The following is a 66,480-nucleotide window of genomic DNA, read 5'->3' on the forward strand; positions in this document are numbered from 1 at the left end:
TATATATTGAAAATATAATATCATGGACATATCTAAAATGTGTATAAATGATCTAAAAGTCATTGTCCCGCAATAAATTGTTTTAATATATTTTTTATATATAATTTATCTCTCTCTCTCAATATATATATATATATATATATATATATATATATATATATTGAAAATATAATATCATGGACATATCTAAAATGTGTATAAATGATCTAAAAGTCATTGTCCCACAATAATTTGTTTTAATATATTTTTTATATATAATTTATCTCTCTCTCTCAATATATATATATATATATATATATATATATATATATTGAAAATATAATATCATGGACATATCTAAAATGTGTATAAATGATCTAAAAGTCCTTGTCCCACAATAATTTGTTTTAATATATTTTTTATATATAATTTATCTCTCTCTCTCAATATATATATATATATATATATATATATATATATATATATATATATTGAAAATATAATATCATGGACATATCTAAAATGTGTATAAATGATCTAAATGTCATTGTCCCACAATAATTTGTTTTAGTATATTTTTTATATATAATTTATCTCTCTCTCTCTCAATATATATATATATATATATTACATTGAAAATATAATATCATGGACATATCTAAAATGTGTATAAGTGATCTAAAAGTCATTGTCCCACAATAATTTGTTTTAATATATTTTTTATATATAATTTATCTCTCTCTCTCTCAATATATATATATATATATATATAATACGTTGAAAATATAATATCATGAACATATCAAAAATGTGTATAGGTATAAGTGATCTAAAAGTCATTTCCCCACAATAATTTATAATTATATATCTTACATTGAAAATATAATATCATGGGCAATTCTAAAATGTGTATAAATGATCTAAAAGTCATTGCTCCACAATAATTTGTTTAATAATTTTTTTTTTAAATATATATATATGATATAATACATTGAAAATATAATATCATGGATATATCTAAAATGTGTATAAATGATCTAAAAGTCATTGTCCCACAATAATTTGTTTTAATAATTTTTATTTTTTAAACAGCATCTCATTTATGTATAAAACAGTAAAAGTGAAAAATAAAATAAAATAAACGTACACAAGACATTAATTATAAAGCTCCGACTCCTGGGACTTGTTGGGATCTTCCTATACTTTGTCTCACAGTGTACAGTGAACCCGTGATGACTGACAGATGCTGTGATTATTTGAGTAGATACAAACTGCCAGATGCCATTTTCAAGATCCACCACCTTTGCTGAGATCTCTCCTAGAACCCTATTCCAAATTAAAGATGGAGGTCTCATATTACACGTATGGTTTGTCACGCAGGCCATCATCACCGTGTCGCCTTCCATGATATTCTCAGAACTTACTTGTAGCTCAGGAACTGCCGGCCTATCTGTAAGCCGTAAAATGAGTTAATTAAAGCATATTTAAACCCAAGAACAAAAACATGTAATATATTGTGTATCAGTCCTTAGATGTGATGGCTGCATTTGTTTTTTTTTTTTCATTTATGTTTTTGTTTTCCTTTATTTACATCTTATTATGCTGCCAGTGGCACACTTCCTGTATCTAGTGTGTAGCAGTGTTGTCACCTTAGAAAAGAAAGTTTTTATAGGATTACAAAATAGTGATGGGCCGAACACCCCCCTGTTTGGTTTGCAGTCGAACATTGGAACCTAATGACCGCAAACTTCACACAGGGACAATTCACTTACCGTATCTGAGTATGTGGTAAGACAACGCACAGCTACTAAAATACGGCATGGGCTATTGAACGTAAAAATAATTGCCGGCATTACCCGCCAATAAAAAATTAAGAAAAAAAAGTGTGAGGTTCCCCCCCGATCCATACCAAGCCCTTCGGGTGTGGTATGGATTTTGAGGGGAACCCCGAACACCAAATTTAAAAAAAAAAATGGCATAGGGGTCCCCACCAAAAAAATCCATATTAGACCCTTATCCGAGCATGCAGCCTGGCAGGTCAGGGAAAAGAGGGGGGGACAAGGGAGCGCCCACCCCCTCCTGAACCATACCAGGCCACGTGCCTTCAACATGCAGGTGGTGCATTGGGGCAGTACATTGTCCTCATGTTGATGGGAAAAAGGGCCCATTATCAGAATCTGGAAGCCACCCTTAACAAGGGGGACACCAGATTCCGCCCCCCCCCCCCATGTGAATGAGTATGAGGTACATGGTACCGCTACTCATTCACAAAAAAAAAAAGTAGTGGAAAAATGACAAGAGACAAGTCCTTTATTGAAACAAAAAAATTAAAAATAATGTCCCCCAAAGTAGATCCAACGTCGATCATGATGTCCGCCAACCCGAAAAAGGAAAAAAAGAAAACACTTCGCTCTCAACGCTGGCTCCCGCCATCTGACAGCTGCTCGGGGATGACAGTTCTTACTGCCTCCTTGTGACGTCATCATGCGCTGTGATTGGTCAAAGCATTGCACCTGACCTGCGATCAGGTGCATTGCTTTGGCCAATCACAATGCACTGTCAGGGCAGTGCGGCACGGTAGGCGAACGGTAATTCCCTTACCGTTCGTTTGTTCGGCGAACACACGAACGGCCAATGTTCGAGTCGACTTTATGTTCGACTCAAACATCAAGCCCAGCACTACTAAAAAACATCTCTCCTTCTCCACTCCATAACTTGAGGAAAAAGTGTTATGTAGTCCACAGTGGACTACATGGGCTGAAGGAAACAAAAATTGATTCCTTCATCAACAAAGTCAGCGTTGATAGGGGAATCCCTCCCATAGCTCTGTTGTGTTCTGCCGATGGAGAGCCTTTCCTGACAGCAAAACACAATGATCCCCGCTAGCGGCTATAACTGCCATCAGTGATCGCATGCAAAAAAATTTGACAGGCTAGCTATACTAAAGTCAATTGATGGATAGCCTTCAGTACAACCAGCCTGCCTATAGATGGATCGAATCTCGGTGGGTCTTTGCTAAACCGGCCGAGATTCGATCCATCTATGACTGGCTTAGGTCTATTTATTTGTTTATTGTTTATTTGTTTGCGTGTTATTTGTTTGATGATCTAATTTACATATGTGGATAAAACAAAACATTCTCTAAAAGTAAGATTGGGTAAATATGGAGTTAGATGAGACTTACCTGACACACGTAGGTCAACAGATGAAGGGGAACTATAATTTCTAACACCATGGAGCTCTATAAGGAATCGATACACCATGGAGTCTGCTCTGCTGAGGTCCCTTATCCACAGGGAGCAGTTACCAATGTCAAGGTCGTCTGCCAAAGATGCCTGTTTGCCGGGAAAAACGATTTCTTGTGTTTCCTCCTGATACCACACGATTCGCTTCATTTTCAATCTCTCTGATTGCGGTAGAGTATACCAGCATGGAATCACCACACAGTCACTGGATAAAGCTCTCATCTGCCGAGGAATTGTCGCTGACCAGCCTGTGCTCATCACATGGGGGAGGACAACTGACAAACAAAACACAAAGAGGAGATCATAGGAGATTGTTAGGATGGGAGAGGGAGGAGGTAGTAAGGAAGGGCAGGTAAAAAGGAGGGATGGGGTAAAAAGCAAAAGAAAGGTTAGAATGGAGGAAAGGAGAGGGATGAAGAGGAGAGGAAAAGAAGAAAGGAGGAGAAAGAATGGAAGGAAGAGGAGAGAAGAGAGAAGAGGAGAGGAAAAGTAGAAGAGAGGAGAGGAAATGAAGAAGGGAGGGGAGAGAAGAGAAGGAGAAGAGAGGAAAGAAGAGGAGAGGGAAGAAGAGGAGAGGAAAAGTAGAAGAGAGGAGAGGAAAAGAAGAAGGAAGGGGAGAGAAGAGAAGGAGGAGAAGAGAGAAGAGAAGAGGAGAGGAAAATAAGAAGGGAGGGGAGAGAAGAGAAGAGAAGAGGAGAGAGAAGAAAAGGAGAGGAAAAGAAGGGAGGAGAGGAAAAGAAGACGGGAGGGGAGAGAAGAGAAGAGAAGGAAGTAGAGAGGGAAGAAAAGGAGAGGAAAAGGAAAAGGGAGGAGAGAGAAGGAAAGAAAGAGGAGAGGAGAGGGAAGAAGAGGAGAGGAAAAGAAGAAGGGAGGGGAGAGAAGAGAGTGAAGAAGAGAGGGAAGAAACGGAGAGGAAACGAAGAAGGGAGGAGAGGAAAAGAAGACGGGAGGGGAGAGAAGAGAAGGAAGAAGAGAGGGAAGAAAAGGAGAGGAAAAGAAGAAGGGAGGAGAGGAAAAGAAGACGGGAGGGGAAAGAAGAGAAGGAAGAAGGGAGGGAAGAAAAGGAGAGGAAAAGAAAAAGGGAGGAGAGAGAAGGAAAGAAAGAGGAGAGGGAATAAGAGGAGAGGAAAAGAAGAAGGGAGGGGAGAGAAGAGAAGAGAGTGAAGAAGAGAGGGAAGAAACGGAGAGGAAAAGAAGAAGGGAGGAGAGGAAAAGAAGAAGGGAGGGAAGAGAAGAGAAGGAATAGGAGATGAGAGGAAAAGAAGAAGGGAGGGGAGAGAAGAGAAGGAAGAAGAGAGGAGAGAAAAAGAAGAAGGGAGGAGAGAGAAGTAAAGAAAGAGGAGAGGGAAGAAGAGGAGAGGAAAAGAGAAGGGAGGGGAGAGTAGGGGAGGAAGAGGAGAGTAGAAGTAGAAGAAGAAGAGAGAGAGAGGAGAGGAGAGGAGAGGGAAATAAGGGAAAAATAGGGGTGGGGGGAAGGAAAGGGGAGGAGAGGGGGTGGAGAGGAGGAGAAGGAAGAAAAGGGAAGGAGAGGAGAGAAGAGGGGAGGAGAGGGGAAGGTAGGGGAGAAGAGAGGAAGTGATGAGAAGAAAAAGGAAAGAAGGGAATAGAAGGGAAGAGGAGGAGAGGAGGGAGCTAAGGAATGGAAATGGAAAGGGATTAGAAATAAGATACAAAGAAAGCAAGGAAAGGAGAGGGAAGAAAAGGGGAAGAGGAGGGTATTGGAAAGGAGAGGAGAAGAGAGAGGAGTAAATGGCAAACAATAAAGATAAGGTAAGAAGGCAGGTAAGAAAGGAGGGGATAGAAGGGAAATACAAATGGTAAGAAGGGAAGGATAAACAACAACTGAATAAAGGAATTAGGAAACTGGGCAGGAAATAAATGGAATGCAAAGGTGAGGAAAGAAAAGGGAGGGAGAGAAAAGGAAAATGAAAGGTAATAGCCAAATAAAGGAAAGACAGAATGATAAAGGAAAGGAAAGAAAATCAGCAAAGGTATGGGAAAAGTAACAGGCATAAAATATGACAGGATTATGGGATAAGAGGAATTTTGCAGGAAAAGAAAGCACTGAAGAGGTTAGGAAGTCAGGGAATAAGGAGGTAAAAAAAAGAGATAAAGGCAAAGAAGAGGAGAAAGGCGATGAAATGCTGGGAGGGAATATAAGAGAAGAAGGAAGCACAATTGGTTGATTCCTATTAGTTAAGTTCAGTTTAATTACTCACATTACTGAAAATTAAAACTTTGTGCTGTATGTTACCTTGTAGGAAAAAGAAATGTTTCATCATCTTGGTGACCCCTGAAGGAACAGTAAAACACAATGCTGAGAGAGACGTTTTGTGGTTGGTTTGCGGTTTGATGTTTATAGCATAGGCAGTCGCTGGGGCCTCTAGGACTGTAACAAATACATTGGCAAAATGGAAAACATCCTACAGCTTGGACTCAGCAGGCAACAGCAGCGGACATGTCAGACCTCTGCAGAGAGACTACTGCTTCCACACAGAGAGCATGGATCCTTCTTAATAGTATGCTGGCAATGAGAAGGCTTTACTACTCTGTGCTGTGACTGCTTCTAAACACCATGAACTGTAAGACTTTGCACATTTCTTGTTTGTTGCACCTTTAGCTGATTGAAAGTGAAAGTTCAGCTGAGCTTTAACACTGAGATAGATTACCACATCAATAATAAGTTCTGCTTACAAAACACAAACACAATAATTAAAGTGTTACTAAACTCCAGACCCTGCATTCACTGTATCCGCTCTCCCCGGACCCTGCATTCACTGTATCCGCTCTCCCCGGACCCTGCATTCACTATATCTGGTCTCCCCGGACCCTACATTCACTATATCTGGTCTCCCCGGACCCTGAATTCACTATATCTGGTCTGCCCGGACCCTACATTCACTATATCTGGTTTCCCCGGACCCTGCATTCACTATATCCGCTCTCCCCGGACCCTGAATTCACTATATCTGGTCTGCCCGGACCCTGCATTCACTGTATCTGGTCTGCCCCGGACCCTGTATTCACTATATCTGGTCTCCCCGGACCCTACATTCACTATATCTGGTCTCCTCGGACCCTGCATTCACTATATCTGGTCTCCTCGGACCCTGCATTCACTATATCTGCTCTCCCTGGACCCTGCATTCACTAAATCTGGTCTCCCCCGGACCCTGCATTCACTGTATCTGGTCTCCCCGGACCCTGCATTCACTATATCTGGTCTCCCCCGGACCCTGCATTCACTATATCTGGTCTCCCCGGACCCTGCATTCACTATATCTGGTCTCTTCGGACCCTGCATTCACTATATCTGGTCTCCCTGGACCCTGCATTCACTATATCTGGTCTCCCCCGGACCCTGCATTCACTATATCTGGTCTCCTCGGACCCTGCATTCACTATATCTGGTCTCCCTGGACCCTGCATTCACTAAATCGGCTCTACCCAGACCCTGCATTCACTATATCTGGTCTCCCCCGGACCCCGCATTCACTATATCCGCTCTCCAAGGACCCTGCATTCACTATATCTGGTCTCCCCGGACCCTGCATTCACTATATCTGGTCTCCCCGGACCCTGCATTCACTATATCTGGTCTCCCTGGACCCTGCATTCACTATATCCGCTCTCCCCGGACCCCGCATTCACTATATCCGCTCTCCCCGGACCCCGCATTCACTATATCCGCTCTCCCCGGACCCCGCATTTACTATATCCGCTCTCCCACAGTACACAGAACATGGAAATGCAACTACTTTAGTAAATATAAACTGCTAAATGCCTTTTCTCATCAGCAGTATATAGCACTCTTGTGACGTCTATCAGTGTCCAGCAGGTCACTGGTTAAAGCTTGTAGGATAAGTTTTCATTTTGCTCTAGGAGTATGCAGAACCCCTGTCTGGACAGTCCTGATTGGTCCTGTGCTGATCACATGCATTCTCCCAAGAAAAAAAAAATAACCTCTATACACACCCCACTGATCATGTGCAGAGTGACTCCACACGCTATGTCTTATCAGGAGATAAGAGGGGGACACTGGAAGAAGGGGAGGATTAGAGAAGTCAGGATCAAACAGAGTTTTTACACAATGCAGAAGATTAACCTATTAGGGTCTGCAGTTTTACTGCATATACAGACTGATGTTACTGTTGTGGGTTTATTTATTTCAGGTACCTATATAGTGCTGTCAATTTATGCAGCACTTTACATACATATTGTACATTCACATCAGTCCCTAACCCTCAAGGGGCATACAATATAAGGTCCCTAAATTACATTCATACATACTAGGGCCAATTTAGACAGGATCCATTTAACCTACCAGCATGTCTTTGGAATGTGGGAGGAAACTGGAGTATTCATGCAGGCACAGGGAGAACATGCAAACTCCAGGCAGGTGGTGTTGTGGTTGGGATTTGAACCAACGACCCTAATACTGCCAGGCGGAAGTGCTAACCATTTAGCCAATGTGCTGCCCACTTTAATGTCACTGGTGAGGTCAGTGGCAGTTAGTCACATCAGTTAGTGTCAGATTGCCCGCAGCACTATCGTACTCCCATTATAACTATTTGCAAGTGGCCCTCAATTCCAAGTCCCAATATAACATTCACCTCTCTGCTCATAATCAAACACGCAGCATGTAATTATTTTGCAAATGTTAATGAACAATCTATAATCCACGTCAAAATATTGAAATATTTATTTTTGCCCCCAATGAGCACAAATGTTCTTGCAGTGGAAATGGCTAATTCTCTACAAAATAAAGGTTTCTGAAAGCGAGGGGTGAGTGCGGTTTTCAGAGGAAGTATGATGTCACAACCCAACCAGAGACATAGTGCCAAATCAAGGGCAAGAGACTTGTCACGTACAACAGATGTGAACTTTGTAAACCATGACAGGTAATGAGGTCACTTGTATTCCTAGAACTCAGTATATCGTCCGAAGAGCAAAAAATACATTTCCATACATATTTGTATAACATGCCGTGCTGGGCGGGGGTTCCTAAAATCAAAATCTGACAATTTCAGAGAAGATCTCCATTTGTTGCTTCTTGTTATATTCCAAAGAAGAATGTTGAGTGTTAATGGTCCCATTTACTGGTTAATTCCATAGGTGGAAAAAAAAACTAAAAAACTTTAGGTTTCTGTATCAGAAGTTTGGACCAGTTTTTAAACAGATATAAAGTGTTGCTAAACCCACCAAACAGTACAATCAGTCTGTAGATGCTTGTTATACTCACTGTGGAACCTAAGGGGTTAATCCTCTGCATTGTGTAAAAAGGATGTTTGATTCTGTCTTCTCTGATGCTCCCCTTCTTCTACTGTCCCCAAAGCATCGGCTGATAGGACCGAGCCTTGGGGGCAAGCTGCACATGCTCAGTTTGATGCGTATTGTTAGAGAGGTTTTCTTTTTTTCTTGGGAGAGCGCATGTGATCAGCAAAGGGCCAATCAGAGGGTCTGGGGTAATGAAGCATCATAGGACAATCAGGAGAGAAAGAAAACTCCTACAAACTTTAGCTGGTCTGCTGGACACTGTCACAAGACTGCTCTACACTGCTGATGGGAAAAGGTATTTAGCACTTTATATTTACTAAAAGAATTGTATTTCCATGTTGTGCATACTGTGGGAGACCAGATATAGTGAATGCAGGATGCGGGGAGACCAGATATAGGGAATGCAGGGTCCGGGGAGACCAGATATAGTGAATGCAGGGTTCGGGGAGACCAGATATAGTGAATGCAGGGTCCGGGGAGAGCGGATATAGTGAATGCAGGGTCCAGGGAGACCAGATATAGTGAATGCAGGGTCCGGGGAGAGCGGATATAGTGAATGCAGGGTCCGGGGAGACCGGATATAGTGAATGCAGGGTCCGGGGAGACCAGATATAGTGAATGCAGGGTCCGGCGAGACCAGATATAGTGAATGCAGGGTCCGGGGAGACCAGATATAGGGAATGCAGGGTCTGGGGGGAACGGATATAGGGAATGCAGGGTCCAGGGAGACCAGATATAGTGAATGCAGGGTCCGGGGTGACCGGATATAGTGAATGTAGGGTGCGGGAGACCGGATATAGTGAATGCAAGGTCCGGGGAGAGCGGATATAGTGAATCCGGGGTCTGTGGAGACCAGATATAGGGAATGCAGGGTCCGGGGGGAACGGATATAGTGAATGAAGGTTCCGGGGAGACCAGATATAGTGAATGCAGGGTCCGGGGAGACCAGATATAGTGAATGCAGGGTCCGGGGAGACCAGATATAGTGAATGCAGGGTCCGGGGAGACCAGATATAGTGAATGCAGGGTCCGGGGAGACCAGATATAGTGAATGCGGGGTCCGGGGAGAACAGATATAGTTAATGCAGGGTCCAGCGAGACCAGATATAGTGAATGCAGGGTCCGGGGAGAACGGATATAGGGATTGCAGGGTCTGGGGGGAACGGATATAGTGAATGATGGTTCCGGGGAGACAAGATATAGTGAATGCAGAGTCCGAGGAGACCGGATATAATGAATGCAGGGTTCTGGGAGACCAGATATAGTGAATGCAGGGTCCAGGGAGAGCGGATATAGTGAATTCAGGGTTGTGGAAGACCAGATAGAGTGAATGCAGGGTCCGGGGTGACTGGATGTAGTGAATGTAGGCTGCGGGAGACCGGATATAGTGAATGCAGGGTCCGGGGAGAGCGGATATAGTGAATCCGGTGTCTGTGGAGACCAGATATAGTGAATGCAGGGTCCGGGGAGACCAGATATAGTGAATGCAGGGTCCGGGGAGACCAGATATAGTGAATGCAGGGTCCGGGGAGACCAGATATAGTGAATGCAGGGTCCGGGGAGACAAGATATAGTGAATGCAGGGTCCGGGGAGACCAGATATAGTGAATGCAGGGTCCGGGGATACCAGATATAGTGAATGCAGGGTCCGGGGAGACCAGATATAGTGAATGCAGGGTTCGAGGAGATCAGCTATAGTTAATGCAGGATCTGGGGAGACTGGATATAGTGAATGCAGATCCTGGGAGACCAGATATAGTGAATGCAGGGGCCGGGGATACCAGATATAGTGAATGCAGGGTCCCGTGAGACTGGATATAGTGAATGCAGGGTCCGGGGAGACCAGATATAGTGAATGCAGGGTTCGGGGAGAACAGATATAGTTAAAGCAGGATCTGGGGAGACTGGATATAGTGAATGCAGGGTCCGGGGAGACTAGATATAGTGAATGCAGGGTTCGGGGAGACCAGATATAGTGAATGCAGGGTCCGGGGAGACCGAATATAGTGAATGCAGGGTCCATGGAAAGTGGATATAGTGAATGCAGGGTCCGGGGTTTAGTAACACTTTAATACAGTGATCAGTGCAAATATTATACACTGTCACTGTACTAATGACACTGGCTGGGAAGGGGTTAACATCTAGGGTGATCAAGGGGTTAAATGTATGCCTAATGATGTGTAATGTGTGCACATAATACACTGCTTTTACTACTAAAGCAGCACATAATACACTACTGAAGAAAATAACATGTATAACCCTTTTTTGTGAAAAAATGAGTGAAGTATGAAATAATCCAAATAAGCCAACAAAGCATTTGCCAAACTAATATCTGTCCTCGTAGCTCTCCAGTAATATTTACTTTACCCGAGAGACATCACATGAAATATACAGTATTTCACCATATGGCATCACTGCTCTCCAAAAATAAATAAATAAAAATAAAATAAATAAAAGATACTATACTGTATAACAATATAATAAAATGTAATTATACTATACTGTATAATAATAATATGTAAATATACTATACTGTATAATAATAATATGTAAATATACTATACTATATCATTCTTCTAATAAAATGTAAATAAAATATACTATACTGTATAACAATATAATAATATGTAAATATACTATACTATATAAAAATAAAATGTATTATACTATATCATTCTTTTAATAAAATGTAAATAAAAGATACTATACTATATTATATAATAACTATTCTCCAAACATAAATTATATTTAAACAGTTCAACAATATTGTTCTCGAAATGTAAATTACTGCTATCACTGTCCAAAAAATATCAGTTTATACAAATTATAATTTTGTTGTGCATAAACCCATAAGAATATTAACTTACTATAGTCAGTGTGATGCAGTTTCTTCGTTTGTGTTGTCACATCGCAGTGTCACCACTACTGAAGTTATTCACAATGCCACTCTACAATTTCACAGGAAACCCAATATAGAGGGTGTCACGATGTGCTCACATTATTTCCTGATGCTCCTTTCCTTCTGAGTGTAAATGCATTTTTTTAATAAAGGAGACACAGTAAATAAGTCAATTAATACATAGTTTAAAAGATATTAACTAAGATTGAATTGAGATGACCCTACTCTCAAAATATAAATGATATTTAACATGTGACAACACTGCTTTTCACAGATAAATTGCTGTACTTTTTGTCATGTAACATCACTGTTCTCCAAATGAGATCGATGTTTTACCAGGTGGCATCACTGCTCTCAAAATATAAATATTTTAATATGTGATGTCATTGCTTCCAAATTTAAATATTTTATTATGTGACATCACTGCTCCCAAATATAAATATTTTATTATGTGACATCACTGCTCCCAAATATAAATATTTTATTATGTGACATCACTGCTCCCAAATATAAATATTTTATTATGTGACGTCACTGCTTCCAAATATAAATATTTTATTATGTGATGTCATTGCTCTCAAATATAAATATTTTATTACGTGACATCACTGCTCTCAAATATAAATATTTTATTATGTGACATCACTGCTCTCAAATATTAATATTTTATTATGTGACGTCACTGCTCCCAAATATATATATTTTATTATGTGACATCACTGCTCTCAAAATATAAATATTTTATTATGTGACGTCACTACTCCCAAATATATATATTTTATTATGTGACATCACTGCTTCCAAATATATATATTTTATTATGTGACATCACTGCTCTCAAAATATAAATATTTTATTATGTGACATCACTGCTCCCAAATATAAATATTTTATTATGTGATGTCACTGCTCCCAAATATAAATATTTTATTATGTGATGTCACTGCTCTCAAATATAAATATTTTATTATGTGATGTCACTGCTCTCAAATATAAATATTTTATTATGTGATGTCACTGCTCCCAAATATAAATATAAATATTTTATTATGTGACATCACTGCTCTCAAATATAAATATTTTATTATGTGATGTCACTGCTCCCAAATATAAATGATATTTTTTCATGTGACTTCACCACACTGAGAATATAAATTATATTTTATCATGTGACATCACTACAGAAATAGTCCAGGCAGTTTTTTCCCTGCACTTTTTGCATTCTATGCATTAGGGCAAAAAAAAACCTTCTGGGTGCAGCTGCCCTCTCAGCCCTCTTACTTACCTGAGCTACATCTCAGTCCAGCATTATGCATGAGAGCAGTCGCTCTCTCTCCTCACTGGCTCAGACAACAGCGGGAGCCATTGACTCCTGCTACTGTCAATCACACCCAGTGAACCAATGAGGAGAGAGCAGGGAGCAGGGTCGAGCTATGCACTGTATGTAAATGGACAATGTTCATTCACAGGAGCACGGCTTGGGAGCAAGCCTGCTCGAGTGCCCCCGCAGAAAGAGGCTTGCTATTGCGGGCACTCGGCAGGGGAGAGGAACCAGAACAACCAGTGGGGAACCCAAAAAAAGAAGAGAATCAAGACTTTTCTGTGCAAAAGCATTGCACATAGCAGGTAAGTAAAAACTTTTTTTTTTTTAATCAACCTTTAGAATTACTGTAAGATCAGTTCCTAATTAACAGGAAGTCCATAAAATAGGTTCTCCAAAAACAGTCAGCCCATGTACCTGTGTTTTATCAGCACTGGTATCTCTGATGACGCAATGTGTTGAGTGGAGCTTTGGCGTGTGACGTCAAGGGACGGCGGCCATGTTTTTGGTTTGAAACAATTTCAATTCAATGCTGGTTATTTTAAATTCTGGATGTACGTGGATCTTGTAATTTATCTGCCAACATTTTACTGAATTACTGCACCATGAGTTGCTTTTGTTCTTTATTCTTTATTTGAATATCAGATGGGAGTTTCTTCAAGTTTTGGAGGTCTTTAAAGTGGAGGAACCATCCTTATCTGCGAGAGGATTTCTGTTGATGATTACCTGCCATACTGATTCCTTATTGCACTGCGCCTTTTAAACAGTTGTCAGGAATGGACTCAGCACTGGTGGTGGGACTCACCTGCCATGTGGGCTGCAGTAAAGGGCTGACCAGCGGGTGCTCTCAGCAGCCAGAAGCTCACTCCTGCAATCAGCCAACACCTGGGGCTGATTGCAGGAGGTGTATTTAAGGAATGGCCAGACCTGCAGTCAGTGCCTTGGTATATGTTTCCCATGAGCCCCTGTACCTGGTATCCTGTGTTCCTGCCTATCTGCCTAGTTGCTGACCCTGCTTTGATCCTGACCTCTGCTGACCATCTCCTGTTTAACCCCTGGCTTGCCTGACCATCCTTCTGCCTGATCCTCTGTACCGCGCTGCCCGTGAGTTACTGAACCCGGCTTGTGACCCTGACTATTCTCTGCCTGCTCCTCCGGTACCTCACTGCCCACACATTGCTGACCTGGCCTGCCTGACTACTCCTGATGCTACCCAGACGATCCATCCATCGCGCACGGATCCAGTCACTATTGTCCAAACCTGCCAACCCCTTCACATCAGGCTTTCCCCCGGTACATACCCTCGGCGGACCCCTCTACCACAGTTGGGTGCACTCAGGGGCCGCGACCTGGTCTCAGTCCTGCGCCAAGTCCATCCCCACCATCAGGGGCTCTGGTGAAAAGGCAGACTGGGGCTTAGACTCCGCGCCCTGAGGAATCCTGTTCTGTGGGTCACTAGAGATCCCGCCGGGCGGTGCCTAAACGTACCTTACAGCCCGCCTGACCATTCCACCTCTCCAGCCCTGACTACGCCTGTGTTCCTGAAGCCTGCTACTTCCCTGTGTCAGTCCACACATTTCTGGTCACACCCGGATCCCTGACACCAGTGTTATACTGTCAAAGTGTCCTGTAAGGGGCTCATTTTTTCAGGTGTATGGTGACAGCTTATGATATCAGAATCTTCTCTTGCAATTTGTTTCATTCATTTGAGGACTCATATGGACTTTTATTCCTGACATTTGTATGCTTTTTAATTAGCGCTGCATTTTTTCTGTTTACATTTGCAATATCGCCTTTTATGTGCAAGCTGCTTTTTTGTTTTTACTGTATTTTTGATTTTGGAGTGTGGTTACATCTAAGCGCAGGTATTGTGTTTTATATTAAGAACACATGCCATAAATCAAAGACTAATCAACACAAAGGGCACAGTAGGCGGGGAAGGAGGCAAAAGGGAACATTACAGAGGGAGTCAGGAGGGCACAATAATGGGATCAGGAGGACACAATACAGGTTCTGGGATGCTGCCAGTATAAATAGTTGATAGAATTAAACATATATAAGTACTTTCAATAAAAATTATTTTAAACAATTAGAAAACATGCCATAAATAAAAAACTAATCAACACAAATGGCACAGTATGCGGGGAAGGAGGCAAAAGGGCACAGTAGAGAGGGAGTCAGGAAGGTACAATACTGGGATCAGGAGGGCACAGTACAGAGGGAGTCAGGAAGGCACAATACTGGGATAAGGAGGACAAAGTACAGGTTCTGGGATGCTGCCTGGGCCATCCTGGGACAGCTTGGCAAAAAACGTGACTGTCCCAGCAAATCCGGGACAGTTGGCAAGTATAATGTAATGCAAGATTATCATGGGGCCCCTATGCACCTACAGCAGAGAGAGCTACAAGGATGACAGAATACAAAGGACGCTTGAAGAACAATTCATAACTGCTTGAAAAGGATTTAGGTTCCCATGTCTACCCTTTGACCCATGACTGGACACCAGGGCCGTCCTAATAGCATCATGGGCCCCTGGGCAAAGTAATGCACTGGGGCGCCTACCAGCCTGCCCCAATTTATACACCTACTCTCAAGAATTAAAGTATAAATAGTTGATAGAATTAAACATATATAAGTACTTTCAATAAAAATTATTTTAAACAATTAGAAAACATGCCATAAATAAAAAACTAATCAACACAAATGGCACAGTATGCGGGGAAGGAGGCAAAAGGGCACAGTAGAGAGGGAGTCAGAAGGGCACAATACTGGGATCAGGAGGACACAGTACAGAGGGAGTCAGGAAAGCACAATACTGGGATCAGGAGGGCACAATACAGAGGGAGTCAGGAAGGCACAATACTGGGATCAGGACTCAGTACAGAGGGAGTCAGGAGGGCACAATACTGGGATCAGGACTCAGTACAGAGGGAGTCAGGAAGGCACAATACTGGGATCAGGAGGACACAATACAGAGGGAGTCAGGAAGGCACAATACTGGGATTAGGAGGACACAGTACAGAGGGAGTCAGGAAGGCACAATACTGGGATCAGGAGAACACAGTACAGAGGGAGTCAGGAAGGCACAATACTGGGATCAGGAGGACACAGTACAGAGGGAGTCAGGAAGGCACAATACTGGGATCAGGAGGACTCAGTACAGAGGGAGTCAGGAAGGCACAATACTGGGATCAGGAGGACACAGTACAGAGGGAGTCAGGAAAGCGCAATACTGGGATCAGGAGAACACAGTACAGGTTCTGGGATGCTGCCTGGGCCATCTTGGGACAGCTTGGCAAAAAACATGACTGTCCCAGCAAATCCGGGACAGTTGGCAAGTATAATGTAATGCAAGATTATCATGAGGCCCCCATGCATCCGGGGCCCCTGGGCAGTGCCCATGGTTGCCCATGCATTACAAAAGCCCTGCTGGACACTAGTTTGTTAGCATATTTAAAAAATAAACTAAAATGTAACCAGTGGGCAAAGATCTTGCAGAGTAGAAGAGTGTAAAAAAAATATTTTTCACACCTATAAGTATAAAATGCTCTAAGCTACATTAAAGTTCCTGAAAGCTAGGGGCTTTCAGTGTGGGGGAGTGTGGTTTTCACAGGAAGTATGAAACATAATCCGGCCTGATACAATGTGCCAATTCGAAGGCATTAGCAAGACGTGCCTAAAAGATAGACAGCAATGAGACAAACTGAGAACCAGATAAGAAGTTCTCTCTAAATCCTGGCGTGATATGACAGTAATAAAGTCACCTGTACCAATGAATTCTACTTTACAAAAATTGCCAGTAAAATCTGAAAAAGTTTTCCACACTTTTTTTATAAAACATTGAGGGAGATTTAGTCCTCATGCACACGGGACGTGTTTTTGGCTTTTGACATTTTTTTCTACAGCCAGTAAACCCCCCGGGTCTCCATACATACATAGACTGGATTCAATGTTTTTTGGCAGGGACGGTTTTTGGCTGAAAAAAACCCCAGAACTAGTGGGCTTCTGGAGGAGCTTTTTAGCTGTAGAAACGCTCTAACACTGAAAAACACGGTAAAACACAGCAAGCCAGCATTTTTGGATGTTTTTTTTACCCCTCCTGTGCATCATACATTTCCCCATGCCGCCCAGGCCCCCCCCCCATGTGCCCCAACCCCACTATGCTGCTGGCTTCCCTCCTCTCCTTCCCCCTCCCTCTGCATCATACATTTCCCCATGCCTCCCAAGCCCCTCTGTGTGCCCCCAACCCCACTATGCTGCCGGATTCCCTCCTCTCCTTCCCACTGGCAGCTGCAAGCACACAATAGGATCCTTCAGGATGGAGAGTGCGGGAAGGATCAGGTAAATATGTTACATTTACCAGCCCCTTCCCTTCCTGAATGAACACAATGAGTGATCGGCACTGATCATTGACTCTGTTCATTCATAACTGAAGCATGTAAACTGTGTGTGGGGGGGGGGGGGAGAGGGTCCTGTCCGGTTGGCTGTATAGGGTCCCATTGTTTCTAACAGCAGCCCTGGTTCCAGCTATGACATCACTGCTCCTTGAATATGAAGCACAGTATATATTATATAGAAGAACTCACAGCAGGGTGATCACTTCCCCCTCCCTCTGCATCATACATTTCCCCATGTCACCCAGGCCCAGGGGTGGACTGACAACTCATGGGGCCCCCGGGCAATAGGGGATCATGGAGCCCCTGTGTCCTTGCCCAAACTCAAAAAAGCCTATGAAAAAGGAACCAGGGGCATCTCATGGGGCCCCCTACTAACCCCGGGCCCTCGGGCAGTGCCAGAGTTTCCAAATGGTCAGTCCGCCCTTGCCCAGGCCCCTATGTGTGCCCCCACCCCCACTATGCTGCCGGCTTCCCTCCTCTCCTCCCCCCTCCCTGTGCATCATACATTTCCCCATGCCGCCCAGGCCCCCCTGTGTGCCCCCCACCCCCACTATGCTGCCGGCTTCCCTCCTCTCCTTCCCCCTCCCTGTGCATCATACATTTCCCCATGCCCCCCAGGCCCCCCTGTGTGCCCCAACCCCACTATGTTGCCGGCTTCCCTCCTCTCCTTCCCCCTCCCTGTGCATCATACATTTCCCCATGCCGCTCAGGCCCCCCTCTGTGCCCCCCACCCCCACTATGCTGCCGGCTTCCCTCCTCTCCTTCCCCTCCCTGTGCATCATACATTTCCCCATGTGACCCAAGCCCCCCTGTGTGCCCCCCACCCCCACTATGTTTCCGGCTTCCCTCCTCTCCTTCCCCTCCCTGTGCATCATACATTTCCCCATGTGACCCAAGCCCCCCTGTGTGCCCCAACCCCACTATGTTGCCGGCTTCCCTCCTCTCCTTCCCCTCCCTGTGCATCATACATTTCCCCATGTGACCCAAGCCCCCCTGTGTGCCCCCCACCCCCACTATGTTTCCGGCTTCCCTCCTCTCCTTCCCCCTCCCTGTGCATCATACATTTCCCCATGCCACCCAGGCCGTCCTGTGTGCCCCCAACCCCACTATGCTGCCGGCTTCCCTCCTCTCCTTCCTACTGGCAGCTGCAAGCACACAATAGGATCCTTGAGGATGGAGAGTGGGGGAAGGATCAGGTAAATATGTCACATTTACCAGCCCCTTCCCTTTCTGAATGAACACAATGAGTGACCGGCACTGATCATTGACTGTGTTCATTCATAACTGAAACAAGTAAACTGTGTGTGTGGGGGGGGGGGGGGAGAGGGGTACTGTCTGGTTGGCTGTGCGGGGTCCCATGGTTTCTAACCACAGCCCTGGTTCCAGATATGACATCACTGCTCCTTGAATATAAAGTACAGCATATATTATATAGAAGACCTCATAGCAGGGTGATCACTTTTGCCTTTTTTATCACAGCAGCATTGCTACTCCTAAAGTATACTATATATTACATATATAGGTTATAACACACGTAAGGATCTCAATTTACTGCACTCAGACTGATAGATGTGGTTACTTTGCACCTTTTTTGTGCAGTCACACCGAAGTGTCACCACTACTGACAGAAGATATTTACGATGTCATTCTGCAATTTCTGCAAAACCAAGCATTTCTTGAATTGCAGCTTACCAGTACTTGGATGTGGTGGCTGCATTCGTTTTCTTTTTTTTAGGCTTTCTTGCTTCTATTTTCATCTAGTGATCCAGCCAGTGAGTCTGTTGTTTTGCAACAGAAGTGCATTTACAAGGATGAGAAAGACCAATAAACACTGACAGGGGTGATTAAAATGATCAGCGTTTATTTATTTATGTGAAACCTTATCCCAAAAGGAAAAAAAAATACAGCTTGCTATAACTGATTATACAGTATTAGCTGGAGTTTTGGTTTCAATTTGTTAGTGTATTTAAATCTGCTAGTGCTTCTAACACTCCCCTCCCCCCCAGATTGACAATACTGATGTCCAAATCTGCCTCCTGTGCTCCTTCCACATTAATACAAGATATGTGTTATTGGTCAGATCACCAGGTGAAAACGGAGGGAAAAAAAGCCTAAGAAAAGAAAATGAATGCAGCCACCACATCTAATGATTGACAAGTCGTAATATATTACGTTTTTTGGTTTTGCGTTTAATACCACTTTTTTTTGGCGTTTAAGCCCTCTTCCTTCCATGGAAATATATATTGTTGTAAAGAGGTGCAGCTAGGTAACCACTTCCAGTCCGGACACTTTCTCCCCCTTCCAGTCCGGACACTTTTCCCCCCCTTCCAGTCCGGACACTTTCCCCCACTTCCAGTCCGGACACTTTCCCCCACTTCCAGTCTGGACACTTTCACCCCCTTCCAGTCCGGACACTTTCCCCCCCTTCCAGTCCGGACACTTTCCCCCCCTTCCAGTCCGGACACTTTCCCCCCCTTCCAGTCCGGACACTTTCCCCCCTTCCAGTCCGGACACTTTCCCCCCCTTCCAGTCCGGACACTTTCCCCCCCTTCCAGTCCGGACACTTTCCCCCCCTTCCAGTCCGGACACTTTCCCCCCCTTCCAGTCAGGACACTTTCACCCCCTTCCAGTCCGGACACTTTCCCCCCCTTCCAGTCCGGACACTTTCCCCCCCTTCCAGTCCGGACACTTTCCCCCCTTCCAGTCTGGACACTTTCACCCCCTTCCAGTCCGGACACTTTCCCCCCCTTCCAGTCCGGACACTTTCACCCCCTTCCAGTCCGGACACTTTCCCCCCCTTCCAGTCCGGACACTTTTACCCCTTCCAGTCCGGACACTTTCCCCCCTTCCAGTCCGGACACTTTCACCCCCTTCCAGTCCGGACACTTTCACCCCTTCCAGTCCAGACACTTTCACCCCCTTCCTGCCCAGGCTAATTTTCAGCTTTCAGCGCTTATCACACTTTGAATGACAATTGCGCTGTCATGCAACACTGTACCCATATGAATTTTTTAGCATTTTTTAGAGACAGAAAAAACTTTATTTTGGTGGTATTTATTCACCGCTGGGATTGTTTTTTTTTTTTGCTATATAAATGAAAAAGTCCAAACAGTTTGAAAAAAAATGTTTTTCTTATAAAATTTTGCAAACAAATAATCTTTTTTCATAAATCTTGGCCAAAATTTATTCAGTTATCTCTTTAGTAAAAATAAAATAATCCAAATTAGTTTATAACCAAAAATTATAATTTTCAAAAAAAGTTTAACATTTTTATTTTATTTTTATATTATTATTTATGTTTTTTTTTTTTTACATACTGTCACCCTAGCAGTACAGTGTCCCCATACTGACACTACTACTTGTGGGGGGTGATGAAGATTTTTTTTTTTTACACTGATTGCTTTTACACCCATAAAGGCTGTAAAAGAAATCATTTCTCTTTCTCTCTGGCTGCATTCCTGCAGCCATTGAAAAGTACTGTGAGAGCTGTGATTGGTCACAGCTTGCCACATGGTACAAGGCTGTTGTGAATAGCCCTGTACCATGTGATCTCTGTGATCATTCACAGATTTCATACATAGTAAGCAATGATGTCAGAAGTGACATCTTGTTTACTGTTGTTCCTGTGATCATTGATTGGTCAATCAGTGATCACATGATTGGGACCTCACACAGAAGTCCTGTACAGCGATCAGTGTTCCGGACACAGCGGGCACCAGATCGCGGTGCAGCACACTTCCAGGGAGTGCGCACAGGCTGTAAATATGGGTGCCATTTATAAAGGGCCACTCAATCCTGCACTGCTCCTGTCCGGCCCATGTACATAAACGGTACGCATGTACATAAAAGTGGTCAAAGGAACAAATGGCTGCATTTTAATTTCTGTATTACTGGGGGCAATAGGGCCTAATTGTTTATATCTGCGGGAGGAATTATGCCTCATTGCTGGTGTCGTGGGAGGAATGGTTCCAATCACTGGTGTCATTAGATGGAAAAATGCTCCATTGTTGGTGTCAGTGAAAGAAATGGTTCCCCCTTTGTTGATGACATTGGAAGGAATGATGCCTCCTTGTTGGTGTTAATGGGAGGAATAGTTTCCCATCATTAGTATCACTAGGGGCAATAGGGGCTAATTGTTTACATCAGCGGGAGGAATTATGCCCCATTGCTGGTGTCGTGGGAGGAATGGTTCCAATCACTGGTGTCATTGGAAGGAAAAATGCCTAATTGTTGGTGTCAGTGAGAGAAATGGTTCCCCACTGTTGATGTCATTGGAAGGAATGATGCCTCCTTGTTGGTGTTAATGGGAGGAATAGTTTCCCATCATTAGTATCACTGGGGGCAATAGGGGCTAATTGTTTATATCAGCGGGAGGAATTATGCCCCATTGCTGGTGTCATTGGATGAATGGTTTAAATTACTGGTGTCATTGGAAGGAAAAATGCCCCATTGTTGGTGTCAGTGAGAGAAATGGTTCCTCCTTTGTTGATGTCATTGGAAGGAATGATGCCTCCTTGTTGCTGTTAATGGGAGGAATAGTTTCCCATCATTAGTATCACTGGGGGCAATAGGGCCTAATTGTTTACATCAGCGGGAGGAATTATGCCCATTGCTGGTGTCGTGGGAGGAATGGTTCCAATCACTGGTGTCATTGGAAGGAAAAATGCCCCATTGTTGGTGTCAGTGAAAGAAATGGTTCCCCCTTTGTTGATGTCATTGGAAGGAATGATGCCTCCTTGTTGCTGTTAATGGGAGGAATAGTACCCCAAGGGCCAGAAAAAGGCAAGCAAAGGGCAGCATTACCCTGGTATAAAGAAATGTATTAGGGACACTCTCCTAAGGGCAAGGCCCCTCCTTTATTCTCAAAACAGCCTCAAATCTTTGTGGCACAGATTTCACACTCCTCAAAGATTTCTTTGAGATTTTGCCCCATGGTTGTGTCCTGAGAAGCACCTAGTACAAAAGTTTTTTTTCTTGTTCAATATTTTTATTTGTATAAAAGTAGAAAAAAACATACAAAGAATAATCCGGGTAATTCGGTGATACACAAACTAGGATTATTTGTACAGATACACAAAAATAGTTAACGGAGTATTTTGTGAGATACAATAGTGCCAAAAAAAGGATTACAACAGTATATTAGAAGGGGTAAGTAGCAAGGGAGCAGGGGCGGACTGACCATTCGAGCACTCGGGCACTGCCCGAGGGCCCGGGGTCAATAGGGGGCCCCATGAAATGCCCCTGGTACCTATTATAGGCTTTTTTGGCTGTGCTTTGAATGTGGGCAAGGACACAGGGGCCCCATGATCTCCTATTGCCCGGGGGCCCCATGAGTTGTCAGTCCGCCCCTGCAAGGGAGGGACAGTCTTCCCCTGTGAGTAACGTCATAGAGAAAAATACCCATTACATCTAGATGATAGGCAATGTGAACAATGGGTAAGAACTGGTAGGCACATCAAAAAGACAATAACCAATTGTCCATGGGACAAAAAGAGCCGGAGAACGCAGTAAGAAGAGAAAAGATCAAAAGAAATCAGCAGGGGGATCCACAGGGAGATGGAGAAGGGTAGAGTAGGAAGAAGGGATAGACAAGGAGGTCGTTGGCTCCACACGAGCGAAGGGAGGCCATCCACCATCCATACCGGGATGTGTGCAAATACAGCTCCAAAAGCAAGGAGTCAAAATTTGGTACGCATGGGTTTTTTATCACTTAAAAGTCTTTCTGAAACATTTATTGGTCAAGAGCATAAAAAACAACCAACATGTTTTGAGGAAAAAAAGTCATGCCGGTCCTGGAAACCTCCGGGTGGCCATCTTGCTGCCACCTACTGTCCGTTGGACCTGTCAGAATTCCAGCATCACTGCATGGTCAGTTAACCCATCCCTATGCTATCCAAAACTTAAAAATACCCGTATTTTCCGGCGTATAAGGCGACTGGGTGTATAAGACGACCCCCTAATTTCCCAGTTAAAACATATGTTTTGGGCTATACTCGCCGTATAAGACTACCCCCCTTCTGAGGCAACACCATTTAAAAACATCAGATTTTTAATTGAAATGGTTATGACTTACAGGTACTTAAAATCCTTCAAAATCCTCATGTTCATCCTCTGGCATCATAAGTTCATGAATGACATCTTGTGATACATTTGTAAGACAGTCATCATATGGATCAAATTCCAAATCGGATGGTTACCGCTGGATGTGCGTAATACGGTAGCTTCGGTTACATACAGTATACAGTATATATACAGCCCTCTGGATGTGCGGTAATACGGTAGCGTCGGCTACATACAGTATACAGTATATATACAGCCCTCTGGATGTGCAGTAATACGGCAGCTTCGGCTACATACAGTATACAGTATATATACAGCCTGCTGGATGTGCAGTAATACGGTAGCTTCGGCTACATACAGTATACAGTATATATACAGCCCGCTGGATGTGCAGTAATACGGCAGCTTCGGCTACATACAGTATACAGTATATATACAGCCCGCTGGATGGGCGGTAATACGGCAGCTTCGGCTACATACGGTATACAGTATATATACAGCCCTCTGGATGGGCGGTAATGTACATACAGTATACCGTGCTGAGCCAAGCTGGCTCAAAACAAATGTCCCTATGAGAGATGAATCTGTCAGCCCGCTGGATGTGCGGTATATACAGTATACTGAGCCAAGCGGTTTCAAAACGTACCGGTACGTCCCTACGGTAATCAGCCCGCTGGATGCGTGTATGTACGGTAGCTGCGGCTACATACAGTATACACTGGGCCAATCACGGCGAGGGATGTATTCTACTAATGAATACAAAGCCTGCTCGGATTGGCTGAGGTTGTGACATCAGCCCCCCTCTCTGACTCAGCCAATCCAAGCAGGCTTTGTATTCATTAGTAGAATACATCGCTCGCCGTGATTGGCCCAGTGTATACTGTATGTAGCCTCAGCTACCGTACATACGCATCCAGCGGTCTGATTACAGTAGGGACGTACCGGTATGTTTTGAAAGCGCTTGGCTCAGCGCAGTATACTGTATATACCGCACATCCAGCGGGCTGACAGATTCATCTCTCATAGGGACATTTGTTTTGAGCCAGCTTGGCTCAGCGCGGTATACTGTATGTACATTACTGCACATCCAGCCAGCTTGACCCAAACAAACTCAAGGTTCACATTTTATACCCCGCGTATAAGACGACCCCCAATTTTTGGGGTATATTTTTAAACAGGGGCGGACTGACCATTTGGAAACTCGGGCACTGCCCAAGGGCCCGGGGTCAGTAGGGGGCCCCATGAGATGCCCCTGGTACCTTTTTCATAGGCTTTTTTGAGTTTGGGCAAGGACACAGGGGCCCCATGATCCCCTATTGCCCAGGGTCCCCATGAGTTGTCAGTCCACCCCTGTTCATGGGGGAAATTCGTCATCAGACACTGAAAACGATTTTGTGACTTTGCTCAGCGATGTGAGAACTTGGCGCTATATTTCAAATTTCAGTGTTTTTGGTTTGATTATATTATTGAATTAAATGAATTATTATTATATTATTATTTTTTATGATTATTTATTAAATTATAATTTATGGATTCGTGTTTCAAATTTTAATCTCCTTAGCGGTCTGATTATGTCAGTATTTCTGTGCTGAAAGCGGTACATTTTTTTGCATGGAAATATGTCGTTTTTTTATTGTAGGCTGTAATTTTTAGGAATAACTCGCTGAAATCTGTCCGAACAAGAGTCTAGTAAACATCCCGGGTATGATAAAACTTGAGCACAGAAATATGTACATAACACTGTTCAACAAATTTTTATTTTTTGCCAGTTTTGGAAACAAAAGGATCCATTTCTTAATGAATTTCACATTCTGAGTTCAAATATAACAATGAAATTTGTCAATTGGCTCTAGTTTTTCTGTAAACGGAAAGTTTTCTACTATAGGCGTAATGACTACATAATGCACAATAATTATATAGATAGATGTCTTTCCACAAATATAAAGCAAGTGATATTGACTACATAACAAAGCCTAAATGGCATAATATATTGCATAGGATTACCAAGAAAAATTATAGCCATAAGCTAAGTTGAATCATTTTAATACTTAGGATTCTCACTAGTTTTGTCTTCAGTTTGTGTCGGTTTTGCTTCTCTTGGCTTTTCTCTTGTATTCGAGGAAAGGGCTATCTCTTACAACTGCACGTGACTACACGCTTCAGGTTCTTCCTCACTTGACTCAACCACGAAGGATTCTGGTGCTTTAGGAATTGGTAGCCCCTCTCCATGAGGAACTGGACGTATTGCCGATGGAATATTTGGATAGTGCACAGATAACTTTTTCTTCTTATTTAGCCCTTTTACAATTGGAGGCACCATACAAAAGTAACAATTACTAACATGATCTGTTGGCTCTCTCCAAATCATTGGCACAGCGAAAGGCATAGATGCCTTTTTTCCATTCAACCATTGCTCCAGTGCCATCCCACAAGAATTGCAGCATATATGTGGTGCCCAGCTCTTGTCCTGGTCTCCTATCTTGCAGCCAAAATACAAGTTGTAGGCTTTCTTAATCATTCCTGTTATCCTCCTTTTTTGTGAGATAAAAGTTATTTCACCGCAGATATAGCAGAAATTATCTGCTTTATTCACACAAGTTCGAGGCATTACTGAGTAGCCTATATAAGCATAAAACGAAATGTAAAGACGCTGTCCAACTCCAATCAGCTACAGATACTGCAGCTTTTATGCAGTGAAGTGATGCAATTAAAGACTAATATTGCATCATCTCAGTATACATGCAATTTTCTATTGGTCACCAGTATCAATTGCGCAATATGCAGCTGAAGTTGCATCATAATTTTGAATGGCTTACGTCATTAGATGGGTGAATATATCATGGAAACTAGAGCCAATCAACATTTTTTAGGGTCATTTTCGTTTTCAGCACCCCAAAATTATGTAAGATTAGCTACTTTTATGCCCAAAACTTTTTACCTGTTGAACAGTGTAATCAGACCGCTAGGGAGGATACGGTTTCATAGTTATACTCTTGTGCTTTACAAGAGATGGGAAGTGAGTACGGAAGAATGCTTTTTTTCCATTCCTCCATAGAGAAATGTGCATCACAATCTGTCTCCCATTGAGATTGAAAAGGTAATGAGGTGGCAGATTTACTGCTGAAGAAAAGTGTATAGTATATATAGATTGCAAAAATAGTGTGTGAAGGAGGTTGGTATTGAGTACTAAGTTCGAACGCTGTCAATGGGTGATGCAAGATACAGCCTACAGGGAAGGATCCATGGAGTGTTAACAACTGATGATGTTGAAAACAGATAAAGCACTTGCTTTGACAAAAAGAGTAGAGCACATTAGCTGGAAGATAGTATCTTTCATGGATACTGAACCCTGAACCCTATGTACAAAGGTCACATTGTTAGTTGCTAATCCATCTACGCATTCTTGAGATATCTTCAGGAAAACTCATATGTTTGCATAAACAGACTCTTCTTCAAAAGAAACAGACCCCGCTTCAGAATTTGAACAAAGATTTTCGGGTTCCATACTGTACTTTATTTCCTAACAAAATAAAAATAAAAAATATATAAATATAACATTCACAAATTCAAAGCAAATCGCGTTTGGGGTGAGCGGTGCGTTCCTCTTGCATAGTATTGAGCCTTTTATCCCTAGTGTTGGGTGAAACGCTGTGTTTGTGGAGGCTGGCATCGCATCTATTCATGGCTACCAAACTAAGGATCGTGAGGGCTTGGAAGACCCCCCCTTCTCAGCAGTCAAGAATCGGATGAATTTTATAATGGTTAACCACTTCCAGTCCGGACACTTTCACCCCATTCCAGTCCGGACACTTTCACCCCCTTCCAGTCCGGACACTTTCCCCCCCTTCCAGTCCGGACACTTTCACCCCCTTCCAGTCCGGACACTTTTACCCCCTTCCAGTCCGGACACTTTCACCCCCTTCCTGTCTGGACACTTTCACCCCCTTCCAGTCCGGACACTTTTACCCCCTTCCAGTCCGGACACTTTCACCCCCTTCCAGTCCGGACACTTTCCCCCTCTTCCAGTCCGGACACTTTCACCCCCTTCCAGTCCGGACACTTTCACCCCCTTCCAGTCCGGACACTTTCCCCCTCTTCCAGTCCGGACACTTTCCCCCCCTTCCAGTCCGGACACTTTCACCCCCTTCCTGTCCGGACACTTTTACCCCCTTCCTGTCCAGGCCAATTTTCATCTTTCAGCGCTATCACACTTTGAATGACAATTGCGCGGTCATGCAACACTGTACTCATATACATTTTTAAGCATTTTTTAGACAAATATTTTGGTGGTATTTATTCACCACTGGAATTTTTTTTTTTTTTATATATATATAAATGAAAAAGTCCAAAAATGTAGAAATAAAGTGTTTTTCTTATAAAATTTAGCAAATAAATAATCTTTCTTCATAAATCTTGATCAAAATGTATTCAGCTATCTTTTTAGTACAAAAAAAAAAATAACTCAAATTAGTTTATAACCAAAAATTATAATTTTTCAAAATAATTTTTTTATATATATTATTATTATTTTTTATATTTTTTTAACATACTGTCAGCCTAACAGTACAGTGTCACCATAGTAACACTGTACTACTTGTGAGGGGTGATGAAGATTTTCTTTTTTCTTTTTCTTTTTTTTTTTTTTTCTGTTTTGCACTGATTGCTTTTACACCCATAAAGACTTTCTTCTTCTCTCTGGCTGCATTCCTGCAGGGATTGAGAAATACTGTGTGAGCTGTGATTGGTCACAGCTTGTCACATTGTACTGTTGTGTTGGTCACAGCCCCGCACAAGGTGATCATATCCCCCCTTATGTATTATACATGGACATCATATCCCCCCCTTATGTATTATACATGGAGATCATATCCCCCTTATGTATTATACATGGAGATCATATCCCCCCTTATGTATTATACATGGAGATCATATCCCCCCTTATGTATTATACATGGAGATCATATCCCCCCTTATATATTATACATGGAGATCATATCCCCCCTTATGTATTATACATGGACATCATATCCCCCTTATGTATTATACATGGAGATCATATCCCCCCTTATGTATTATACATGGAGATCATATCCCCCCTTATGTATTATACATGGAGATCATATCCCCCCTTATGTATTGTACATGGTGACCATATCCCCCCTTATGTATTATACATGGAGATCATATCCCCCCTTATGTATTATACATGGAGATCATATCCCCCCTTATGTATTATACATGGAGATCATATCCCCCCTTATGTATTATACATGGTGATCATATCCCCCCTTATGTATTATACATGGAGATCATATCCCCCCTTATGTATTATACATGGAGATCATATCCACCTTATGTATTATACATGGTGATCATATCCCCCCTTATGTATTATACATGGAGATCATATCCCCCCTTATGTATTATACATGGAGATCATATCCCCCCTTATGTATTATACATGGAGATCATATCCCCCTTATGTATTATACATGGAGATCATACCCCCCTTATGTATTATACATGGAGATCATATCCCCCTTATGTATTATACATGGAGATCATATCCCCCCTTATGTATTATACATGGAGATCATATCCCCCCTTATGTACTATACATGGTGATCACATTCCCCCTTATGTATTATACATGGAAATCATATCCCCCTTATGTATTATACATGGAGATCATATCCCCCTTATGTATTATACATGGAGATCATATCCCCCCTTATGTATTATACATGGAGATCATATCCCCCTTATGTATTATACATGGAGATCATATCCCCCCTTATGTATTATACATGGAGATCATATCCCCCCTTATGTATTATACATGGAGATCATATCCCCCCTTATGTATTATACATGGAGATCATATCCCCCCCTTATATATTATACATGGAGATCATATCCCCCCTTATGTATTATACATGGAGATCATATCCCCCCCTTATGTATTATACATGGAGATCATATCCCCCTTATGTATTTTACATGGTGATCATATCCCCCCTTATGTATTATACATGGAAATCATATCCCCCCTTATGTATTATACATGGAGATCATACCCCCCCTTATGTATTATACATGGAGATCATATCCCCCCTTATGTATTATACATGTTGATCATATCCCCCCTTATGTATTATACATGGAGATCATATCCCCCCTTATGTATTATACATGGAGATCACATCCCCCCTTATGTATTATACATGGAGATCATATCCCCCCTTATGTATTATACATGGAGATCATATCCCCCCTTATGTATTATACATGGAGATCATATCCCCCTTATGTATTATACATGGAGATCATATTCCCCCTTATGTATTATACATGGAGATCATATCCCCCTTATGTATTATACATGGAGATCATATCCCCCCCTTATGTATTATACATGGAGATCATATCTCCCTTATGTATTATACATGGAGATCATATCCCCCCCTATGTATTATACATGGAGATCATATCCCCCTTATGTATTATACATGGTGATCATATCCCCCTTATGTATTATACATGGAGATCATATTCCCCCTTATGTATTATACATGGAGATCATATCCCCCTTATGTATTATACATGGAGATCTTATCCCCCTTTATGTATTATACATGGAGATCATATCCCCCCTTATCTATTATACATGGAGATCATATCCCCCCTTATGTATTATACATGGAGATCATATCCCCCCTTATGTATTATACATGGTGATCATATCCCCCTTATATATTATACATGGTGATCATATCCCCCCTTATGTATTATACATGGAGATCACATCCCCCCCTTATGTATTATACATGGAGATCATATCCCCCTTATGTATTATACATGGAGATCATATCCCCCCTTATGTATTATACATGGAGATCATATCCCCCCTTATGTATTATACATGGTGATCATATCCCCCCTTATGTATTATACATGGAGATCATATCCCCCCTTATGTATTGTACATGGAGATCATATCCCCCCTTATGTATTATACATGGTGATCATATCCCCCCTTATGTATTATACATGGAGATCATATCCCCCCTTATGTATTGTACATGGAGATCATATCCCCCCTTATGTATTATACATGGAGATCATATCCCCCCTTATGTATTATACATGGAGATCATATCCCCCTTATGTATTATACATGGAGATCATATCCCCCCTTATGTATTATACATGGACATCATATCCCCCCTTATGTATTATACATGGACATCATATCCCCCCTTATGTATTATATATGGTGATCATATCCCCCCTTATGTATTATACATGGAGATCATATCCCCCCTAATGTATTATACATGGGAATCATATCCCCCCCTTATGTTTTATACATGGAGATCATATCCCCCCTTATGTATTATACATGGACATCATATCCCCCTTATGTATTATACATGGAGATCATATCCCCCCTTATGTATTATACATGGAGATCATATCCCCCCTTATGTATTATACATGGAGATCATATCCCCCTTATGTATTATACATGGAGATCATATCCCCCCTTATGTATTATACATGGACATCATATCCCCCTTATGTATTATACATGGACATCATATCCCCCCTTATGTATTATATATGGTGATCATATCCCCCCTTATGTATTATACATGGGAATCATATCCCCCCCTTATGTTTTATACATGGAGATCATATCCCCCCTTATGTATTATACATGGAGATCATATCCCCCCTTATGTATTATACATGGAGATCATATCCCCCCTTATGTATTATACATGGAGATCATATCCCCCCTTATGTATTATACATGGTGATCATATCCCCCCTTATGTATTATACATGGAGATCATATCCCCCCTTATGTATTATACATGGAGATCATATCCCCCTTTATCTCCTCTTCTCAGTAGAGAATAAATTCAGTTCCTCTAATCTTTCCTCATAGCTGATCTCCTCCATGCCTCGTATCAGTTTGGTTGCCCTTCTCTGTACTTTCTCCAGTTCCCCAATGTTTTTTTTTGTGAATTGGTGCTCAAAACTGAACTGCATATTCCAGATGAGATCTTACTATACTAAGATCTAAAACACTATGCCTAGAATATGCCTTTATACACAACTCCAAATGCAAGAGTTTTTTGTTTTTTTTTATATTGATAACATTAACTTCACCTCTTTAACATTGGTGGCAAATTTGGTGTTTTCATACAAAGAGTCTGGTTGGTATCCATACTGGTTTGTAGAAATGCGATCCTCGGTTTTATTTTTTTTCTCAGTGTTCTTGGTCCTAAGAGTTTAAAAATATACATATATATGAATTAAATAATAGGAATCTCAAATGAACATGCAAGAAACATTTCACCAAACTTGGCAGCATTGGCATTTGTTCGTGGATTCTGAAGAAGGCAAGTGATTGATGGCCGGAGCGAAGTGAAAGAAGTGTTGACTTGGGTAACTCTCCTTGCAGTTCTGACTCTGTGGGCATGATATGATTGCCTTGGTTCCTTGGTGGCCCCCATTTTATATTGGCCACCCACCCTTTTTTTTTCTTTCCTTACTCCCCTCCCTTCTACTATATTTGAACAGAATAGTCATATTGTTGCCTGATCCCCCCTCATCTTTTTCCACACAAGCCCAGTAGAGGACTCTCTACCCCCCTTTAGTCTTGAATTTTTACCCCCCATTGATCTAAATTTCCTTAGTTTGTTCCTCCTTATCCTCTGGTCATTTGTTTCTTATGGTTTTTGTTGTTTAATTCAAAATTTGATATCTATGGGATGGTCCTACCCAGTGGACGGATATTCTCTTTCATAGTATGAATGGATAAAAAAAAGCAAGTTGTCTGTATTAGTATAAATTACTCTACAAATCACATGGCTGACCAAAGAACATCTGTAAGGAGACAATGTAGAAAATTCCTCGATGTCTCTCAATTTTCTGTGCTCTTATTGAATTCTATAAATTCTATAAAATATTCAATGATTAAAAAATGATTACATATAAAAACTTTAGGGCCAATTAGTTATTCTTGTGTGTAGACTTGGAGACCGATCTGGTCAACTCTGTTAATAATTCTTCTACACTTGCCTCCTAACCTTCTATTGAAGGCATGGGTTTGAAAACCATGTTTCTATCATCCAGGCATTTCATCAACTAGGTAAAATGTGCAACAAGATATTTAACGTCTTGGCGCTGGCCTCACGCAAATGTGCGACCTTCCGGTGTCTGGGCCTTGACGCCGAGCAGCCGCACATTTGCGTGCAATTAAGAAAAACATGTGTGTTGAGAGCGCACACCCTGCGCGCTCCCAGCACACATGTCCGGTACTCACGGAAAGGTCCTGATCTCCTCTTTCGATCGGGACCTTTTTCCGATCATGTGACCGCCATGACAGCGAATCACGGTGGTCACATGACCCTAAAACCCCGCCCCCACCTCCTTCTGAAACCCTTAACCTCCTTAGCGGTGTTTCCGAGTGTAGCTCGGGGTAAAATTTCTATACCAAGAGCGGTAACCCTGAGCTACACTCGGGCTTACCATGCGGCGTTGTTCTGGGGGTCCCTGCAGCACTTACCTTGATCTTTGCTCCCGCGATGTGTCCCCTGCAACGTCCCCGGCCATCTCCTCCGGCCGATGCCGGCATCCGGCTTCCGTGTTCCGGTCCCTGTGACGTCGGGACGTACGGGCGCCGGAACCGGCGGCAAATTTTTAATTTTTAAAAAATTTCATTTTTTTAAAAATGATTATTACATAGTAAAACGTTGCTGTTTCAATGCATTTCACATACATTTTGTCCCGAGTGCTTTGTCCGGCGCCCTGCCTGCATTTTGAATGTTCTTTCTGCCTGGAAACGTACAAAAGTCCATGGCGTCCAAAAGCGTCCCTTTAGGTCAAAATCGGTTTTAGACCGGCTAGAGAACAGCGATAGTAAATCAGAACCACTTGCAGAATTGAGTGATAATGATTCGTGGGGGAAATTCCTCATCAGACACTGAAAACGATTTTGCGACTTTGCTCAGCGATGTGCGAACTTGGCGCTCTATTTCACATTTCAGTGTTTTTGGTTTGATTATAATTTTGAATTAAATTTATTATTATTATATTATTGTTTTTTATGATTGTTTATTAAATTCTGATTTCGTGTTTAAAATTTTATCCTCCCCGGGATGTTTACTAGACTCTTGTTCAGACAGATTTCAGTGAGTTATTCCTAAAAATTACAGCCTACAATAAAAAACTACATATTTCCATGCAAAAAAATGGTACCGCTTTCAGCACAAAAAATCGGGAAGAATCATACCGCCGAGGAGGTTAAAGGGCAGGGAGGCGCCGGCCCCAAGGGGTTAATTTTGTTTGAAGGAAGAACAAACAGAGGGCGCACGGGCCTAGTGCATAACCATAAAAAATGTTTAACCTCTTCAAGTCTGGTCATTTCTACTCCCTTCCTATCCAGGCCAATTTTCAGCTTTCAGCGCTGTCGCACTTTGAATGACAATTGCGCGGTCATGCAACACTGTACCCATATGAATGTTTTAGCATTTTTTTGAGACAGATAAAACATTTTGGTGGTATTTATTCACCACTGGGATTTTTATTTTTTTTGTTATATAAATGAAAAAGTCCAAATATTTTGAAAAAAAGTTTTTCTTATACAATTTTACAAATAAATAATCCTTCTTCATAAATCTTGGCCAACATTTATTCAGTTATCTTTTTAGAAAAAAAAATAACACAAATTAGTTTATAACCAAAGATAATTTTTTACAAATTTTTACATTTTTATTTAATTTTTTTATATTATTATTTATGTTGTTTTTTAACATACTGCCTAGCAGTACAGTGTCCCCATAGTGACATTTATTTCTTATTAAACATTTTTTATGGTAATGCACTAGGCCCCGTGCACCCTCTGTTTGTTCTTCCTTCATTCAGTATATTTGGATTTCCCCGGTCTATTGAGGGCAGCAAGGTGTGCATGTCCCAGGACATTCTTGCTACAGGGGCAACTGAGCAGGCATACTCTATTCACAAACAGAGCATGGCTCGACAGTGCCCCCTGCTCTCTGCTCATTGGCTCACTGGCTGTTAGTCACAGCAACAGGAGCCAATGGCTCCCCCTACTGTGTGAGCCAATGAGGAGAGAGGGACTCGGTAGAGCCACTGCTTTCATGCACATCGCTGGACTGAGATGGGGCTCAGGCAGGGGCAGACTGACCATTTGGAAACTTGGGCACTGCCCGAGGGCCCGGGGTCAGTAGGGGCCCCATGAGATGCCCCTGGTACCTTTTTCATAGGCTTTTTTGAGTTTGGGCAAGGACACAGGGGCCCCATGATCCCCTATTGCCCGGGGCCCCATGAGTTGTCAGTCCGCCCCTGGTGTAGCCTACATTGAGTCCATCCCCAAGCGCAGGAGCATTTGTGTTTGCTGGTTCTTTATTTAATTTTGTTTCTGTGACAATTATCCTTTGAGACTAAACCACGTAAAAAACAAAAATTAAATAAAAAAGAAGAAGACATGATTACTATTTGTCAGCTTTAGTTCTTCCCCGCATACTTAGTAAAATAACAAATGGTGTAACCCAGGGGCGGACTGACCATTGGCATGCTTGGGCACTGCCCGAGGGCTCAGGGTCAGTAGGGGGCCCCATGAGATGCCCCTGGTACCTTTCATAGGCTTTTTTGGGTGTAGTTTGAGTGTGGGCGAGGACACAGGGGCCCCATGATCCCCTATTGCCCGGGGGCCCCATGAGTGGTCAGTCCACCCCTGGTGTAACCCCATTATTTAACACAATGTTTCTTTGAGGTAGCTTCTGATTGGTTAAATCAGTTTATGTGCCAAATAAAAAAGCAAATGTCCCGGCTTTAATAATGTCTCACCTGCTACTCAACAGAAGCTTCAGCGTAAGAGCAACCAACAAGAGGGCAGCAATTCCGACTGCACCAGCAATCAAAAAATACTTTGTGTTATCCGCTACAATAAAAGATACATATGCAGCTGTTTAATAAAATGGGAATTCCACACTATATATGCTACAGAATTTTAAATATTATTATTATTATTATTATTGATTTATATAGCACCAATAGTTTGCGCCTTACAATAAAAAAGGGGGACAGTCCAATTACAATGCAGTTCAAAACAGAAGGAATAGGAGGGCCCTGCTGATGGAGCTTACAATACAGAAATACTAGTCAAAGAAGATTAAAAAAAAAACGACAATTCAAACAGTGTTCGTGTAAAATGAAACATTAAGTGGGATTTGTAGCAAATTGTAGCTTTTCAAAAATATGTCAATATATTTGGGAAGAATATTTATAAAATATATTTCAAATATATTTTTATATTCCATGTGGGTTGACCCAACATCTTTTTAACCACTTCCCGACCGGCCGTTGCATATAAACGGCTGGACGGTGGCAGTGCAGGGTCGGGTGGCTGTTTATAAACGGCCTCCCTGCACCCTGCTTGTGCGCGCTCCCAGGGAGTGCGCAGCACCGCGATCCGGTGCCCGCTGTGTCCTCCGGACACAGTGAAACACCGATCGTCGGACGGGACCTCTGTACGAGGTCCCGATCATGTGATCACTGATTGGCCAATCAGTGATCACATGCACAGTAGTAAGCAAAATGTCACTTGTGACATCATTGCTTACTACGTGTGAAATCTGTGAATGATCACAGAGGTCACATGGTACAAGGCTATTCACAACAGCCTTGTACCATGTGACAAGCTGTGACCAATCAGAGCTCATTCAGTACTTCTCAATGAGTGCAGGAATGCACACAGAGAGAAAGAGAAATGATTGCTTTTACATCCTATATGGGTGTAAAAGCAATCAGTGTAAAAAAAAAAAAAAATCTTCATCACCCCCCACAAGTAGTACAGTGTCACCATGGTGACACTGTACTGCTAGGGTGACAGTATGTAAAAAAAATAAATAAATAAATAAAAAATAATAATATAAAAAAATAAAATAAAAATGTAAAAAAAATGTTTAAAAATTATAATTTTTGGTTATAAACTAATTTTTTTTTTTTTTTTACTAAAAAGATAACGGAATAAATTTTGGCAAAGATTTATGATGAAATATTATTTATTTGCAAAATTTTATAAAAAAAACACTTTTTCATTTACATAGCAAAAAAAAATTAAAATCCCAGCGGTGAATAAATACCACCAAAATAAAGCTTTATCTGTCTCAAAAAAATGGTAACAAATGAATTTGGGTACAGTATTGCATGACTGCGCAATTGTCATTCAAAGTGTGATAGCGCTGAAAGCTGAAAATTGCCCTGGACAGGAAGGGGGTAAAAGTGTCCGGTCTGGAAGTGGTTAAATCTTGTTTAAAAAATTTAAAAAAAAGAATTGTTTTTATGGGATTTTTTTGTTAATGTTATTGATATCCAGTCTGATTTTGTAGGCATATTTAAAGTCCCTTTAATTTGTCATCTGCAGTATCTGTGTTTGGGATGATGCTCCCAGCACATTAGAAATGATATACCTGATAATCCTACCACCGTTTATTTGTAATGGTACATACACTTACATTGCACAATGATTATGAAGGTTTGATTTATGGCCCCGAGATTATTGTGAGCCAAGCAATGATAATTATCTGCCCCGCTGGCTTTAATATTGCTCAGATAGAGCACAAGCTCACTCCCATTGCCCTCGATGAGCACGTTCTTCTCTCCCTTCATCCAGGTCACCTGCGATTCTGGGTTACTGTCCACCGAACATTTCAGAGCCAATGAGCTTCCTTCTTGCACTGTTACCTCCTGATTTGTGGTGCGGTTAGTGCTGTTGTGGTTTTGTATTTCTGTAAAACAGAAAAAAAACAAGTATTAACCTCCCTGGCGGTCTGATTATTTCCAATATTTTGTGCTGAAAGCGGTACCATTTTTTTGCATGGAAATATGTAGTTTTTTATTGTAGGCTGTAATTTTTAGGAATAACTCACTGAAATCTGTCCGAACAAGAGTCTAGTAAACATCCCGGGTGTGATAAAATTTGAAACACGAAATTGTAAATTATAATTTAATAAATAATCATAAAAAATAATAATATAATAATAATACATTTAATTCAATAATATAATCAAACCAAAAACACTGAAATGTGAAATAGAGCGCCAAGTTCGCACATCGCTGAGCAAAGTCGCAGAATCGTTTTCAGTGTCTGATGACGAATTTCCCCCACGAATCATTATCACTCAATTCTGCAAGTGGTTCTGATTTACTATCGCTGTTCTCTAGCCGGTCTAAAACCGCTTTTGACCTAAAGGGACACTTTTTGGACGCCATGGACGTTTCTCAGTTTCCAGGTAGAAAGAACAGTCAAAATGCAGGCAGGGCGCCGGACAAAGCACTCGGGACAACATGTATGTGAAATGCATTGAAACAGAAATGTTTTACTATGTAATAATCTTTAATTTTTAAAAAATTTCAAATTTCCCGTACGTCCTGACGTCACAGGGACCAGAACACGGAAGCCGGATGCCGGCATCAGCCAGAGGAGATGGCCGGGGACGCTGCAGGGGACACATTGTGGGAGCGAAGGATAAGGTAAGTGCTGCAGGGACTCCCTGAGCAACGCCGCATGGTAAGCCCGAGTGTAGCTCGGGGTTACCGCTTTTGGTACAGAAACTTTATCCTGAGCTACACTCGGGAATACCCGAGGAGGTTAAAGAGGCACTGTCATATCTGTGAAAACCCCTCTCATTTCCATGGATACTTATCTCTTCAGCAATCCCCCAACAGTCTTTTATCTATCACAGCTGGCACCAAACAATTGGTTAGTATCAGAGCCCATAACAAGGGGTGATGTCATTGACTTATTTTTTAAAATATATTCTTCAGATTTTTTTTAACATATAAAATTGTCATTTTAACTTTTTTTTTTACATATATTTGTAAATGCATTCCAAAAATGTAGATTTGTATTTTTAAAGACATACAGTATATTTGAAATATATTTTTAAACATATTTAATTTTATATTATTATATTTTGTAATAATCCCACATGGAAGAAAAATATATTTTAAATATATTTTAAAAATACATTCTTAATATATTCTTTCCAAATATTATTATTATACAGTATTTATATAGCGCCAAAGGTTTGCTCTGCGCTGTACATTATAGTGGGGACAGTACATGAGACAATACAGTAACAAAACAATACACGAGGGGTTCGAGGGCCCTGCTCTTTCGAGTTTACAATCTAAGAGATATAGTATCATATATTTCAAATGCTAAAATTTTGGCCATATTCAATATATTTCAAAAATATATTTCAATATATTTGTGATTATATTATTAAAAATATACTCAGAACACATGCTGAAATATATTCCAAAGTGTCATTTGGAATGCACTTACAAGTATATTTCAAAATCTATGTTTAAATGCATTTTTTTAGATGTTCAAAAATATCTGGAAAATATATTTTAAAAAAATATTTTTAAATATATGCCTTTGGAAAATATATTTTAATTTACATTTTTGGAAGACATGTTAAAATATATTTGTGTAGGCCAATATATTGTAAATATATGTTGCATGTCTAATTTTTTTTTTCTAAATATATTAGAAATATATTTCCCTTCCATAGGGGGGATTCTCATTGGTAGAGAATAAAATGTTGTACAGGTTATGAGTAAAATGTAAATTCGTTTAGTGAAATAGAAGCTCTAAGATGAGAGATCCAAGCTTGCCAAGTTTTTATAAATCTAATCATGGTATAATTTTTCAGCATTAGTTCATAACAGGCTTGTGAATTTAGTCTATTAATGACATCAGTAAGATTAGGGGAATCATTAGATTTCCAAAGATTTTTTTTTTGTAAGTATTGCGGCAATTAACATATTGCAACTATTGTTTTTTATTGGAAAGGATATAGGTCTAAATTAACCGCTTGCCCCCTCCCCCCCCCCCCCCCGCCCTGTAGTAGAGGTACTGCTACAAGGCTGCGCAAAATTACATATATATATGTGATTTGCTTTTCCGAGTAGGGGGCGCACGCCCTACACGCGCCGCCATTGGCGGCTAGCGATGTCAATCACCGGGTCCCCCAGCCGGAGATTCCCCGCCGGCTGGGGCCCTGTAATTGTCTGAGAAAGCTGACAGGGGAGAGACCTGTGTGTAAAAAACACAGACCTCTTTGCCAGCAAGGACATGCTGCTTTGTATGTCTCTGCACAGCAGAGACATACAAAGCAGCATGTCTCTGTAGTAAATAATTCATGGCTGGGACCTGCTGATTGGCTGTGTCCAAACACAGCCTGGAGCCCTGTGTTGATAATCAACACAGGGCTCTGTACAGAGGGAACAATCTCTTTGTTTCTTCTCCCTGCAAAGGCAGATGGTAACCCCATTCCAGCCAGTGTCATTAGTACAGGGCCACTGGTGTCAGTTCCCACCCAGTGTCAGCTAGTGTCAGATTGCTTGTCGCACCGTCCCACTATAAGTCGCTGATCACCCCCATTACTGATATAAAAAAAAATTCCAATATATAAACCATAGTTTGTAGACGCTATAACTGCAAACCAATCAATATTCACTTATTGGGATTTTTTTCCTACCTAAGACATGCAGCAGAATACATTTGTGTCCTACATTTATGAAGACATTTGATATTTTTTAAAAATTTTTTATTGGATATATTGTATTGCAGAAAGAAAAAAAATATTGTTTATTTTTTTAATTTTCGGTCTTTTTTTCTTTTTTATAACAAAAAAAATTTAAAAAACCCAGTGGTGCTAAAATACTAATTAAAAAAAGCTCTAATTGTGTGTAAATAATTTTATAAATTCAGTTTAGGTATAGCGGTATATGATAAATTAGTGCCGAATAGCCAAAAACGGCCTTGTCATGATTAGGATAAAACCTTCTGGAGCTGAAGTGGTTATCAAATTCTTCTGGCAAGTAAAGAAATCGTTGATGTCACTTTTTCCCCCCAGGAGTGTGTAAATCAGTTTGAGCTACTGAGCTTTGTAGACAACTGGCTTCTTGCTACAGGAGATGAGGAGACACTGGAAAATGTTTAAAAAAGAACTGATAGCACCACCTGCTGGCTTCATCGAAGATATAAAACATTTATAGGTGATATTTCATATTTATATATAAAAGAGTGAAAGTGATAACATTTATGAAATGTACAATACCTGGTGTGGTAATAAAGATGGAAGGTGGATCTGTCATGATAAACGGAAACAAAAGTAAATCAATACACATTAGAGCAACACATTTACGGTTTCATCAGACGATCAGTATTTTGTAACCTAAGTATTCTGTGGCTACCATAGCACCTCTTCCCGTTGGCACCTCCTGGCCCTTTAAGAGGTTTCAGATGCCGAGAGGCAGAGGTGGGCATTTTGGTCATGTGATTACTGTAACTGGCTGTCACGGCTGTCACATGATCGGAAAGATCCCGATCGCTACTTTCTGATACCTGCCAGTAACTGTGCTGGGACCCCACAGGGTGCAGCATCGTTTACATTTTGGTATACCTATAGGCAGCCTCTCGGCGTTACGGCCCACACTCCGAGAGGCCACATATATGTGTACGGCTGGTGGGAAGAGGTTAAAGTGAATCAGTCACTATTTTAAAACCCAAAAACAAACCCATGCTTGCAAAGAAAAGAATGAATAGGTACCACTCCCATGTGGATGAACCTTTTCTTAGTATTATTATTGTTATTATTATTATTATTATTATTATTATTATACAGGGTTTATATATTATTATTATTATACATTATTTATATTATTATTATTTATATTATTATTATTATTATTATACAGGGTTTATATATTATTATTATTATTATTATTACACAGGATTTATATTATTATTATTATTATACAGGATTTATATATTATTATTATTATTATTATACATTATTTATATTATTATTATTATTATACAGGGTTTATATATTATTATTATTATTACACAGGGTTTATATATTATTATTATTACACAGGATTTATATTATTATTATTATTATAATACAGGATTTATATATTATCATTATTATTATTATTATTATACATTATTTATATTATTATTATTATTATTATTATACAGGGTTTATATATTATTATTATTATTATTATTATTATTATTACACAGGGTTTATATATTATTATTACACAGGATTTATATTATTATTATTATTACTATTTATATAGCGCCAACAGTTTGCTCAGCACTTTACAATATTATTATTATTATTATTATTATTACACAGGATTTATATTATTATTATTATTATTACTATTTATATAGCGCCAACAGTTTGCTCAGCGTTTTACAATATTATTATTATTATTATTATTGTTATCATTATTACACAGGATCTATATAGCGCCAACAGTTTGCTCAGCACTTTACAATATACCGGGAGACAATACAGCACCAATACAGTTCAATACAAGGGGGATAGGAGGGTCCTGTTCCTTGGAGCTTACAATCTAAAAGGGAGGGGATAGTGGTACAAAAGGTAGTAACTGTGGGGGGGATGGACTGGCAGGAGGAATAGAAGATTGCTGTAAAAAAAGTCCTGGATTCTTTCCTAGATACACAGAATATAACTGGATACTAACATTTATAGGTCAAGTTGATCCAGGGAATATCCAATTGCCTCTCGGGGGATCAGGAAAGAATTGTTTTCCCTGCAGGAGGAAATTGGATCATGCTTTGCTGGTTTTTTTGCTTTCTGCTGGATCAACTGTGAGTGTAGGATTATAACTTTTTTTGTTTTTTTATGGTTGAACTGGATGGATTTTTGTCTTTTCTCAGCCAGACTAACTATGTAATTATGTAATAAACCTTGTCCGGAGTTGAATGCTTTCAGTTTTACCTTACCAAAGAAACCAAAGCTCCAGTCAAAATGTAAAAAAACTGTAGCTGCTGACTTTTGAAAAAAACAGACACTCACCTGTCCCTTGAACCAGTGGTGTGCTCACCCCAACCAGGTTCACCGACCGTTCGCAGTCCCTGGTGGCAGCATCTTAAAGTGTTACTAAACCCTGGACCCTGCATTCACTATATCTGGTCTCCCTGGAACCCGCATTCACTATATCCAGTCTCCCCGGACCCTGCATTCACTATATCTGGTCTCCCTGGACCCTGCATTCACTGTATCTGCTCTCCCCGGACCCTGCATTCACTATATCTGCTCTCCCCGGACCCTGCATTCACTATATCCGCTCTCCCTGGACCCTGCATTCACTATATCCGCTCTCCCCGGACCCTGCATTCACTATACCTGGTCTCCCCGGACCCTGAATTCACTATATCTGCTCTCCCTGGACCCCGCATTCACTATATCTAGTCTCCCCAGACCCTGCATTCACTATATCCACTCTCCCCGGACCCCGCATTCACTATATCTGGTCTCCCCGGACCCTGCATTCACTATATCCACTCTCCCCGGACCCTGCATTCACTATATCTGGTCTCCCCGGACCCTGCATTCACTATATCCGGTCTCCCCGGACACTGCTTTCACTATATCCGGTCTCCCCGCACTCTGCATTCACTATATCCGTTCTTTCTGGACCCTGCATTCACTATATCTGGTCTCCCCAGACCCTGCATTCACTATATCTGGTCTCCCCAGACCCTGCATTCACTATATCTGCTAAATACCTCTTCTCATCAGCACTTAGAGCAGTTCTGTGACTTCTGTCAGTGTCCAGCAGAGCACTGGTTAAAACTTTTAGGAGGAGTTTTCATTCTGCTCTGACTGTCTTATGAGGCTGCATAACCCCTGACCTTCTGTCTGGACAGTGCTGATTGGCCCTGTGCTGAGCACATGCACCCTCTCAAAGAAAAAAAAAAAAAACTAGCAATACACACTAAACTGAGCATGTGTGGAGTGGCTCCTAGAGCTCTGTACTCTCAGCACCAGACTCCAGGGGCAGACTGACAACTCATGTGGTCCCCAGGCAATAGGGGATCATGGGCCCCCTGTGTCTTTTCCCACACTCAAAAAAGCCTATAAAAAAGGTACCAGGGGCATGGGGCCCCCTACTGACCCTGGGCCCTCGGGCAGTGCCCGAGTTCTCAAATGATTAGTCCACCCTTCCAGACTCCCAACAAACATGCAACAGGAGAATAGCGGCCCACTTCCGTCCTGTCCCATAGCAAATGGCACTATGTACCCTGCAAAGGGGTGGGGGGCGGCTATCCCAGGCCAACCTGGACTCCGCGGCACTGCGGTATCATCACCTTTAGGGGGGATTCTGACTTAGAGGCGTTCAGTCATAATCCCACAGATGGTAGCTTCGCCCCATTGGCTCCTCAGCCAAGCACACACACCAGATATCTGAACCTGCGGTTCCTCTCGTACTGAGCAGGATTACTATTGCGACAACACATCATCAGTAGGGTAAATCTAACCTGCCTCACAATGATCTATGTTACTATGGTCCAAACTGGAAAAGGCTTGGCTTTTGATATATTGCAACAGTCAAGGGCGGACTGACAACTCATGGGGCCCCCGAGCAATAGGGGATCATGGGGCCCCTGTGTCCTTGCCCAAACTCAAAAAAGCCTATAAAAAAGGTACCAGGAGCATCTCATGGGGCCCCCTACTGACCCCGGGCCCTCGGGCAGTGCCTGAGTTTCCAAATGGTCAGTCCGCCCCTGGCAACAGTGAGCTAACACATATTCTATTTAAAAATTGCAAAACTTTAGCTGCCTGTGTGATTTTGTTTCCCCAAATCTCATATTTTATACTCACACTGAACAGATATTGTGATTTCATTTTGGATATATTTCTTCAATGATGAGAAGGTCATCTGACAAATCAGTGCAGTTTGATGGTGACTCCGAGTCGGGACAAATGTCAGGTTTGTAGAATTAGTCCACATCCCCGTCTGATTCTGCCATGTTATTAGTGCGCTGGGACAAACTTTCGGCGCCGTACATGTTAACGTAACCTTTATACCTTCGGTCAGTATCCCGGGGTCTGAGATTACAGGTTTTTCACCAAAATCTATAAAAAGCAACCCGCAAAAACATTTGAAAGAGGTTTTAAAGACAAAATGTAGAAAACATTTTGGTGATATTGTTAACCCCTTCACGGCGGTGCCTCCTGGCCCTTTAAGGGTTCCAGAAGCCGGGAGGTGGGGTGGGGTTTAGGGTCATGTGACCGCTGTGATGCGCTATCACGGCAGTCACATGATCGGGAAAGGTCCCGATCGAAAGAGGAGATCGGGAGCAGGGGTGGACTGACAACTCATGGGGCCCCTGGGCAATAGGGGATCATGGGGCCCCTGTGTCCTTGCCCAAACTCAAAAAAGCCTATGAAAAAGGTACCAGGGGCATCTCATGGGGCCCCCTACTGACCCCGGGCCCTCGGACAGTGCCCGAGTTTCCAAATGGTCAGTCCGCCCCTGATCGGGACCTTTCCGTGAGTACCGGACATGTCTGCTGGGAGCGTGCAGTGCATGCGCTCTCGGCACATATGTCCTTTTTTTAATTGCACGATCAGGACCAGGGGTGGACTGACAACTCATGGGGCCCCCGGGCAATAGGGGATCATGGGGCCCCTGTATCCTTGCCCAAACTCAAAAAAGCCTATGAAAAAGGTACCAGGGGCATCTCATGGGGCCCCCTACTGACCCCGGGCCCTCGGACAGTGCCCGAGTTTCCAAATGGTCAGTCCGCCCCTGATCGGGACCTTTCCGTGAGTACCGGACATGTCTGCTGGGAGCGTGCAGGGCACGCGCTCTCGGCACATATGTCCTTTTTTTAATTGCACGCAAGTGTGCTGCCGCTCGGCATCTAGGTCCAGACACCGGGAGGCTGCACATGTGTGTGCGGCCGGCATGAAGAGGTTAAGATTTAAAGAAGAACTCCAGGATAAGCAAAATAATCACCCTTTCTTTCTCCCCAATCTACTCTTATGGTTTTATCCTGTTTATGTTCCTTTAGACATTTGTGCGTTGTGTTGTTGATGTTGTAGAACCATTCTGGTCATAACGCCATCATTCTATCACATTTCAGAAAAAACAAAAAAGAAGAATTTGTACAAAGTCTGCTTTGTTTTTCTTTTCTTTATTGTTCATTTCTATCCACTTGTCTACAACGTGCAAATGTTTATTGATAAAACCCAATAAATATTTTTTTGAAAACAAAAATCAACCATTAGTACACCCCCCTACACAAAACAATAAACAGTTAATAACATTTTGAAAATCCTTAACCACAGATACTGCAGATGACAAATTAAAGGGACTTTAAATATGCCTACAAAATCAGACTGGATATCAATAACATTAACAAAAAAATCCCATAAAAACAATTCTTTTTTTTAAATTTTTTAAACAAGATTTAACCACTTCCAGACCGGACACTTTTACCCCCTTCCTGTCCAGGGCAGTTTTCAGCTTTCAGTGCTTATCACACTTTGAATGACAATTGCGCGGTCATGCAACACTGCACCCATATTAATTTTTTAGCATTTTCTTAAAACAGATAAAGCTTTATTTTGGTGGTATTTATTCACCACTGGGATTTTTATTTTTTTTGCTATATAAATGAAAAAGTCCAAAAATTTTGAAAAATAGTTTTTCTTATAAAATTTTTTAGTAAAAAAACAAAACAAATTAGTTTATAACCAAAAATTATTATTTTTTTTTTTTTTACATTTTTATTTTTTTATATTATTATGCATGTTTTTTTTAACATACTGTCACCCTAGCAGTACAGTGTCACCATGGTGACACTGTACTACTTGTGGGGGGTGATGAAGATTTTTTTTTTTTGCACTGATTGCTTTTATACCCGTAAAGGCTGTAAAAGCAATCATTTCTCCTCTCTGGTTGCATTCTTGCAGCCATTGAGAAATACTGTGAGAGCTGTGATTGGTCACAGCTTGTCACATGGTACAAGGCTGTTGTGAACAGCCTTGTACCATGTGACCTCTGTAATCATTCACAGATTTCACACGTAGTAAGCAATGATGTCAGAAGCGCACCCGGCGATCTCTGGCACCGGGCGCGCACCCGGCGATCTCCGTGATCGCTGTGTCCTACGGACACAGGTGATCACGTGATGTGGTAAAAGGCCAATCACAGCGGCCTTTTACCACTTGATCAGCGGTGTCCAATGACACGCTGATCAGAGGGAAATGCAAGTGCCGGTTCTCGGCTGCACTTTCCTCACGCTGTCAGATCGTGAGGAAAGTACTGCCGAGAACCGGCAGTTGTCAGAGCGGGGATCGGCACCGATCATCAGGGCACTGATGATCAGTGCCCTGATGATCGGTGCCCAGCAGTGCCACCCGCAAGTTCCGCCCACCTGTGCCCAGCAGTGCGCCCACTAGCTCCGCCCACCTGTGCCCAGCAGATCACCCACCTGTGCCCAGCAGTGCACCCACCTGTGCCCAGCAGCGCACCCACCTGTGCCACTCTGCAGTCTCACACACCTGTGCCCAGAAGTGCCACCTACCTGTGCCCAGCAGTGCCACCCACCTGTGCCCATCCACCTGTGCCCACCAGTGCCACCCACCTGTGCCCACCCACCAGTGCTGCCCACCAGTGCCACCCACCAGTGCAGCCCAGCAGTGCTGCCAGTCAGTGCCCAGGGGTTGTGCCAGTCAGTGCCGCCAGTCAGTGCCCAGCAGTGATGCCAGTCAGTGCCGTCTATCAGTACCCATCATCAGTGTCACCTATCAGTGCCGCCTATCAGTGCTGCATATTAATGCCGCCTATCCGTGACACCTCATTAGTGCTGTCTATCAGTGCCGCCTATCCGTGCCACCTCATTAGTACTGCCTATCGGTGCCCTTTAGTGCTGCCTATCAGTGCCCATCAGTGCCGCCTCATCAACGCACATCAGTGAAGGAGAAAAAATACCTGTTTGAAAAATTTTATAATAGAAACAAAGAAACTTTTTTTTTTTTTTTTCAAATTTTTTGCATTTTTTTTTATAGCGCAAAAAGTAAAGTGCCCAGTGGCGATTAAATACCACCAAAAGAAAGCTCTATTTGTGAGAAAAAAATGATCAAAATTTCATATGGGTACAATGTTGCATGACCGCGCAATTGTCAATCAAAGTGTGGCAGCGCTGAAAGCTGAAAATTGGCCTGGTAAATAAGGGGGTATAAGTGCCTGGTAGGCAAGTGGTTAAAGAGTAGAGCTTTAGAGGAAACAACACTTATGGACAGTAAGCCTACCTGTGACCTGTATTGTTATCACTTTGGATACATAGCCGTATGTCCCGTTGACTTGTCCATCTTCGAATGTAAAATAATACTTTCCAGAATCTTGCTCTTTGGCATCAGTTATCATTAGCGTGCAATTTCCATTATCTGGATTTCCCATCAGCTGAAAATTTGGCTTTGTGCCAACAATTGACTTGTCACTAGAGGCTACAAATTCATGGCATATCGTCTTCCAGTGACCTCTAGAGCCGGTAAAGGATGTTGTCTTGTTAGCAGTAAATGTACAAGGAATAATGACACAAAGACTCTTCTGGACAGTGACAGTCTGATCCACCAAAATAGAATAGCCATCTACTTCTCTAATTTCTGGGTGAAAAAGATGAGTAGACAAATGTTAAAAAAAACTTCAGAAAATGCATGTAAAGACAACATTTTTTTGAGAAAGGGTTAGACCATCTCTCAAGTTTTTATTGCAGTCTATGTTCCCTGTTGAAAACAGTGTCATGTACCTGGTTGCAGAGCCTGATGAGAAGATGGAGGCCTCTCTTACAGCCCAGGGACCACTGGTGGTGAGACAGTGGACGTGAGAGCATGTTGAAGTATGAGTGCCTGTAAGGTGTCCAGCAGAATGCGCAGGTAGGTAGCCAAAGCTTCACCTTGAATAAACCAGATGCCAAAGGCATTGGTGGCGAACAGATGCAGCAAGACCAGGGGAGGACTGACCATTTGGAAACTCAGGCACTGCCCGAGGGCCCAGGGTCAGTAGGGGGCCCCTTGAGATGCCCCTGGTACCTTTTTCATAGGGTTTTTTGGGCAAGGACACAGGGGCCCCATGATCCCCTATTGCCCGGGGGCCCCATGAGTTGTCAGTCCGCCCCTGAGCAGGACCCCAAACTGGAAAACAGTAGACGGGCAGACACCTCCGGCAAATGACTGGTTGCTGCTGGGAGGAGGCTGGTAAGACCCAGGTAAGTAGCGTGCTGATCAGGTGGCACTGGATAGGTAGGGTGAGGCAGGACGCAAGGTCAGAAAAGCCAAGTTGGTAATAGATAGTCAGATCAGGCATAAATGGCAGGCATAAGAATAGTCAGGACCAGGGACGGACTGACAACTCATGGGGCCCCCGGGCAATAGGGGATCATGGAGCCCCTGTGTCCTTTTGGGTATCCAAATTCAAAAAAGCCTATGAAAAAGGTACCAGGGGCATCTCATGGGCCCCCCTACTGACCCAGGGCCCTAGGGCTGTGCCCGAGTTTCCAAATGGTCAGTCCACCCCTGGTCAGGACACAGGCCGAGGTCAGCAGCAGTGGAGTAGGTAGATAAGGCAAGAGGGAAAAGCAATGTCCAGGGACAAGCCGAGGTCAGGGCAGGTAGCGTTCAAGTGTGGTCAAAGCAAGCTGGGTCAGTAAATGGAATCGAGCACAAGAATGGGCACAGGATTCACGGAAATGCTGTAGATCAGAAAGGCCAATGGAACAACTTAAATGAAATAGTCCATTTGGTGCCAACATTAGTGGCAGGGGCTTGCACACCGGGGCATGCATGTCTGCACACAACTGTACGGGCACCCACAGGCCTACACCTACACCTACACATCTGTATCTGCTTGGAACTTCATTTGCACTATGGGCAGGACTTCCCTGACACAGAGCTTAGGACCAGAATGAGGTCCATCTACACTATACCTTCAATATGTATCAGCTTCTTTGAAGAAATACACACTCTATTCTATACCCATCAGAACCAAGTCTATTGGTCGAACGCTGTCACGCACACATCAGAAACCTTTTTTTTTTGAGGAATGGTTAGGGTCAATCTGTCTGTATCTTAGTTATTTGTTCTCTCTATTTGACCATTGTCACCAGTGTGATGATGGAACTGTCAGCCTCAAGCTCCAGGCACACTAGGAGCTGAAAAAAATGCCATAAAAATGCTGGATAAAAACAGCTTAATATGCTTTTGTATCGGTGTTTTGCCGGCTTTTAGCAGTTTATAGCTGGTTGTTAAGGAGCAGGATCGATGACATCACAAGGGGGCTGGGTCACCCCGTGATGTCACTGGATGGTCCCGTCCCTTAATTCATTTAGCTGTGGAAGGAGGTGGACCTGTCAGATGACTGGAGTCAGTGTTGCAGACAGAGCTCTTTTTTTGGAGGGGTTGCGGTGGCGTTCAACATAATTGACGCTGGGGGACATTGTTTTGGGGTTTTTATTTATTTTTTTTTAAATAAACTCAAAAATTGTCTCTGACTTTTTTATTTATTTTGGACATCTTTTTGGTGAATGAGTAGGGGTACAATGTACCCCTACTCAATTACATGAGGGAGCTGAGATCTGGGGGCACCCCCTGTTCAAGGGGTCTTTCAGATTCCGATAAGCCCCTTGCTTGTAGACCCCCACAATTGCTGTCAAGGGGCACGGTGCTTTGGGGGGCCCCCTACCCCAAAGCACCCCCCTTATGTTGAGGGCACGAGGCCTGGTATGGTCCAAGAGGGGGGCTCGCCTCCCCACTCCTGGCCTGACAGGCTTCGTGCTTGGAAAAGGGTCTGGTATGAAATTTAGGGGACTGCCATGCCATTTTTTTAAATATTGGCATGAGGGTTCCTTCAAAATCCATACCAGACCTGACAGCTGATGAGTCGTCCTTTATTAAGGACGCAGTGGCCAGCTTACTGGCCCGCTCCTTAACAGCCAGCTATTCACTGGTTGGTAAGGATGCTGGTGGCCACCCGAATTACAAAAATAACAAATTTAAAGGAATACAAACTAAGAAAACAAAATTTGATTCGAAAACAAATTTGAATTCAAAAACAAAATCGAACAAACATTCGAAAACCAATTTAAAGCAGAGCTCCACCCAAAAGGAGAGGTTCCGCTTTAAGGACTGGTCCCCCGCTCCCCGTTAAGGATTGGCACCTTTGGGGAGTGGGAGAGAGTGGGTACCCGAAATTGACAGGTACCCGATCCCACTTCCTCTGCGATTGCCTAGGTGATTGGAAGCGGAAGTTGTCCTCCCTCCCCGTAGTCTTTTGGGAAACCTGACAGGTCCCAGAAGACTACAGGGCCATTCACAAAGAGCAGCGCTTCTCGGGCATGCGCAGTGAGCAGTGAAGCCGCAAGCTGTCACAGCCAGGTGCCCACACTGAAGAAGCCAGTGCTGGGGACACAGGGCAGCAGGTGAAACGGGTTGTGAGGAGGGAGGGAACACCGTGGGATCGAGGCACAGGTAAGTGTCCATTTTTAAAAGTCAGCTACTACAGTTTTTGCAGCTGCTGACTTTTAGTTTTTATTTTTTTTTTCAAATCTACACGTGTACGGCCAGCTTAACTTTTCGAATTCGGTGGAATTTTTTGGAATTCGGTTGAAATCTTTTCAATTTCAGACGACTTTTCGAATTTTGTTGAATCAATTTCGAATTCAGTTGAACCAATTTCGAATGTGAACGACTTGGTCGAAATGTTTTAGAATTGAATTCGAATACGAATTTACGAAACTAATCCCGAAAATGAATCGAACAAATTTAACAAATCCAACTACGTGAAATTTGTTTAGATTTTAGAATCAAAACAAAAACAATTTTTCTTTTGGTTTTGCACATGTCTACTCATTTGTACCGTATTTATAGAGACAGCTACAGTTACCAACCAGACCGGACTGTAAAAATGTCTGTCTTTGTTCATCTCCATTATATGGGAGATTATAGAAGAAGTAACATTGTTTTTCTCTTTCAATTCACAGGAAGTGACAAGGAGATTTCAGGCAGGATCAACAGGTATTTTCTGTACTTGATGCAAATGTTCATAGCCAAAAAAAAAAAGAACACAATGCAGCCACCACATCTAAGGACTTAGCTGCAATATATTATTATTATACAGGATTTATATATCTCCAACAGTTTGCTCAGCGCTTTACAATATAGTGGGAGACAATACAGTAATAATACAGTTCAATACAAGAGGGAAAGGAGGGCCCTGATCCTGGGAGCTTACAATCTAGGAGGGCGGGCTGAGTGGTACAATAGGTAAAACTGTGGGGGATGGACTGGTTGGAAGAGTAGAGGATTCCAGTATTAGCAGAGGGCAGGATAGGCTTCCCTGAAGAGATAGGTTTTTAATGATCGTCTTAAGGTAAGTAGAGTAGGTGATAGTCTGATAGATTGGGGTAGGGAGTTCCAGAGGATGGGTGACGCCCTCGAGAAGTCTTGGAGACGAGCATAGGAGGAGGAGATAAGCAAGCTAGAGAGTAGGAGGTCTTGCGAGGAGCGGAGAGGACGGTTTGGGTGATTTGTAGAGATAAGATCGAATATGTAAATTGGGGCAGTGTTGTGGATGGCTTTGTATGTCATAGTTATATATTATAATTTTCTTAATGGATTTAGTTACCTTTTAGATCTGCACTCACCTGTTACCTCTACCTTGACTGGCATGTTCAAATAATTATAATTTTTTACATTGTTTTTGTTCTCCTCAAATCTGAAGATGTAATGGCCATTGTCCTCCTTTCTGGCATCGGTGATTTTCAGGGTGCAGTCACCGTTTTTAGGGTCTCCGATTGCGTGAAAATTTGGCTTCTTCCCTTTTGACTTATCAGTAGAAGCTAGTATGGTGTTCAAACCTTCCTTCCAATATCCCGTTGCACTGTCAAATTTTTCTCTACCGTCAGCCACGAATTTGCAAGGCACAATGGCGCACATAGTCTGTGGAATTTTCACATCTTGGGTAACGTGAATGGAGTAGGTAAGGGATATCACAGGCTCTGCAGGGAAAGAACATTTTGTAAGATTATGTACGTCAAAGGATATTCTTCATGAAAGAGTTTGCTCAGATAATCAATGTAACAGAACCGGACCCCGACTGCACTAGGGTATTTCCATTAGACTCCCGCTTCCCTGTCCGGACACAAATACACGGACACCACTCAAAGTAAAATCAGGAAATAGACTGCTTTATTTTAACACAGACACAAGATATATACATTCAAGGGAAAACCCTACCTCCCTGCATAAAGATGCAGGGCGGGGCAAACCAAATCTAGAAACCAGAGACACATCAGCAGACGCCCCCCCACCAAGCCAATACATAAACACATACATCCCATAATAGTTTGCTCCCAAGCAGGGGCGGACTGACAACTCATGGGACGATGAGATAAAGAGATCTTCCTTTCAGCTCCTGCCTGTAGGTAGGCCCCTCTCCTGGGCCACCTCCCAGGCTCTACACTCCAGCCTTCACTCTATCTTCCACCCAACACACTACTACTGCTCATTAGGCTCGCTCAGGGGCAGACTGACAACTCATGTGACCCCTTGTGCAATAGGGGATCATGGGGCCCCTGTGTCCTTGCCCAAACTCAAAAAAGCCTATGAAAAAGGTACCAGGGGCATCTCATGGGGCCCTCTACTGACCCCGGGCCCTCGGGCAGTGCCCGAGTTTCCAAATGGTCAGTCTGCCCCTGCTCCCAAGCAATACACACAATAGAACAATGGGATGCACCACATGGCAGTAAACAATGAACAATCCCCACACCCCACCTATACATGTCTACACAATATCAGGGCATTCCACCCTGTACCACTAACAGGCACAGGGTGACTTACACATAGGAGGGATATGGGGAGCTGAGACAGGGGTCTCCCCATCCCTCCAAAGGGGGCTGTGTTCCATGGGCCCCCCACCCAAATTCACTCCCGTCATTATAGGTGGAGCCTCGTGGACTGAGAATTTTCCTGGCTTCAGATATGTCGGAATTATTTATGTATTTCAGACATATCTGAAGCCAGGAAAGTTCTCAGTCCACATTGAAAACTACCCTGCCATATTTCCCAATTTTTTTGTCCAACTGGGAGATCTAGCTGTACCTATCCATCTTTGTCTTCCATCTGCTCCTGGTACATCCTCAATAATATAAAATAGATAAAAACCCAGCAAGGTTTTTGGGAGCCAATCATAATGGGCACACTGTGTGAGACTAGCATGTGCACCATCTAAACGTTGTCTAAAACCTCCATAAGGCACATCTTCTATACTTTTTCCCTTCTTTCTCCTTGATGTTGTCTCATCATACCGGTGCGAGCTCACAATACAATGCTGCAGAGAACAGCACCCAATATACGAGTGGGTATTAGGGAAATGCTTTACTTACTGCTTTTCAGGGGATGGAAGGGAGTGGGACTTTGGGGAAGAGGGGTCTGGAACATAGAGAAGGGCGTTTTTAGTTTGCCCTTTTCAATTGATTGCAATGGAATTTACGAAAATGGTGAAATTTCTCAAATACAAGGAACAATTTATTTATTTATTTCAGGTACTTATATAGCGCTGTCAATTTATGCAGCGCTTTACATATATATTGTACATTCACATCAGTCCCTAACCCTCAAGGGGTGTACAATCTAAGGTCCCTAACCCTCAAGGGGCGTACAATCTAAGGTCCCTAACCCTCAAGGGGTGTACAATCTAAGGTCCCTAACTCACATTCATACATACACATACTAGGGACAATTTAGACAGGAGCCAATTCACCTACCAGAATGTCTTTGGAGTGTGGGAGGAAACCAGAGTACCTGGAGGAAACCCACGCAAGCACAGGGAGAAAATGCAAACTCCAGGCAGGTGGTGCTGTGGTTGGGATTCAAACCAAGGACCCTAGTACTGCCAGGCGGAAGTGCTAACCATTTAGCCAATGTGCTGCCCATTTTAACCTCCCTGGCGGTATTCCCGAGTGTAGCTCGGGGTAAAGGTGGTGCTGTGGTTGGGATTGAGTACTGACGTGATACTATTTTTATTATTTGCACTAACATACAATTTTGAGGACAAGTTTTCGGGGAGTGTCCCCATCTTCAAGGTCCAGGCAGTACTACCACACAAAGTTTTAGCAGAATGTTAGAAGAGATGTTGAAAGGGGGAGGAAAGAAAACAAAAAAAAAAATCTCAAATACAAGGAAAATTTTGATGAAATTTTGGCGACGGGAACCCAATTACTTCAGATACAGCTGATCACAAATCGTGGTAAAGGGCCAATTACAGCAGTCCTTTACCATGGGATCAGCTGTGTCCAATCACAGCCGATCACACTGTAAACAGACTTGCTGGTTATCGGCACTCCTTTCCTCATACTGTCAAAGCTTGAGGAGAGGAGAGCTGGTAACCAGCAATTCACACAGGGGACATTTACACTGATAATCAGGGCGCTGAGGTTGGCCCTGAGGTTGGCTCTGAGGAAGAGGTTGTGTCCTCGAAACGCGTCAGTAAGTTGGTCATCCAGGGTTCCATCGTATGGACTCAGATGATATTTGGATTGAACAGCTTGTTCATTGTGATGTGCCTGTGTTTTATATGTCCATTGTGAGTATGATACTTACTTTTTTATTCTCTCAATAAATATTTTTAAACGATAATGCACCAGGCTGGTGCGCCCTCTTTTTGTTTTTCCATTTGTTTTTTTCATTTGCATTCTCTGATCATCAGTGCAGTGCCATCAGTGCCTGTCAGTACAGCACCATCAGTGCCTCCTCATCAGTGCACATCAGTGCTGCCTACCAGTATCTCCTTATCAGTGCTGCCTATCAGTGCCTCTTCAACATTGCCCATTAGTGCTGCCTATCAGTGCCCATCAGTGCTGCCTATCAAGGCTCATCAGTGCTGCATTTCAGTACACAACAGTGCCACCTATCAATGCCCATCAGTGCTGTCTATCAGTGCCGTCAGTGCCACATATCAGTGCCTAAGTAGTGCCCATCAGTGCTGCCTATCAGTGCCCCTCCGTGCTGTCTGAGAGTGCCTGCTCATCAGTGTTGCCTATCGGTGCCTCCTCATCAGCACCCATCAGTGCCACCTATCAATGCCCATCAGTACCACCCAGGGGCGGATTGACAACTTATAGGGCCCCCAGGCAATAGGGAATCATGGGGCCCCTGTGTCCTCACCCACACCCAAAAAAGCCTATGAAAAAGGTACCAGGGGCATCTCATGGGGCCCCCTACTGACCTGGGCCCGAGTGCTCGAATAGACAGTCCGCCCCTGGTACCACCTATCAATGCCCATCAGTACCACCTATCAGTGCTCATCAGTGCTGTCTATCAGTGCCCATCAGTGCCGCATATCAATGCAGCCTCATCAGTGTCATCTCATCAGTGCTGCCTCATCAGTGCCTATCAGTGCAGCCTGTCAGTGCCCATCAACGCAGGCTTATCAGCGCACATCAGTGAAGGAGAAAGATTACTGTTTTGCTACATTTTTGCAATTTTTTCAACATTTTTGGTCTTTTTTTGTTTGTAAGGCAAAAAATAAAAAACCCCAGTGGTGATTAAATACCACCAAAAGAAAGCTCTATCTGTCTCAAAAAAAGATAATTTAGTTTGGGTACAGCGTTGCACGACCGCCCAATTGTCATTCAAAGTGTGACAGCGCTGAGAGATGAAAATTGGCCTGGGCAAGAAGGGGGGTGACAGTGCCCGGTACTGAAGTGGTTAAGTAGTAAAACATATTTAAATAGTAGAAATGAGGAAATAAATGCTAATGAGGAGAAAATTCATGATCTGTAAAGCTGTGACTATTTTCGCACAGACCTTTTGAAATGAGGAACAAAACTGTCATCAGCTGTAACCCGAGGCATCCATCTTTGCCTGCCCACATCCTGAAGCTGAGAAACCACTGTGCAACGGACAGGACCTGTGGACAATCACCATTCATTAGATGCATTCACAATCACATTTATTTTATAGGACAGTGAGAGATTAAATTAGTTGTAAACTCAATTACTAATATCTCAGTTATATAATAATAATAATAATATATAAATCCTGTATAATAATAATAATAATATAAATCCTGTATAATAATAATAATAATAATATATAAATCCTGTATAATAATAATATATAAATCCTGTATAATAATAATAATATATAAATCCTGTATAATAATAATAATAATAATAATAATATTAATAATATATACATCTTTTATAATAATAATAATAATATATAAATCCTGTATAACAATAATAATAATAATAATAATAACATATAAATCCTGTATAATAATAGTAAAAAAGCACTGACAGTGCACTAATGGCACTGGGCAGAAAGGGGTTAACATGTGGGGCAATCAAAGGGTTAACTGTGCACTGGTTGTTTTTTACATAGTGGGCTGTGTCTGTGTGTGGGCTGTTAGCACACTCCTTAGTTTGGCTCTGCTATGCTATAGGCCAGTGGTCGGCAAGCCGCGGCTCGCGAGCCACATGCGGCTCTTTACAAACTTAAATGCGGCTCTTCTGTGTGCCGGGCGCCCGCTCCCCTCCCTCCTCTCCCTCCTCTCGGGCGGCCGCCCCAAAAGTCAGGACTCTGCAGCTGTCAGGATGTAGGCGGGGCAGCGTGACGAACTCCTCTCTTCTCACAGTCCGCCCTGAAGACCAGAACGGCACGGGAACACGGCGAGAGGAACGCGCGGAGCAAAGGTAAGTGAATTGACACAGGGGGGACTTACTATATGGGGGATGAATTACTATGGGGGATGAATTACTATAGGGGGGATGAATTACTATGGGGGATGAATTACTATATGGGGGATGAATTACTATGGGGGATGAATTACTATATGGGGGATGAATTACTATATGGGGGACTTACTATATGGGGGATGAATTACTATGGGGGATGAATTACTATAGGGGGGATGAATTACTATATGGGGGATGAATTACTATATGGGGGATGAATTACTATACGGGGGATGAATTACTATGGGGGATGAATTACTATGGGGGATGAATTACTATAGGGGGGATGAATTACTATATGGGGGATGAATTACTATAGGGGGGATGAATTACTATATGGGGGATGAATTACTATATGGGGGATGAATTACTATGGGGGATGAATTACTATGGGGGATGAATTACTATATGGGGGATGAATTACTATGAGGGATGAATTACTATATGGGAGATGAATTACTATATGGTGGATGAATTACTATATGGGGGATGAATTACTATGGGGGATGAATTACTATATGGGAGATGTATTTTCAGTTTTAAAAATGTGGCTCTCAAAATAAATTTCAATCGTGGTTTTGGCGAGATTTGGCTCAGTTGAAAAAAAAGGTTGCCCACCACTGCTATAGGCTATAGGGTGGCTGGAAAGCGGTTAAAGGATGAAATGCAGCGATTTGGCATCAGGGATACTATTGCATTTTATTTCATGGTCAGTAGTGACTGGCAGACACATGAATTTGAAGGCCTTTTAAAAAAAAATTATCTTCCAAAGTTTACGTCAGCAAATTCCACCAGATATTCAAAAATATAATATTTACTGTATAATCTGTTTGTGTGCAAAACCGAGTGGTTCTGTGATGCAGTGTTGAGCCATCCAATAAAACTGTTATCTGCTATCATATCCAGGTTCACACCGGTGCCACTTCAGATGCAATTTTTATTTACAAATCACACCTGAAGTCGCATCTAATGTATTTTTTATGGCACAGTGTGATTTGAAGTGATGCGATTAAAAAATAATTCCTGTACTACTATGTTTCCAATTTCATTGTGACTTGCATTGACTTCTGTTAAATGAAGTTGCAAGCCGCAGTAAAATCGCGCTGATCTGCAGCTTTGAAATCATGCTACTTCAAGTGAAGTAGCACATTTAAAAATGTTGCATTCAGTGTGAACCAGGGCTAATATTTACTTTATCCAAGTGACATAACAGTCCATCCAGGGGTGTATTTACCACGAGGCAAACAAGGCATTTGCCTAGGGTGACATTTTTCAGGGGGGGCAGCACTGTCTCCTGAAAGAAGGATAGGAAAAAGAGACACATGGGGACCAGGTGGGATCTAGGAGAGGCTGCGGACTGCTTGATGGTGTATGCAGAGCCTGGCTCTTGTTCCCAGGGATGTCTGGGGCTGTGAAGGTGAGTGTCTTAACTCTTGCCAGGATGGGGGGGTCAACAGCGTATGGGGCAGTGGTAGTGAAAGACTCTCTCAGGTGAGAGTGGGGTGTTGTTGGTCAATGTCAGGCTCTCTTCATGGGGAAGGGGTTGTGTTAGTTGGTGTCAGAGTCTCTCCATGGGGGGGAAGCCAATTTTTGTGTTGCCTAGGGCAGCACGAAACCTAAATACGCCACTGAGTCCATCCCTAGCATAGATATATAGTAACCAGCTATATTTTGTGTATCCAAGAAAGAATCCAGGACTTTTTTAAAGCAATCCACTGAGCTGGCCAGAACCAACTCTTGAGGGAGTCTATTCCACATTCTCACAGCTCTTACTGTGAAGAAACCTTTCCGTGTTTGGAGATTAAATTTCTTTTCCTCCAGACGTAAAGAGCGCCCCCTTGTCCTCTGTGATGACCTCAGGGGGAATAACTCTACACCGAGTTCACTGTCTGAACCACTGATGTATTTATATAGCAAATTCATTATATTCCGCCATATGGCATCACTGCTCTCCAAATAAAATGTATGTACGAGGGGAGTTCAAGTCAAACCGGGTCAAAATTTCAAGGAGTGAAAACTGCATTCATTTTTTGGCATACTCCCCTGCTACATTTATACACTTCTCCCAGCGTTTAACTAATGCTTGGAAAGCTTCAGCATAGAAAGATTTGTCAGTGCATCTGAATCATCCTAGGACAGCCGGCTTCACTTCATCATCGGTGCTGAAATCTGACCTCAGAGGAACTATTTTAGGGGTCCAAACAGGTGGAAATCATATGGAACCAGGTCCGGGTTGTAAGGAGGATGTGGCAATACCTTCCAGCCAAGTTGTTGGGAGTAATAATGCGATCCAAAAAATCCTGGCCTTCACTATCAAAACGCTCCTTCAATGCCATGCAGACTTCAACTCTTCTGTGCCGGTCAAAAATGGAAAGCTGCCTTGGTACCCAGCGTACGATAACTTTTCGCAAAGTCCCATGAAGGATTGTGTTCATCGTTCCCACAGAAAGATTTGTCTCTTGTGCAATTTAATGACAGGTTATGTGGCGATTATCCAGGATCAGACGTTCTGCATACTGAATGTTCATAGGAATGACTGCTGTGGGCTGGGAACCACCACGGTCGGGATCGTCAAGATAGTGGCCGTGTACATGGTGGACGTACAGCCATCTTTGAAACATTTACACCATTCAAATGTCTTACTACGGCTGAGTGTCTCATCACCGTACTGTGCTTGATGTCTTCTGTAGATATCCGCGGGTTTTATGCCTTCGTTCACAAGAAGCTGTTCCATGCATTCACCAATACTATGGTCTGCCATCTTGATTAACCCCCCTGGAGGTATTCCCGAGTGTAACTCAGGGTAAAGTTTCAGCACCACAAGCGGTAACCCCGAGCTACACTCGGGAATACACTGCAGCGTTGCTCCGGTATCTCTTCTTCACTTACCTTGTCCTGCGCTCCCGCGATGTCCTCCCTGCAGTGTCCCCGGCAATGTCCTCCGGCCGATGCCGGCATCTGTCTTCTGGGTTCCATTTCCTGCGACATCAGGACGTACGGGGGACGGAACCGGCGGGAAATTTGAAAATGTAAAAAGTGCCATTCACTAAATTCACTAAAATCACATAGTATAACATTCCTGTATCCAACCATTTCACATACATTTTGTCCCGAGTGCTTTGTCCTGCACCCTGCCTGCATTTTTACTGTTCTTTCTACCTGGAAACTGAGAAACGTCCATGGCGTCCAAAAAGCGTCCCTTTAGGTCAAAAGCGGTTTTAGACCGGCTAGAGAACAGCGATAGTAAATCAGAACCACTTGCAGAATTGAGTGATAATGATTCGTGGGGGAAATTCCTCATCAGACACTGAAAACGATTCTGCGACTTTGCTCAGCGATGTGCGAACTTGGCGCTCTATTTCAAATTTCAGTGTTTTTGGTTTGATTATATTATTGAATTAAATTTATTATTATTATATTATTGTTTTTTATGATTATTTATTAAATTATAATTTATGATTTCGTGTTTCAAATTTTATCCTACCCGGGATGTTTACTAGACTCTTGTTCAGACAGATTTCTGTGAGTTATTCCTAAAAATTACAGCCTACAATAAAAAAAAATTTCCACGCAAAAAAATGTACCGCTTTGAGCACAGAAATACTGACATAATCAGACCGCTAGGGAGGTTAACGATCTCTGGACTGGCCGGCCACATGTGCACCGCACAGGGGCGGACTGACCATTTGGAAACTCAGGCACTGCCCGAGGGCCTGGGGTCAGTAGGGGGCCCCATGAGATGCCCCTGGTACCTTTTTCATAGGCTTTTTTGAGTTTGGGCAAGGACACAGGGGCCCCATGATCCCCTATTGCCCGGGGGCCCCATGAGTTGTCAGTCCGCCCCTGGCACCACACATGTATTAGGACACACATTCCTCTTACTACTGTGTGTGGTACCACCACGCTGGAATCCCTTTTTATATAAATTAAAAGTCCTGGTTTGACTTGAGCGCTCCTTGTAATTCTGGAGTGACATTACTTATGTCCAAGCATAAAAACATCATTGTTCTCAAAATATAACTTACTTCACTTGAATCACAGCAATGTAAATATCAGTTATATCCTTTAGTAGTGACATCACTGCTCTTCAGGTATAAACTTGGACTATTTTTTAAATCAGATATCACCATTCTCTCAAGATCTCCAGATATGTGTCAATATGTTCTATCTGACTGCTCTCCGAGTATTATTTTAGAAGAGACCCCCTCCCCCTCCCTATAGACAGAAGTGCAATCACTATTCTTTGGATACCGATTATAATTTTGTCGCAGTGACATCACTACTACTAATATATTAGATAGCTGTCACATCAATACTCACAACCCCAAAGGAATATCATCTTACTATAGTCGGTGTGATGTGGTTGCTTCTTTCCTTCGTTTGAGTAGTCACATCGCAGTGTCACCCCTACTGATAGACAATAGTTATGTCAATTTGCATGTTCACAGGAACACCCAAAATAGAGGGTGTCATGATATTCTTTGACCACTTCCCAATACTCTTTGACTTCTGAGTGAAAATACATGTTTATCTAAGAGATGCAGTAAATATCAGTCAATTATTACAAAATTTATATTGATTGTACCATTTGCTATTGATTTAATGGATTGAAAATGAATGCCTGCGTGGTATTCTTTAGGTTTTCTCTTGGGTATTTGATTGGCACAATCCTGTTTTTAAAGTCTGTTATTTTTAATCACTTCAAGTCCGGATGCTGTCACCCCCTTCCAGTCCAGGCCAATTTTCAGCTTTTTGCTATGTTTTTGTTACAAAATTTTGCAAATAAATAATCTTTCTTCATAAATTAGGACAAAATGTATTCTGCTACATTTTCAGGATAAAATTAACCAAAAGTGTATATTATTTAGTATGTGTGAAAGCTATAAAGTTGAGACCCTAAAATGCCGGACGCTGGTATGACATATGGCAGTAATCAGGATGTCAGTATGAGATATGTTGTGATCAGGGTGCTGGTATGGTGTATGGCGGAGATCAGGCGCTTGTGTGGCATATGGTGGTGATCAGAATGCTGGTATGGCAATAATCAGGATGTTGGTATGAGGTATTGTGGTGATCAGGATGATGGTATGGGGTTATGTGGTGATCAGGATGATGGTATGGGGTATGGAGGAGATCAGGGCACTGGTATGACATATGGTGGTGATCAGGGTGCTGGTATTACATATGGTGGTGATAAGGGTGCTGGCATGGCATATGGTGGTGATCAGGGCACTGGTATGGCATATGGTGGTGATCAGGGTGCTGGTATGGCATGTGGTGGTGATTAGGGCTCTGATATGGCATGTGGTGGTGATCAGGATGCTGGTATGGGGTATGGTGGAGATCAGGGCACTGGTATGGCATATGGTGGTGATCAGGGCACTGGTATGGCATATGGTGGTGATCAGGGCACTATTATGGCATATAGTGGTGATCAGGATGCTGGTATGGCATATGGTGGTGATCAGGGTAATGGTATGGCATATGGTGGTGATTAGGGCTCTGGTATGGCATATGGTGGTGATCAGGGCGCTGGTGTGGCATATGGTGGTGATAAGAATGCTGGTATGGCAATAATCAGAATGCTGGTATGAGGTATCGTGGTGATCAGGATGATGGTATGGGGTATGGAGGAGATCAGGGCACTGGTATGACATATGGTGGTGATCAGGGTCCTGGTATGACATATGGTGGTGATAAGGGCACTGGAATGGCATATGGTGGTGATCAGGACGCTGGTATGGCATATGGTGGTGATCAGAGTGCTGGTATGACAATAATCAGGATGCTGGTATGAGGTATCGTGGTGATCAGGATGCTGGTATGGGGTATGGCAGAGATCAGGGGTGTGCTACATACAGAATGCAGGGTTCAGGAGTGTGCTACATGCAGAGTGCAGAGTTCAAGAGCGTGCTATGTATAGAGTGCAGGGTTCAGGAGTGTGCTACCTACAGAGTGCAGGGTTCAGGGGTGTGCTACCTACAGAGTGCAGGGTTCAGGGGTGTGCTACCTACAGAGTGCAGGGTTCAGGGGTGTGCTACCTACAGAGTGCAGGGTTCTGGGGTGTGCAACAGACAGAGTTCAGGGTTCAGGAGTGTGCTACATACACAGTTCAGGGTTCAGGAGTGTGCTATTACAGAGTGCAGGGTTCAGGGGTGTGCTACATACACAGTTCAGGGTTCAGAGGTGTGCTACCTACAGAGTGCTGGCTTCAGGCAAACAAGGCATTTGTCTAGGGCGACATTTTTCAGGGGGGCAGCACTGTCTCCTGAAAGAAGGATAGGAAAAAGAGACACATGCACCATGGGGGCCAGGTGGGATCTGAGAGAGGCTGCGGGCTGCTTGATGGTGTAAGAGCCTGACTCTGGTTCCCGGGGATGTCTGGGGCTGTGAAGGTGAGTGTCTTAACTCTTGCCAGGGTGGGGGGGTCAACAGTGTATGGGGCAGTGGTAGTGAAAGACTCTCTCAGATGAGGGTGGGGTGTTGTTTGTCAATGTCAGGCTCTCTTCGTGGGGAAGGGGTTGTGTTAGTTGGTGTCAGAGTCTCTCCATGGGGGGGGGAGGCAATTTTTGTGTTGTCTAGGGCAGCACGAAACCTAAATACGCCACTGAGTCCATCCCTAGCATAGATATATAGTATCCAGTTATATTTTGTGTATCCAAGAAACAATCCAGGACTTTTTTAAAGCAATCCATTGAGCTGGCCACAACCAACTCTTCGGGGAGTCTATTCCACATTTCACAGCTCTTATTGTGAAGAAACCTTTCCATGTTTGGAGATTAAATTTCTGTTCCTCCAGACATAAAGAGCGCCCCCTTGTCCTCTGTGATGACCTCAGGGTGAATAGCTCTACACCGAGTTCACTATGTACACTGATGTATTTATATAGCAAATTTATTATATTCCGCCATATGGCATCACTGCTCTCCAAATAAAATGTATGTACGAGGGAAGTTCAAGTCAAACCAGGTCTTTTGAGTTGATATGATATAATAAAATAACAAATTTCAAGGATTGAAAACTGCATTCATTTTTTGGCATACTCCCCTGCTACATTTATACACTTATCCCAGCTTCGGCATAGAAAGATCTGTCAGTGCGTCTGAACCATCCTAGGACAGCCGGTTTCACTTCATCATCGGTGCTGAAATCTGACCTCAGAGGAACTATTTTATGGGTGCAAACAGGTGGAAATCATATGGAACTAGGTCTGGGTTTTAAGGAGACTTTGGCAATACCTCCCAGCCAAGTTGTTGGGAGTAATAATGCCATCCAGAAAATCCTGGCTTTTCCTGTCAAAACGCTCCTTCATTGCCATGCAGCCTTCAACTCTTCTGTGCCGGTCAAAAATGGAAAGCTGCCTTGGTACCCAGCGTACGATAACTTTTCGCAAAGTCCCATGAAGGATTGTGTTCATCGTTCCCACAGAAAGATTTGTCTCTTGTGCAATTTCATGACAGGTTATGTGGCGATTATCCAGGATCAGGCGTTCTGCATGCTGAATGTTCATAGGAATGATTGCTGTAGGCTGGGAACCACCACGGTCGGGATCGTCAAGATAGTGGCCGCGTATGTGGTGGACGTACAGCCATCTTTGAAACATTTACACTATTCAAATGTCTTACTACGGCTGAGTGTCACATCACCGTACTGTGCTTGATGTCTTCTGTAGATATCCGCGGGTTTTATGCCTTCGTTCACAAGAAGCTGTTCATGCATTCACCAATACTATGGTCTGCCATCTTGATTAACCCCCCCCGGCGGTATTCCCAAGTGTAGCTCGGGGTAAAGTTTCAGCACCACAAGCGGTAACCCCGAGCTACACTCGGGCTTACCATGCAGTGTTGCTCCGTGATCCCTCGATCACTTACCTTGTCCTGCGCTCCCGCGATGTCCTCCTGCAGTGTCCCCGGCAATGTCCTCCGGCGGATGCCGGCATCTGTCTTCCGGGTTCTGTTCCCTGCGACGTCGGGACGTACGGGGGGGCGGAACCGGCGGGAAATTTGAAAATGTAAAAATTTACATTCACTAAATTCACTAAAATCACATAGTAAAACATTCCTGTATCAAACCATTTCACATTCATTTTGTCCCGAGTGCTTTGTCCGGCGCCCTGCCTGCATTTTTACCGTTCTTTCTGCCTGGAAACTGAGAAACGTCCATGGCGTCCAAAAAGCGTCCCTTTAGGTCAAAAGCGGTTTTAGACCGGCTAGAGAACAGCGATAGTAAATCAGAACCACTTGCAGAATTGAGTGATAATGATTCGTGGGGGAAATTCCTCATCAGACACTGAAAACGATTCTGCGACTTTGCTCAGCGATGTGCGAACTTGGCGCTCTATTTCAAATTTCAGTGTTTTTGGTTTGATTATATTATTGAATTAAATTTAATATTATTATATTATTATTTTTTTATGTTTATTTATTATTAGTTTTCAATGTGGACTGAGAACTTTCCTGGCTTCAGATATGTCTGAAATATATAAATATTTCCAACATATCTGAAGCCAGGAAAATTCTCAGTCCACGAGGCTCCACCTATAATGACGGGAGTGAATTTGGGTGGGGGGCCCATGGAACACAGCCCCCTTTGGAGGGATGGGGAGACCCCTGTCTCAGCTCCCCATATCCCTCCTATGTGTAAGTCACCCTGTGCCTGTTAGTGGTACAGGGTGGAATGCCCTGATATTGTGTAGACATGTATAGGTGGGGTGTGGGGGGTTGTTCATTGTTTACTGCCATGTGGTGCATCCCATTGTTCTATTGTGTGTATTGCTTGGGAGCAGGGGCGGACTGACCATTTGGAAACTCGGGCACTGCCCGAGGGCCCGGGGTCAGTAGGGGGCCCCATGAGATGCCCCTGGTACCTTTTTCATAGGCTTTTTTGAGTTTGGGCAAGGACACAGGGGCCCCATGATCCCCTATTGCCTGGGGGCCCCATGAGTTGTCAGTCCGCCCCTGGCACCACACCTGTATTAGGACGCACATGCCTCTTACTACTCTGCGTGGTACCACCACGCTGGAATCCCTTTTTATATAAATTAAAAGTCCTGGTTTGACTTGAGCGCTCCTTGTAATTCTGGAGTGACATTACTTATGTCCAAGCATAAAAACATCATTGTTCTCAAAATATAACTTACTTCACTTGAATCACAGCAATGTAAATATCAGTTATATCCTTTAGTAGTGACATCACTGCTCTTCAGGTATAAACTTGGACTATTTTTTAAATCAGATATCACCATTCTCTCAAGATCTCCAGATATGTGTCAATATGTTCTATCTGACTGCTCTCCGAGTATTATTTTAGAAGAGACCCCCTCCCCCTCCCTATAGACAGAAGTGCAATCACTATTCTTTGGATACCGATTATAATTTTGTCGCAGTGACATCACTACTACTAATATATTAGATAGCTGTCACATCAATACTCACAACCCCAAAGGAATATCATCTTACTATAGTCGGTGTGATGTGGTTGCTTCTTTCCTTCGTTTGAGTAGTCACATCGCAGTGTCACCCCTACTGATAGACAATAGTTATGTCAATTTGCATGTTCACAGGAACACCCAAAATAGAGGGTGTCATGATATTCTTTGACCACTTCCCAATACTCTTTGA

The 66,480-nt window shown here is 42.7% G+C and overlaps 2 protein-coding genes across 2 annotated transcripts in view; both read right to left on the minus strand.

Annotated features, from left to right (window-relative positions):
• The window catches only part of LOC149432713 (myelin-associated glycoprotein-like), an 11,222-nt gene extending 7,598 nt beyond the window's left edge, over nucleotides 1–3,624 (minus strand). The window contains exons 1-2 of the mRNA XM_089665025.1: nucleotides 3,164–3,624; nucleotides 1,127–1,429 (exon numbers count right to left, since the gene is read on the minus strand). Of these exons, the coding sequence (XP_089521151.1) occupies nucleotides 1,127–1,429; nucleotides 3,164–3,482 (622 nt within the window). The 5' untranslated portion in view covers nucleotides 3,483–3,624. The remainder of the gene's footprint in view (nucleotides 1–1,126; nucleotides 1,430–3,163) is intronic.
• Nucleotides 3,625–25,150: 21,526 nt separating this feature from the next.
• Nucleotides 25,151–59,295, minus strand: LOC149432714 (sialic acid-binding Ig-like lectin 13). The gene is made up of 10 exons (XM_089665026.1): nucleotides 59,248–59,295; nucleotides 55,929–56,031; nucleotides 51,767–52,120; nucleotides 47,379–47,732; nucleotides 43,938–44,192; nucleotides 40,350–40,379; nucleotides 36,732–37,004; nucleotides 35,062–35,155; nucleotides 31,357–31,471; nucleotides 25,151–26,698 (listed from the first exon to the last, which is right to left on the minus strand). The coding sequence occupies exons 1-10, from the start codon at nucleotides 59,293–59,295 to the stop codon at nucleotides 26,603–26,605; spliced, it is 1,722 nt and encodes a 573-aa protein (XP_089521152.1). The 3' UTR covers nucleotides 25,151–26,602.
• Nucleotides 59,296–66,480: the final 7,185 nt, after the last annotated feature.

The sequence above is a fragment of the Staurois parvus genome, unplaced genomic scaffold, assembly GCF_062004578.1.
Source record: "Staurois parvus isolate SC_StPar_1 unplaced genomic scaffold, SC_StPar_1.0 ptg002113l, whole genome shotgun sequence".
NCBI classification, from domain to species: domain Eukaryota; kingdom Metazoa; phylum Chordata; class Amphibia; order Anura; family Ranidae; genus Staurois; species Staurois parvus.

Bases quoted from the DNA above. Each gene is read 5' to 3' on its own strand.
- LOC149432714 (XM_089665026.1), bottom strand. From the start codon at position 59,295: ATGAACACAATCCTTCATGGGACTTTGCGAAAAGTTATCGTACGCTGG. The intron at 56,032-59,247 runs GTACCAAGGCAG...GATTGTCCACAG, and splicing joins GAAAAGTTATCGTACGCTGG to GTCCTGTCCGTTGCACAGTG. The intron at 35,156-36,731 runs GTAAGTGTATGT...CTTTTATTGTAG, and splicing joins CTTCATAATCATTGTGCAAT to CGGATAACACAAAGTATTTT.